Here is a 72,089-nt window from a genome sequence, read left to right on the forward strand (position 1 = left end):
TTTTTTTTAGTAGCAGTGATAAGTGGTTTCCTGTCAGTAGCTGAGGAGGGGTAGAAATTCATGCTCAGTTTTCTGAATGTCTTCAGCAATTGCCATGGTGCCCCATGTGATATCACTGTGTCATCTGAAAGTGGTAGTGGCCAGGAAGGGAAAAACAGTAAAATAAGCATCACTTTTATCGTTAGATCTGATATGGGGAATCCCTGTATGTGTGGTCTCTCATTAAACTGCAGGGAGGATATGGGCTGAAAAGCCAGCAGCTTATACTGAGGTCTAAGGAGGTGTAATTACCTCAACACCTAGCTCCTATAAATAACACCAGGTGAGATAACCTGGTGGGGGAAGAACAATGGGCTGAAGCTGAACCTAGTCACAGGTTTTCCTGATGATCAAAAGATTTTGATGAAGTCACAAACATAATACAGCTACTATTATTTGGAGACACCCACTTATGATTGCTCAACTAAACCAGTAGCATAGGAACGTGCTTTGATTTATTACTGATACGCAGTTCTGTTACCATCTACAATTAACGTGCTCTGTTGTGGCTGGTGTAAAGACTGCCCCATCCTGACAGTGCCTCGCCTCAGGTTGTTTACACTGCAGTGATACAGCATTCAAAACTTGGCTTAGGAAACTTTGCCTATTAGAAAATACAGCAGTATAGAATGGGATCATATCAAACATTTGCTCCCATTTCACACTGGTTTTGGCATTAAATTCTATATGAAGTTGAGTGCCTTAGTATTTTTAGTTTATCTGTGGTCTGGGTCCAAGACTACTAAAAGCTCATGGGAATGATAGCTGTGACAGCTTGCGTGCCTCTGGCCCAAGAGAAGCATCAAGTAACGCCCCTCTGTGTGAAACAAGGCTTTCCCAGAGGTCAGTCCCAGACTGCAAAAGCCACTCTTGGCCAAGAGTTTAAAAACAAGATTCTTGGCCTCCAGTTCTACCTGTGAGATGCGTTTCTTTGCCTTCTCATGCACAAAAACACAGCGGCAAAGCAAATGTGTATGAAATGACCAAAACAATGCATTCCACACAGTTCCCCCCTCTGGGAGGAAGAGGAGAAGATAAAGAGGTGAGTCATGTTGTTTACTGCTGTACAGGAAAATGGTTACTGGTTGGAAACGTCACTGATGAATGAGATTGGAAAACCTGAACAGACTAGAAATGAGCTCGCTTCTTTTCTCGTTATGTTCTGCAGATAGCTTTTTGTGATAGATTATATGCAAAGCGTGAAATGCAGGTATTTTAACTGAATGATTTGTCATCACAAAATATTTTTTTAAAGATGTTATCTAGGTTTGCTACAGGTGTTTCTAAAAATTATATAAATACAAATACCTTATTTCAAAAGCATGCTCAGTCAATCCCCGTCTCCAAGATTTATGAAGAGCAACAGAGCTAATAAATATCTGCATTTCACTGTGGTAAAGTTCTTCACGGTGTTTGCTCCAAATTCAACAATGTTTTTGTAGGACTGGGCTGTGTTCCATTATTTTCAGGGTTTTTTACATCTCTGGACCTACTTACTTTCATTGCTGGCTAAACATAGGCAGAATGTTTATTTAGAATTATGCATTGCATTGAATTCTACTTGCTTTATCTCTCCTTGACTATTTTACAGAAAGAATACAAAACAGAGCAGTTGCACACACACACACACCCCACACACACACACTCTCGTTATGGGCTGATTCAATTCAAAAAAGGGGAAAAAAAAAAGTTTATTTCATGTTAGTCTAAGTATTGTGCAACAGTTTCAGGTCTGTGGCTGAAAAGCAATGTAGCAATGTGGTGAGAAAGAGAAGTAGAAGCTGCAGAATTCTGGACAGTTTTCATCTCTTGGTGTTCCTTTTATTCTGTGGAGGTAGGAAAGGACTTCCTTGGTGCAGGAGCTGTGTAGGATGTTTGTCTGCAGTGCTGGAGCCACAGGGGCTGTGCTTGGTGTTGATAGCGTAGTTCTAGGGTGAGCTGGTGGTTTATTTGTGAATGTGGTGATTTTCCTGGTGTTTTGGCAAAGGTGGCAGCGTGAAATGCCCGAAGGCTGCCTCTACTCCTACTACCCGAAGATGCAGAATAGTAACTCTTACAGTTAGCAGCGTTCAGTAAATCATTCTAGGGAGGTGAAGCAATGTCGTTTAGAAGGTACAGTATATAGATCATGTTCAATGTCATCTTCATCTGGGTACAGTACACAGTACTGCTGTCATCACTACCAAGGTTACGCAGCCTCCGTTGGGCAGCTGCAAAGTGTTTTTAGAAGCAACCAGCAGGGCCACTTGCACTTCTGGTATTTCAGTCATAGAACTATAGAATACCAGGTTGGAAGGGACCTCAAGGATCATCTGACCCAACCTTTGACAAAAACACAGTGTAGACAGGATGGCCCAGCATGCTGTCCCCCTGAACCTTAAAAGCTGGGGGATCCACCACATCCCCAGGGAGATTATTCCAGTGGCTGATTGCTCTCATTGTGAAAAATTTGCTTTGGCTTTCATTCTTACAGCTCGTGGATACCTGGGTCAGGTTTCTGTTCTGTGATGCTGGGCTCATTGGTGATGCAAATAATTCTTGGTATTTCACAGGAACTGCAGGAATCTCATGCATAGTGCCTTTGCTACATGTTTATTTAAAGTGTGTGATCTGTCACACACACGCATATATATTAAAAAGTATATATAGATATACACAAAAAGCCTATGTATGTATACTGACACCCGTTAGCAGGATCTGTAGCCAAAGCTTTTTGAAAAGTTATCAGAATTGTTTGAACTATTAAATTCAGCACTTTAAAAAAAAAACAAAACAAAACAAAACAACTTTTAAAAAAAAAACCCAACTTTGACACATTTTCAGATTATGGCTGAGGAAAATGGAGGGAGGTTAAGGGCCCTTAGTAATGGTTTGCTATGGGATCATAAAGGAAAGAGAGTGTGCAGTACATAGCCTTCTACAAGAAATGCCCAAACAGGCAATGTAGCCAGAGCCCTTCAATGAGGTAACCTCACCAAAAAGCAGTTTTAGGCTGGAGAGGTCAAGGGCATCAGTTTTTACTCTGGAATAGCAGAGCTCTGCCTCAGTGGGACAGTGCGTTGGATGGCACCGTCCTGCTCAGAGAAACAGTTTTGGAGTGAGTAATCTTGTTCTCCTTGAATTTCTACCTTGTCTGTCTCAATCTGCTCAGTGTGAATTCTTGATTAGACAGGCAGCTACCACTAATGTGGGAGAGGGCAAGAAAAAAAGAGACTAAAAAGGCAGCTTGTCGGTCTGTCTGCAGTGAGAACCCTGGCAAAAGTGACTGTAGTGAGCAAAAGCAGGGCCTGTTGTGGACAGCCAGGGCACACGTAGTATGTGCAGTGAATTGAACATCTACTGTTGCGTGCAGTTGTTGAAATGCCTTATTTAAAATAAAGACAAGTATTTGCTAGGGGTTGGTGCTGCAAAGAATAGGTTTATAAAGTTGTTGCTACTTTTTTTCCAACTGGAGAACAGAGGTGGTTTGGGGGCTTTTTCTTTATTTGTAGTATGGTTGGTCCCCTCTTAAGTACATACCTGTGCACTGTTAGAAACACGTACAGGCATTTTCACAAGGTTTTTTTTCCATTACAGATTACTCTCTGCAGCTTTTACTTAGCTAAGTGTCAGTGCAGAGCTGATATTCTAATAAATCAGTTGCTGGCATGCAAATAGTTACTTCTTCTGCTTAAATCAAAAAGATGCTTTTGCAGAGTGTGTTTAGACTGTTCTTTTTATCAAAAGGCATTAACTTTGCATTTCACACCAAAAATTCCAAAGCCCCTAACTCTTACCCCAGAACAGGTTTAAATGTAAGATAATCTGCAAAGGACGGTTAGCATAAATTATATTCTTCAAAATTAAATGCTATATAAGATGACAACTTAATCCTTGAAGCTAATTTTTATTCTTGGGTATTAAGTCAAGAACGGTTCTTCTGGACAGATTTTATTCCTGTTTTTTATAGGTTATCAACTAGTATGTACATTTTTAATAAAAATGTGGTGTCTGTAATAAACTGTATTTGTAATCAACTAGCATCCACTTTGTTTCTAAATCCATTTTAATCCAGGATTTAACTGATGAGAGGCCTTGTATGTTTGGTTTCAGCCATCTTGTTATTTATTTAACTGTCAGTCTGACTCAGAAGAATTTTCATCCTTACCACGATTGCACAAGGACAGGAAATGTCGAAGTCTTGAAACTGTGGCAACTTAAGTAAGTTCAGGTATTTCATAATCCCTTAGCCTAGAAACGTACGCTTCTGCCCCTGCAAAGAGAGGACTGTCAGCCTTCCAAACGCGTAATTGCTTTCAGCCCTGGGAAGCTGCAAGACAGTAGGACCTTTTAAAAACCTTATGTGGTTAGGGCTCTTCTAGAACACTAGGTCCTCACAAAGAAATTCTGTGGGCTTTTTTTTTTTGTTTACATACAAATTTTCTGATTCTCTCCTGGATTTACATAATGAACTGGCAACAAGTAATAAGGATTATCATCCTTAGATGTAAAATGATTGAAGCGGTAATTCCACTCGCATGCAAGAATTTTAAGCATAAGCATCTTTATAAAATCGAGTATTTTCGTTACTTGTTATTGCATCTCTTTTACCTAAGATTTGTGGGAAATCTTTCTTCTGCTGTATGAGACAAAAGCCATTTTCTACTATAATCTGCAGCTGTAACCAAACAATTTCCCTGCTGTACAGGCATCTTGGATGTCAGTCATGCCCTTGGTCCCTACCTGCTCTCTTTCTGTGGCACTTCTGGGGCAACTCTCAGTCTTTTCATGGGATGGCAGTGGCTAGGAGAGGCAGCAGCGTCTGGCACTGATGAAGTGTGGGGACTTTCACACTCACCCTCACTCGTGCTGCTGCCTGAAACTGCAGAGGATTGAGCTTGATGAGCTATTTCTGGGTCTGTGCCGGGGTTGTTTTGCCAGTTACAGTTCTACAGTACAAAGAGCGTTGTTGCACTGAATGTTTGCATCATCCTGTGTAGTCCTTACAAAATGCTTTAACGCAACATGTTTTGATGACTGTTGATGCACTTACAAACTTGGTTACTTAGAGTAGCTGTAAGAATTATTTTTTTTCTTCAAAAATTGCTTTGCAGGCATTTTACTATGAAACAAGGGCTAGGGGTGAACAGGTCCCAGTGAGCAAGAGCTGCAGCAGACTCAGGTTAGGAAACAGCTGTGCTGTAAATGGACTGTCTAATATGTTTGAAGTGTAAGTAATTTATTAGACACCTCTGAGACAGGAGGCAAATATTCTCTTCATCTTACAGATGGTAGAATTAAGACACAGATCTGGTTTCACAACTCTTGCTAAAATTCAGGTTACACGTTGTTTTGCATTGAAGTCAGATCAATTATTTTTTTGAATTAGAAATCATCCAGAACAGCATTGCACCTAAAAACTTGAAAAAAATCATTTGATTTATTTGTTATATTTACACATTCGTCTTTAAGCTAAAATTTTAACTTTTTGGCATGTTTCTGTGTATTCAACTCTAATTTTAGCCCTTCCCACATTTTTGCTATTTAACAAGTATTTTAATAAAAGTAATTTTTTCCCTTAGCCCAGTAAGTATATCAATCAGTGTTAAAAGTTCAGCTGTACAAAGTGCCTAGAAAAGCATTCAGCTCAGTAATCGGTCACTTCATATTTCTTTCAGATGTTTCTTAATAAGTCTTGTAATAAATAAAGACTAATACCAACATGACAATGCTGTTTTTTGAAATTGTTCATTTGCCAGTTATAACAAGAAATTAATACTTAATGTGGACATTGTTTTACCAAAAAAAAAAAAAAGGATAAACCAAATCCCCAAAACAAACAAGACAAAAAAGGAGGACACAAAAGAACACACATGGAATGATGAAAAGGAACAATGATATTGCACAACTTCAGGTATCTCTTCCCAGATTTTGATCCATGTAATTAGGTATGTATGAATTCAGCAAAAAACTGTGTCCAGATAAATGTGTAGCCATTTGAGTGAATCTAGAACTGCAGACTGCTTTCGGTTCCTTTTGACTGCTACTGGGAGTTCTTCTCCAAGAGAGGAGGTTGCTGTCGGTTGCAGCAATAATAAATAAATCAACATGGTGATTCTACATTTCGCTGACCAACCCTTCAAATATTATCCATAACATGCACAATTCTTCTATACTGTAAGTACCCTAAGTCTTCAAAATATGTGGGTCTTTAAACACAACCTGTTGTATCAAGTACTCAAACTATATATGAAAAACAATCAATCAAGAACATTCCTTGATGTGTTGTGGTTGACTTGAGATTGCATCTCATTCTGCAAGACCAGGACTTCTCAATGTATCATCAGCATTGTGTTGAAAAAGTCGCAGTACATGGAGGGGGGAGAAAAACATACTAAGTGGATAAAAGGTCTTCACAGCCACATCTTTGCTAGACCATCTCCTAACAAGCACATACTGTTTGCTACAGAAATTGGCTAGCTGTGTCATTCTGGCTATAGCAGTACTGTTTTCCCCCTCAACTGCTAGTATGACAGTCTGTGTTTATATAAACTTTGAATTTACATGCAGAACAAAATATATTTTTCTCATATCCGATTTCATATCTGTTTGGTGGACTGATGTGTCAACCAGCAGGGCTCAACAGATACATTTAATACAGGAGACTGAGATACAGTATGTTTATTCTTAACTTCTGATAACCTAAAAACTACAAGAATGAGAGATGCAATATCCATTTGCTATGATCCAAGACAACCATTTTCAGGGAGAAAAGAGTAGAATAAGTGATCAACACTAACGCTACATTAGTTCCAAATATTTTTTTTCAGTCATGGCAGCTTAACTATTTATTGTCCGTCTGGCCCACTTTTAACCTGATGGAGTTAAAGGTGACATAGTAAAGTGTAAGGACTGTTGTTTCATCAAAACCGAAGCAAGTTATAAAAAACATGAAACCATAATTTCACTGCAGGACTTGTTTCATATCTTCATATTCCGCATCACTTGTAGAAAAGGGATAATGCATCTCAGTTTGCTTACAAGCTAGGAGATCACTTTGAAGTCTGTATATTCCTAACTGCAAACAAAATATAGCACTTTTAACAGGTTATAAATAAACTGGTTTTCAAGCATAGAGCCAGCCCAACAATAACAATACACTATTAAAAAGACCTAAGGCAATGAATTCCATCTCCAATGGAAAAAAAAAAAAAAAAAAAAGAAAAAGAACTGTGCAAACAAGCTTAAAACTATTTCTTTGTGCCAGTGTTATAAAATGTAGATTTCAATAAAGCCTTGACCCAAATGCCAGGACTTGTGAAAAGAATCAGAACAAAACTGGTTACTTTATTTAGGAAAAAAATACTCTTATCTTGCTGCTAATAAAATTGGATACACGCAGTTTAAACATTTACAGTTGCTGTAACACTTTACACAATTCCTATATATGGGTGTAAGAACAAACATTAAAAGACAATGGTGGGTCAAGGCTTTACATTAAAAATAACAACCTACTTTTCTATAGTCTCTAAAATACTATGTTTTTTTCCAATATTTGCAGCCATTCAGGAATATTTTTTATTTATTTATTAGGAAATGTATACTTTGTGCACGATCTTAATTCCTAATTCCTGGCTCTTTGGGCTGAATGACAAAAGGATCAAACCCATTAAAGTGGATGGTCTCCTCGAAGGTTCAGTGGAGAAACCCTGGCTCAGTTAGTCTCATATGATGAAAGCAGTGCTGCATCCACTGGCTCCATGCAGGATGGACAGGTAAAGGATCTCATCAACCAGTCATCTATACAGTCCAGGTGGTAAATGTGCATGCACGGCAGAAATCGGATAGGGTCCCCATAAACAAAGTCCATCATACAAATGACACATCTGGTGGTGGGGAAAAAAAAAGATAAAAATATTTAATCTGCTGTTACCACACTGGAAATGAAAAGCAGTGTAGCATCTACACCTGGATATGTTTGAGTCAAACAAACTTAGTACTTTTAGATACTGTGAGGATTTCCTAGCTCTTGTCAGTGCTGGCTCCACCAAGCACTCAGGGGTTTTGGCATCTCCTTTGTAACCATGGGCACATGCTCCAATGTTAGTGAGGGCAAGAAGCCTTCTGTAGGCATGGCAGAGGCAGCTCAGCAGAATGCATAAAATTAGAAAAGGTAAAAGGCAGCCATAAGGGTGAAGAAGTAATATGAGCTTATTTCCCCATGAAAAGAGGATAAAGAGGAAAAAACCTTTAAGGGCATGAATCACATGGGTCAGGAAAGTTAAGTTTCACCTGTAACAAGGAGAACAAGTAAAGATAAGGCAAAGAGCCTTCTGCATGGCTATGTTTTTCAGAAAGCTACATTAAATTACAGTCCCTGAAAACAGAGCAAAGACAGGAGGACAAGATCAGGTTTTCCCAGGGCAATATCATAAACCAATGCGACAGCCACATCCGTTCAGTTCGGTTTCTGTAACTTACTCTCTGATCTTCTTCTCGGAGCCGTCTCTTCCAGGGTCATAGACTCCTTTAGGTAGATGCTGAATAAGGCCTATCCTCTGCGCTATTCTGATTTGTTCCTCTTCCGTCAGCTGTGTTGCTAGCCGAGTCTGGCTAGGAGTCGGGTGATAAACAGGAACAGGGACTTGCTCCTAAAATTAAGATATTTCAGTTAAAAAAACCCACAGAGGCTTTCCTAGCATTTCATAACACAGTAGGCAATGTGTTTAAACTCTTCCTCTTAGTCCTACAATGTTTGCGTGATCTCCCACTCCTAATTTGCAATTTTGGGGCTATAATTATATTGAGAATGGGATAAAGAATTGAGGCCAGTATCTTGAGCAAGGAGCTGTTTGTGGTTGTTCTCTGCAAAAGCTTTTTATCCTCAGGAATTGTTCATACATGAAATATACGTAGAAGAAACTCCGTATGACAGCAAATAAACCTTACAGGCACCTGGTGAACTGCTAAAATACAAAACTGAACAATGCAATGGCTGAGGAAGAACCCCTATATTTGCAACAAAAAGTAGATTTTTAACATATATAAAGAATTATTTGCAAAGAATAGGCACTGTCCTCATCTTAAGAGTTTTAGAGAGGAAGGTTTTATTGGTTCGGTAATAACTAACATTAACATGAACTGTTCTGGGCCACACAAACTCCCATCCAGAACTGTAGATTTAGTTCTTGTGTGTTTAAAAAAACATGACCAGACAATGAAAAGAATACCTTAAAGTAATCCAAGCTTTACATTTGTTCTCATACATCAATATGATTTTACAAGTTGTCCCAAACTGGACTTCAGCTGCTGTATGTTTAAGTATATATTTCCCAAACAAAAAATAGGCAACATGTATTATGCAGTTGTTCCTCTGCCACATCCTCAGAAGATTCTATTGAATATTAACAAAAATTAGCAGATATTTTCACTAACATTTATATTACCATGTACTTATTTTACTTGCTTTTAAAGCACTTTATTGCATGTAAATACCAATTTTGAACAGGAGATAGTATTAAGACAGTATTGGCCAGTAGCCATAAGTCTGCTGTTAATAGGGAGATGGTTTCTTGCAATAGGCCTATTTTAAAAGTGCTCCTTAAACAGCAGAAAAAAATTCAACTTATAGATGTGTTCTGAAAATAAACTTTGTGCATCAGAGACACAACAGCATCGATTCAGCTGTTTGAAAATGCCAAAGTTGACGTTTCAGAGACCGCTGCTGCCAAGCAGGCAGCCTGCAGGAGTGTGTGCAGCTGGGCGCCCAGCGCCTCCGACCGAGCTCCCATGGAGAAAAGATGGGGGCTTTCGCTCTCCGTGACAGAGCGACCACCTGCCAAAGCGTGTGTGTCCTTGCAGAGCGTGGAGCGCCGTGGGCAGCTCAGGTACACAGCGTGTTCCGTTTCCTCGCTGCCTTTTGGCCCGCTCCAGCGATGGCCTAGTGCAGCGTTCAGCTGACACCTGGCAACGTCCAGATACGGGGTTTAACGCACGTAATACTCCGCTTGTAAAGCCCAATAAAGCAATTCTTCTTTCCACTTGCTGCACTTCCCAGCAGTGAAAAGACAGACAGTAGTCCAGGAAGGCCAAAAGGCAGCCCGAGGAGCACCACCCTCTTGCCAGCTGGTGTTGGGGATGCCCAGCAGCAGAAGTCCTTGCTTACAAGAAATGCTAATTAAAAATACAAGTCTGCCTGGCAATTTTAACACAGTGCCTACCACTTGCAATTCAGCTGTGGGGTAAAAGTCACAGTCTTCTCTTAATTAAGCTACACTAGGATTTCCCCCTCTGATTTCCTAGCAGAACTCAGAGGAACTATGAGAAGGTTCACAAAATGCCAGTAGTTCTGTATATTTGATTAATTTCCTGACTACTCTAAACTGTATTTCACAGAATTACAGAATCGTCTAGGTTGGAAAAGATCAACCAGTCCAACCATTTACCTAGCACTGACAGTTCCCAACTACACTGTATCCCTAAGCGTTACGTGGACTCTACTCTTAAACCCCTCCAGGGATGGGGACTCCACCACCTCCCTGGGCAGCCCATTCCAATGTATAACAACCCGTTCTAGATACTAGGAAGCGTTTCTTTCCAGTCTAAGCCTTCCCTGGTGCAATTTGAGGCCATTACCTCAGATTCACAGATTTCCTCTAGATCAGCCATCTTCTAATGGTTTAAATTACCTATTCTCTAATCACCATTTGGATAGGGAAAAGCACTAGCTGAAGCTCGGGATGACCTGTCAGATATAACAACATTCCTGAAGTGGCTCTGCAACCTTTGCTGCCAGCAAAATGAAGCAGTTTTTCCCCTCCCAAATGTTGCCGAATGTCTACACTGAACAGATCAGCTTGAGACAGGGCCTGGTCCTGGTTTTATGTTTCAAGAACTTAACACCACAAACTATCAGTCACTTTTTTTTTCCCCCCAAGGCTCTGCTCTATTTAAATCAATAGCAGAAGACATTACTGCTAACTCCTTTGTTACAAAGGTGTACGTACACAGAACACTTAGCTTGGAGATGCATCCTCCTTCCCGTCTTAGAAAAAAAGGACAGGTTGGTGCTAATAAGGGCAAAAGCAGGGGAGGCTACTTATTTAATACAGTTCCCCTTGGCAAAACGATGACTGCAAGTGATAATGCAGAAATACAAGGGAAAGGCAAAAACAGGAGGAGGAGAAAAGATCCAAGAAACTCTGAAAATGTCTGAAAGTAGCAGTGACAACTGATAGTGAATGCCTACGGCAGAACAGCAAACTGATCATCTCAGCAGAAATTACACAGCAAAAGGAAACTACAGTTAAGGAAGAATCTGTTCCGAGTTAAAATTACCACATTTGGACAACTCTGAAATGAGAAATCAGTCACCCTATCCAACCGCTGACTGCTTCGGTTAAGTCTTGGACAATAAGTTAACACAACTTGTAAGCCTGTAATAGACCAAACAAGAATGAAACCTCATTCCCCTCTCCCAGACTCTTACAGGCGCTTGCTGCGAGCGACCACCGCGGGGCCGTGTACTTTGGGGAACCCATTTCTGCATTACCATGGTACCCCTCTCCCATGGGTGTCGTCTCCCCCACAGAGACCTGAGGAAGAGGTTCCAGATGGGCCCCCTGGGCCCCCTTCCCATGCCAAATACACAAATGCTTTCCCAGCCACCAGCGCTGTGTGGAAACACTCCTCCTTTTGGCATCCTGTCTCAGGTTCCCTCCCCGCAGAGCCACCACCCTGCACTACGTGTCTGACATAACCAATTAAGGCCGGAATTTATAGTTGCCAGCTGTGGGCTTCTACAATTTCACATACTAGACAAGAATCTCCTGTCAGATGAGTAACTCCGGGTGAAAATGGTGCTGTCTTTCACCATGACATGGTCTTAATGCTTGTAAATATAAAACGCTGGGGTTGGTGTGGCTGCCAAGCTGTTGTGAAAGCTGCATAAATCGTCCTACTGTAAATAAAAGAGTGACCCCCTCAATACCCACGATCCAGTGCACTTCCTTAGCACGCTGTCTGGGGGGCACTTCAATCTTGCCTCCTGATTACTATTAAAAGCCTGCCCAAACTGAGCTAGCAGTCCGCTGGATACAAACACACCAGTAAAATGGATGAAGACAGCCACACACATTGCAGAGAGTCAAATTACAGGGTACACACCAACCTTTCCAAACCAGCCCGCTCCCCTCCCACAGATAAAAAGGTGTGTTTATACCTCTATGATTCTAAAAATATTTTAAACTATTTATTCATAAGAGTATAAGAGCCCAGATTTCTCTGACTCAGTTCACTGAAGTGACCTTCAGTAACCCCAGAGGGGTCAAAGTAAGAGATGGAGTAGACTGCACAAAGCACTCCCTCAACTAGACCCTGCCCACCACCCCTGAGTCGAGCTGGGCTTCTTCAGCCCCCGGCAGCCCGGCCACCGCACACCCGAGCCACCGCACACCCGAGCCACCGCACCACCACCACGCTGGCAGCTGCATCCTCTCGTTTCTCCACTACCAAATGCCTGAAGCGTTTTCAGAAGTTAAGCTCATCCGACAATAATTTCAAGACGCCTGTAAGGACAGAGGGCAGCCCTGCCTGCGAGGGTTTATCACCCCTTTGCAAATCTTTCACAGTTTATAATGGCTACTTTTATCAACTCACGTTAAGGCAAGGTCCCACTCACTCCAGTGCAGATATTCAAAGGTGACAACGTGAGGATTCAAGACTTAACTTCTACTCGTTGCTAGAGGCCCCCTGACATGTATATATATTTTAAAAAAGATTGTATTACCCCAGTAATTATTATTTTATTCCAAAAACAAGCATGAATTTATTACTCTGGTGTCTCACTTTTCCCTTATCTACCAGGGAAAATGTTTGTGCAGACAAAATTACGAAATACGGAACTTCTAGCCAAAGTCCATGTTATTTATCATTCAATAAAGATGTCAGGCATTTCAAACTAAGATGAAATTTCATGTTAACTTCTATTCCTCCACGCAAAAAAATAATCTTAAAAAGGCCAAAACAAATAATCAAAACCACCTACTAGCATATAGCAATGAAATAAAAATCACTTTCTGGCACTTAATTTGCTTTAATCAATTATTTTTTCCCCCATACGAATTCAGTAATGATGAAACATCTCAGATGGCTGCAGTCCTGGAGATACACAACTTCTTTCTTGTTCATAAAGTAGGTGGTGTCAGCACAAGTCTCCCTGGCTTTCTGTGCACAGAAATCATTTGTTCCTAAGGTTTATTCAGCCCTTAAATAACAGCGTTAATTTAGACTCAAGGACTACAGCAGGGTTTGTGCCTCCATCTCACCCTGGCTCCTCCTCCTGGGGGGGGGAATCACAGAGGGCATCTCGAGGTCTGCATTTTTCACTTCTAATGAAAATAAGCGTTTTCACACATGGCTTAAAAGGCCCAGACACTGTGTTTCTGCATGCAGATTCCCAAGCACAGTTTGGGTTCTCACCTAGAAAAAGAAGGTTTCATCAAGCACGATTTTTAGTTTGAAGTTCTCATCAGTGCAACTTACCTTGGTTACTCATGCTGCTGTAAATCTGCTTTTCTCTTGTTTTACAGCATTTTCATCTTGTTTTTGCAAGTCCAATGAATTTGTAATACTCCAAAAACAGGTCAGTGGTAGATCAGAAACTCTTAATCCCTGGATAAAGATTATTTTAAGATCCCTCTACACCACATATCAGCAGTGTTATCAGGGCTTTTGTTTGGTTGGTTGTTGTTTCTAATAATTGCACCAACATGCACAAATTATCCTTTCAGGAAGGTCAAAGGTGAGCTGAATAATTCACAGCAGCTAATAGTTCCAGAGGTTAAAGCTTCACTGCTGTCCCTGGGATCCTGTCTACAGCCCCCGACTTTCCACTACTGACTGCTTTGCTTGGTTTCCATCTCTAAATTTTCTTCCTCATCTAATCCAATGCTCTCAGTGTGTCTCACCCTGGGATTTTTATTTGCATTTTTAAGACCTGATCAACAGCGTATCTGTTAATTCAGTCTGACAAAGGAGTCAAACGTCTTCCTAGCTGTGTTGATCCTAAGTATTTTTTTCCATTTTTTTTTATATACCAGTAGGTATAGTGCTTATGCTGCTTGCGGTTGCTGCCTAATTAACTAATGCAAATACAACAGTTCAATTCGAATTTCCCCAGCCATTCCCACAGCTCTTCTTTGAAATCCCTTCAATATGCAAATGTCTTTCTTGAAACGTGTTGTCTGTGGAAGCAGCTGCAGTGGTTCGCATACAGCTGTATCAGGGCTACATGCACTTTGCTGGTCACCAGCCCTCAAACACTGACCTGACAAGTGGCCTGGCCTTTCCGCAGCTCTAACAGCCCTCAAACATCACTGCCTATTGCAAAGCTCACTGTCACTAAGCAAATCTTCCAGCCTTGCTGCTTCTCAGTTTTCTCACCTCTAAGGTGAGATGCTTAGCAGGAAGCCTAAATAACTGATCTAGACAACCACAACTTCAGTTTATAGACGTAAAGTCAGGAGGTGAGAAAAAAAATCATGGGTTTTGGGGGATTTTTTTTTTCAAAATCCCTGCTGAATTTTATGAAGTTTTCTCTTCTTGCTACTTTATTACTCATAAGGAACTCACTGAGATGATGGTTCAGGGGCCTTTTCTGTGAATGCAATTCTGATCTGGGTGAAAAGACTCCAACTCCATCAGTATGTGAATGTACATTCTGAAATAATACCCTCCCCCAAGACACATTAATGTAAAACCACTCGCTGCTATAATGTGCATTATACGACAACTACAGCTTACTTTAATAATCCTTAGAATATTACGAGCAGCCTGCCAACTATAAAAACCTTTTTCTGCCATACAGAAGAGAACAGTTCATTTATAAAGCTGAATACCAGTTGCTATAAAACATCCTGTAATGAAATCGTTACCCAATCTTTTATATTCCTGCTTCCAGGTAGCCAGTCAGCACAAATAGCTGCAATAGCTGAACACTTACCCTGAAAAATTCTTTTGAAAGAAAAATCCCCACATCTCACCTCTCCCATTTGCAGGGGACACCTGGGACAGACAACCAGATCAGACATACATGCGTGCACAAGAGGAGCCATTCTGGCACAAGTTGGAATCTAAAGCATGAGTTTGTCTAGCAGACCCTGTTCACTTAACAGTAATATTGGATATAACAGTGTGTTGAGAGCAGCCCTGAGGAGAGGGACTTGGGGGTATTAGTGGATGGAAAACTGACTGTGAGCCAGCAATGTGCACTCACAGCCCAGAAAGCCAACCGTGTGCTGGGCTGCACCCAGAGCAGTGTGGGCAGCAGGGCGAGGGGGGGGATTCTCCCCCTCTGCTCCGCTCTCATGAGACCCCCCTGCAGTGCTGGGTCCAGCTCTGGGGGCACCAACAGCAGAAGGACACGGACCTGCTCGAGTGGGTCCAGAAAAGGCCACAAAGATGCTCAGGGGGCTGGAGCACCCCCCTGTGAGGACAGGCTGAGAGAGTTGGGGGGGTTCAGCCTGGAGAAGAGAAGGCTCCAGGGGAGACCTCACAGCAGCCTTCAGTACTTAAGGGGTGCTACAGGAAAGATGGGGAGGGACTCTTGATCAGGGGGTAGGGTAGGGATAGGATGAGGGGTGACAGTTTTGAGATTTAGATTAGATAAAAGGAAGAAATTCTTTCCTGTGAGGGTGGTGAGACACTGGCACAGGCTGCCCAGAGCAGCTGTGGCTGCCCCCTCCCTGGAAGGGTTCAAGGCCAGGTTGGACGGGGCTTTGGGCAACCTGGGCTAGTGGAAGGTGTCCCTGCCCAGGGCAGGGGGTTGGAACTAGATGATCTTTAAGGTCCTTTCCAACCCAAACCATTCCATTCTAATATAGTCAGAAAAGAGATTAAACATTAAATTAACACCTGCATTTATGTGAGAAGTGTTAAGATCCAAGTAGTTGTCTCCCCACAAATAATAGTATGTTTCAAAACAGAATTACTGCACCACTCTACTAAATATACACTCACCTCTAAAAAAGGGTTCCAAGTCCTAGCATTTCTCAGGACTCCCACATTCCTCCCCAGGGAGACTAATCACACAATATACATTGTGAATGTATACTTGATTCATCTGGAACTTTAAGGCTAATAAATATATACTTAATTTTTAAGATTTATTAAGGGATTGTTCTACCACCACTGCTTGCTGAAGGGTGCTAACTTTAACTGTTCATGGCCATTTTAAACAAAATTTTCTTCGATATAGTCCTTGATAAATTTGACAGCACTAAAGGACAAAAAACCCAAACTCACAACATACAAAATTTTACATCTCAGTTTTTACTTTAGTTTTATGAGTATCACAATTATCATTTAAATATTAAATAGAAAATTCTCATGCAGAAATAAACATGTGCACTAGCACCTTACTGGTCCACAGCCAGTAAAAGAGCAATGCTCGAAAACCCAGCAAGGGCCCCCACGATGGACCCAGGTTCCTTCACGCTTCCCACCAGGGCGCTCTCAAGGGAAGATGAGTACCAATTCTGGCCTTGCAGGAATTAGGCATTGTAGATACAGTCAATAACTAATAAAACAACAGACTAAGAAAACAGTCTGCAACAGAGAAGAGGAACCTGCAGAATCTGCACAGTGTTTCTCCACCTTCTAACACCAATTAAGCAGCAGCACCTGGTTTGTGTCACGTATCATTTCAGAGGGAGGTGTTAATTTGGTGAAAGCCAGGATGGTTCTGCAGTGATGACATAGCCTCATTTAAGCTTTTGCTAAAACTGTAAAATTGTCCTTTGCACTTTTCACAATTATTCCATTAGAGTTACAGAGAAACAAATGTACCTGAAGATACATGGAAAAGATAAGCAACCAGGAAAGAGAGTTCTGGCTGCCGGCTCTTAAAATATCACCTGTCCCCTCAGCTCAGCTTTGCTACCGAAAATAGGGCTGGGGCAGAGAGAGAGAGGAGGTACAAACTAGATGCATCCTGCCTGCTGCTTTCCTAGACAGTGACAAGGGCTATTAGAGAAAGGGACTTTGTTTTCAAGCTTTTTTACCTGTTCTGTCACACAAAAGCAAAAAGGCTACCTACTCCCAAGATAAAGAGTTGGTGGTGCCCTTTTCAGCTTGGCCCGTGCAAACCCAGCCCTACTTGGCAGACAGAAATCACCTGCTGCTCTGTAGAGTCACCTGCTCTGAAACTTGATTAACCATCAATGCAAACCTAAATACAAAAGATTACCAAGGAGGAGTTGTAGGGGAAAAGCAGTAATTAAAAAGCAGTAATTAATCCCTGGAAGCACAATCTCCTGACACAACCAGACAGTTTTTACATTTCCAGGCTGCACAGCAGGTTCCTCTGACTCAAGGGCCATATCCTTGCATACAGTTCCACCAACTGAATTCTTGTTCACCAGCCTCGTGTCAGTTTTACCTGTCCTTGTTCCTTTCTCCAGTGACCCCATCAAACATCAGGGTGTGAATTTCTTCAGGAAAGTGGGTAACACACACACACACCAACACATCCCAGACCATCAAATTGTTCATCAGAGAACTGACTCCATCCCTCCAGACAACCCCACAAACAGCTCCACTTACAGCATGAGGCCACAACTTCTGAGATAACAAAGTCCTCTTATTACAGCTCCTAGCATGTTTATTTTAATAGTGTTTTTTATACAAGGAGGGAAAAGATCCATAAACAATTTACAAAAATTCATGCTTTTCTGTCAAGTTGCTGCAGTGAACAAAGCCAGGAAAGAACAGTTCCCCCTAAACATTAAATTAAGGGTACTCAGGCACAAAATGCAGCCTCCTAAGACTTGTACACCCTGAGGACTACAAAGCAAAGCAGCTGGGTAAAGAAAGAAAAAAAAAATCTAGCAGAAGGGGCCAGCAGTCATTTCTGCAGCTGCTGGTAGAAGAACAGCACATGTACGTGGATCATCCTACCCCGTAAGGAAACCACAACATCTGCGTTATTGGTACATGTTCTCTCCTACGTATGCCAAGTGGTTATCTTTGCAGAAAGCCTTTCTTAGGCCTGGCAAGCACAGACAGTTATTACAGTGCTATGGCTATGTTAAACACAGCCCTTATGGTTTAAGCAAGATGGTTGCTGGAGAAATGAGGAGCAGATTTAATAACATATAAAACCCTGAAGTTTTAGGAAGAAGAAAATGATCCTGCGGCAGAAGAGACTGAAGGCAAGTAGATCTCTCAGACTGTCTCATCTACTGAAAGGTACAGAGTGAACCTACTGTGTCCCATTCACTTACTGCTGTGGAACTGCTGGCTAGCAGGAAGCAAAAATAAAGAACATCCCAAACAAATGAATCCAGTTAACATGTTTTTTGGAGGCTGCATTCAAGCATGAGAGACAGGGGAAGCACTGGAGCTACAATGGAAAAGCTGACAGAATGCTAACAGTCCACACAGAAATAGGAGAATCATTCACACTTCCTTCAGATATGTATTTACTTTCTGGAAAGGGTAAGCATCAATCAATGCAACTTGTTTGCAGTGTAAATCAAAGGGCTAACGGCTAAAAATGCTAGTGTTGATCATCCTGGGTAACACCTAAAGTCTGCAGGCAGCCTGGCCTCTTGCTATGCCAGGTCCCATATGCAGTGCAGCACCCAGACTTGCTCACAACTCATCCCATGTGATTTGTCCCAGACACCGTCCCCCCATGCACACCCACCCAAACCACTCAGAGGCTCTGACTCACCTCAGGGTACAGCAGACAAAAAAGCTGAAGCTCACACACCTGCTTCTGCTTCCTGAGACACGAGCTTGGCTCAAATCTACCATCCTATAACCTCCAAAGCATTGCATCGCTCAGACAAGTCCATGCAAGTCCCTTACGTGATGGACTTGATATGGATTACCGGACAGGCAGACACCCAATGAACAGTGTAAGCATATACGTGACTTCAGGCAGGCAACGTAACACACGAAGAGCCGGAACAGTGCGTGTTATGCCCTGAACTGCCTACTGACCCACAGACTCAGCACAGCCCAGCTAAGCACACCCACCAGCTCAGCTCCTGGTGCCATTTCAGGGAATTTGGGGATTAGGGTGCAGCTGACTCCATCTGGTGTAAAACAGCACTGCCTCTGAACCCAGGTCCTGCCACTGCCCTTACACAGGCTCTAGGCACTGGCTGCAAGGACGCCGATCCCACTGACTCTTCACCTCATGAAAAGCAAACAAGCCATTACCATCAACTGTGCGATCACTACAGCCACTGAAAGAATTGGGAACAGGCAGCCAAGAGGAAAATGGAGGACTGCCCCTGTCAGGGCCCTAAGCCAATTGTGAATTCCTCACTCCAAACACTTGAAAAATAGCAAGAGTGCTAAAATGTATCTTTTGACAAGAATTAGGTCAGCTTGAAGGCAATTCTAAGAACAAAATAGCCCTTCTGAGTACTTCAAGAACAAGGTAGCAAAATTACAGAAATCAGCTCTAATTAGTCAAGAGGAAAGGCTGAGGACAAAGGGCCAAAACAGGGAATAAACATAAAAATGCATATAAGCTGAAGACACAAGCAATCCTTCAGGGAAGGACTGCTTAAGTATAAACACAGGCTGTACTTCTGTGTGTAAACAGATGTGTGTGTATATATATATAAACATGATAGTTTGAACTAATAAGAATATAATAACATATAGCAGAGAAATATTATGCAGAACTAGGAATGAATTTTAGAAAAAGTATAGAGTGGGATATAAAAGGATCAGTGAAATCAACTGACACGAATTATCTCATCTCTAGGCTCAGCATATGGTGTCATCTTGGTGTTATCATTCAATGACACGGCAGGCATCCTCCTTGGGCAAAAAGGGCTATCCAGAACCCAATTTAACAGCCTTGACTAAAGGAAGCTTCAACACACATCCAAAACCATCGTATTGAATGCAAATTCTCATACATCAAGTTCCTAAACCAGGACTTAAATAGAGACAGCCAGCCCCAGTTGGAATGAGGACATCAGCCCCTGTGTACAGTCTTCTGGGAGGTGTCAATTTAGCTCCAGATAAGGGGTAACACAGATAACAAAAACAAACAGGCAGATCAACAGCAGCTATCTCAGATCATCTACCCCAAAGTACTATCCTACTCGATGACACAAAATACTTTTCTGTAGCCACCCAGTTGTAAGCAGGCACCAAAAAAGAGGTCTGAAAGAGGACGTAGTAGGGGTTTTTTATAGAGATACAGCCTGTTACCCAACCAAAACACAGAGAAGATGCAACATAGGAGAGGGCTTCTACAAACCTTGACACGTACCTTCCCCTTGACCAGGGAGCAGGTAAGGAGTGGCTGATGAGGTAGAGCACCACAGCCAAGCTGTGCTAGCCCAGGAAGGTGGGCTAGCAATGGGCTCCCCCCAGGAGGTAAGCCAAGCAGAGGTCTGGTGAAGCATTTTCCATCAGGCGTTACAGCAAACAGGACTCAGACAGTGCAAACCTCTGCCAAACCACAGAGAAAGGAGAGAAAACAGATTGTTCTACTAACGATAGTTGACTTGGGAGAGAGAAGTGGTAACAGTCCATGTCCTATTGCAGAAGGGCTTCAACAAGCAGATGGTGCCGGTAATGAGCTGGGTCTGCGTAACCACAGAGCAAGAAAACCTGAAGCAGAGGGACTGCTGGCATGGGGCACCTGCTTTGAGACCATGTCAGCAAAGCAGCCCGTGACAGCAGGGTTTGTTTCAAAACTCAGGAAATCTGTGTTATACTTCAGTTGATGATAACTTTGTACTTAGTTTGAAGTATTTTAATTGCCGTTTTAACAAAGCCATCCTCAATTACAAATGCTTGCTCAAGCAGGAAGCTGCCACACCTTGGCAGTTTGATGGTACGCTCAGATCCAAAGGCCTTTTCATTTTCTTAATGGCATCTGAATTTCTAACACAGAGTGGACGCCTCTAAGATCCAGGTATGTGACCTGAAGCTTCAGCCTAGGCAATACAGCAGGGGACTGGACTATGCAGAGGCAGCCAGGAGGTCCCTGAGGCCAATTAAAGGATATAATCAATGCTGCATTTTGCAACAGCTTAACCACAACGTTTTTTTTAAGCATGTTTCTACATTAGTCTGCTAGAAAACCACAGACAGATGAAACCTCACATACACCTGCCATACATTAGGGGACCTCAAACACACTATGAGTCTGTGCGTGCAGCCATCCCGGGTGTCCCTGGCCATGGCATGCTGACTTGGCGAGGACATCCCTGCCGTTCACCCAGCCAACGGCTCCTCCTTTCCCCCAGACCCTGGGCAGCCAATGGGGGGATTTCTGTGATTTCTTCCACATTTTGAAGCTGGAAATGGGGTTTGAAACAGGGGGCACTGACATCACCCTGAACTGCTGGGCTGTACACAAGGGACTTCAGCTCAGCTCGGGGTGCTGCAGCATGGGGACACGGTCACCTCTCCCAGGCTGACACTCTCTGCCATCTCTCATTTCAGTGAAAAACTCCAATTTGGCTACTTCTTTAGCATCATTTGATAATAACATCAATTATTTCAACTCAATGAGCAGCAGCCGTAAACAGCTAGAGGCACCGATTCAGGCTATCAGCTCATCTCAGTCAGTCATTTATTAATCTTAAAGAAATGTCTCAGGCTTTAAACAACTATTACAAATCTGTTGGTTTGCTGAGTGTTTTAAAGCAGTGCTCTATCTAAAAGAAAGGAACAACCCTGTGAATATTAAGGCACACTAAAGCTTGACGAAGTTCCACTTATTGATGCAATATTAGCAAGTGAACACAAGGGCAACGTTTCTATTTTTTTCCAGCAAAGTCTTGTCCTCGCAAGCAGTGACTCTGCGTTTTTAAGCTCACAGGGCACAAATCCAAGTGTGATCTCATGCAACTGTCAAACCTCTTCTAACAGAAAAAAAGCCTGTGCCAAGAACAGGTAGAAAAATCATAAATAGCTCTCTCAGGAGTTGGTTATACAAGCGAAGTATTTCCAGAACGATTTTTTCCTACTTGAAGTTTTAACATAGAGACAGTTCAACGAGCATCTGGTCACTTCTTTAATCTGTCACCAGAAAACACACGTTTATTTTACTGCACTGTATGAAACATACTGCCAGTAGCTGGTACAACCAGGACAAGCTGCAAACATTCAGCTTCACAGATTAATAAGGTACGATGTCCATCACTAACTGTATAAGCAACCACCTGTCCAATCAGCATTTCAGCATTTGCAGTCTATGTTTTTTGAGATTTTGTTTGGTTTGGTTTTGGTTTTTTCAACACTCTTCTTTGGATCTTGACTGTGCTGGTTTTACACCAAAAATACTTGTGTTCGTTTCAGTACAGGTGTTTTCAGAGTAGGTGGTTTGAAGGGGGAACAGAAGCAGGTCCAGGGCTCTGCCAGGGCAAAGGGGGAAGGACAGGGAGCACAGCGCCCGGCCCATCCTCTGCAGCCACCGCAGCTCCTGACTCACCTTGTTCAGCCCTGATGGGATGAAGAAAAACCTCTGTCTTGTCAGGCCACTCCCCTCCTCACATCCTCTCTCAAAGAAGGTGCTGAGAACTTTGTTTACACTGAAATTGGCTTTCTGAAGGAAAATTTGAGGTTTCCACAATGGATTCATCCTGGTGACTGCAAGTATCAGATAGTATGGTCTACAAATGTCCCCACTACTACCCCAGCAGCACACTTTGTAAGGATTTCAAACTACCAGGGACGTGGCACTTGAGCACCTACTTAAGTACTTGCCTGAATTAAGGCTCAGGCTGCCACAAAAATCACAGAACAGAAAACTGTTTGAGAGGAGGGACATGAAAACAGAGAGGTCATTTTTCCAAATATGGACTGACTGGTTGGAAGACAAAGCCCCATTTCACCCCGACACACCCGTTCGAGAGCAGCTGCAAAGTCTGGAGATCTCCAGCCTTAGCTCATCCATACGCAATGAGGGATTTCTTTCACACTGTGTAAAGTACACCAGAATCCCTGAACACCTAATCCAGTGATAGACAGGATGCAGGTTTAGGGCTGGAGAAGATCACATGGAAATACAAAGATTATCTGCACAAACTCAAAAGCACTAATTTCCCAAGAACATTACCTGTAACTGTCAAACACTCTGATTTAGACACATGGGTACAAGGAAAATGCTCATGCACCGAAGCGTAACTCTACCGTAGGTATGTGCTACTTTCAGTGCCCCTCAGAGTCACAAATGAAAGCCTCATGTCATTACCGTTATACTACCAACACTCTTTCAGGCTTTATGAAGATATAAATACTTCTACTTATTGTATTCTCCTGCACAGATGTTCATGGTGGAATAACCGTGTCCTGCTACAACCCGCACAATCACAAAAGTAAGTTTTGCTAGTTTATACACACACAAACTGCAGTCACCATAAAACACTGGAATGGAGTAACACTGAGCTTTGAGACAGTAAATCTGGAGGTATTTGGTATGTTATAGTGCCAAAAAAATACACACAGCCACAGCAAAACAGCCATCAGGAAAACCTTGGGAGTTTTTTTAAGTTTAATTTATGACATTTAGTCTAGAATATGCCTTGATACCTTGGGAGTCATTAGGGTGTAACTACAGAGGTAACTGTAATAGCTAGAATCATAAAATCATTTAGGTTGGAAAAAACTTTTATATTGAGTCCAACAGTTAACCTAGAACTGCCAAACTGGCCACTAAACGGTGTCCCCAAGTGCCACATCTACACATCTCTTAAATACCTCCACGGATGGTGACTCCACCACTTCCCTGGGCAGCCAGTTCCAAAGCTTAACAACCCTTTCAGTAAAGAAGTTTTTCCTAATATCCAGTATGCTAATATCTAAACCTCCCTTGGTGCAACTTGAAGCAGTTTCCTCTTATCTTACCACTTGTTACTTGGGAGAAAAGACCAACACCCACCTCGCTACAACCTCCTTGCAGGTAGTTGCAGAGAGTGGTTAAGTCTCCCTGGAGCTTCCTTTTCTTCAGGCTAAACAACCCCAGTTCTCTCAGCTGCTCCTCATAAAACTTGTTCTCTAGATCCTTAATCTATCAGATTCTTTAAAACAAGAAAAGAGAAAAATGAGCTTCTTACTCAGATTTTAACTCCATAAGCAGAAATATTACTATGGAGATACTTTATTTATCTTTCTAGACCTTTTAGCTCATGTACAGTCCCCGAAAGGACACCTCTCATGCATCTCAGAGGCAGTGGGTGCAAAAGAGTAGATCGGGAAGCAGATGGCATTTAGTGCTGCTCGTCCAAGGGCCTACAGGACTAAACTCTGTCTCCTTACACATCGCTGCAGTTAAGTGAAGTCAAGGAAGGCGCTTTTCTGGTGACACTAAAAGATTTGCTGAGTAATCTCTGAACCACGTAGGCAAGATAACAAAGTAAGTCTGAATTCCTGTCTTTATTTGGGATACCTCCTTTTCTATAGGCAGATCTCCACTGCAGTAAAGACACAAATAGAAATTACTGCAGCAAACAATTTTTTGTTCTTTCATTTTTTATTTTGAGTCAGACAGTAAAAGCAGAAATAAACCAATCATTCTGGGAGGTGGGCAGCTCTAGATACTTCCTTGGGGGCAGAAAACAGCTGGGTATGGCTTTCTCCATGAACTTTGGTAAAAATGAGTCTGATGTTCATCAAATGAAGTCTGCTGAAAGCCATACAGCAAGTACCCTACGGAGCAATTTCAGACTGGAAGAGCAGGTTGAAGAAAATTTCTTTGCCCCACTGAAGCTTTGTACAAAGATTACCCTTAAAATCTCTTACAGGTCTGGTCCTGATTTTTTTGTATCACCTCATGTAACGCTGCATTCCTGGTGAGGTTTTCAGCATGTTGTGGTATGGTTTACCCTAATGAGAGGGGATAATGGCTAGCAGCACATAAGAAGGTGCTTGCCCCTTGGACTTCCAAGCTACATGTTCTGCACATTTAAAAGTAAATCTTGTCTATGACTTCCACTGTCAGCTACCACAACAAAATTCACTGCAAGATGATGAACAGTCAGTCAATAATTCCTCAATCACTTAAAATATGTCCTGCTTTAATCTTTTTTTTCTTTCTTCCTTCCTTTTATTTTTGTTTTAGTTTCACTGACATGGATGAAACAGATTTTATTTTTCTGGAAAACCAAGTTGCCTGAATATCATATCCACTAACAAACAAAATAAAAATAGAAGCATTAGCCTAGAAAAACAAAGGCTGAAAGGGACTTCAGAAAGGACTGATCTCTAAATAAATCAGGAGAGTAAACGTCAGAAAAAAGCTAAAGATCTGTTCAGTACAAGAACAGGTGCAAGTTTACCATAAATAATCTAGAATTGTGAAAAAGCTTTTTGAGCCTTAGTTCTTGGTTGATCAAAAGAGGCTCCCAGTAGGAGTAGTAAGGGCAAAGCTTGACTAGCATCTTGCAAAAAATCATACATTATCTGCAGAAAATAACTTCACTGAGCATATGCATAACTATCCATATATCCCCTTGTTCACAGACACCAGAGAACAGTCCAATTCACACACTTGTTAATAATATGCAATCTCCAACACTGCACAAAACAGGGCTGTTATCCAAATTAATATAATCTATGATGCAGTGTAACAACTAGCAATAATCCTTGTCATATTTAACTCAAAAATATGGAAGACAACATTCAATCTGAGACTCATTTTGTTGAGGCTGTTATAAATGTCTGCAGACGCTGTCATGTCCACCTGGAAGTTTAAGACACTAACAAAACAAAAGCTTTAAAAATGAGAAAATAGATTTTTGGACAAAATAATTTTCCGTTAGCAATTCTAGTTTGACTTCTGCTGGGTTTTTGATCCACTGGTAGAAAACAGCTACGGCAGAAGCACAAAGGTTCTTGGCCATACCCCATTTCCTGCAGCATGATCTACAGGTAGAAGCAGGATTGAAGGCAAGGCTGAAAATGAAGAAAAAATAAAAAAAATAAAAAAAACCCCTCTATTCTTCTTCTGACCATATGCTAGCTGGAACTTTAGCACATGCTGAAATCTCCAGCTTTGAAGATTTCACTCCCACTTGCCACTCTTGAGTAGCACCAGGCAGCTTCACCACTGTCGAGGATTTGGCCTGTGACAAGCAAAATGTCAGGTCATCAGTGAACAAGTATATGTGGGATTACTGCACTCTGTGTTGATATACAGGCACTTCACTGCTGGTACACGGTAATCGTACTGCATCTAGGATTTAAAACAATATGTATCTTACTTCAGTTTGATGTGTTCCTTAAGTCTTTTTAAGGGAGAAAGGGCAATAGCTATTGGTCTAATTTAAATAGTTATATTCTGTCCAGCTGAAATGTGTTACTGTATTCAAACTGAAACCTGGCCAGCATATTTCGTGAAATAAACCAAGGAAACATTAGTGGCAGCAAGCAGTCTCGTTCAGAAAACAATTCCTACAGCTCTGCAGTGCCCCACAGACCTGACAACGTGCTGTGCCATTTGCTTACCAGTGACCAACAAGGAATGGTGTCCCTCACTGTCCCACCAGCCCCATCTCCTGTGGCTTTTGGGCTTTTTTTATAGGTCTCCAAGCCAAAAAATTAAGCCTGACCCGACTTAGATCATGAAATCCAAAAAAACTCTAAAGATGGTATTTACTGCTCATGTTCAGCATTACTGGTTCTGAATCCAGAAAACTAAACAAAGGTACTGAGTTAGAGGGTTCAAGCTATGCAAGAGCATGGCATTACCACAGAAATGTCAGGAGTTGGTAACACTGCATAAGTGGACACATGAAGAAGCAGCAAAATTTGATTCTCAAGTTTATTTATTTGAAACAGGATTTCGTCCCTCCATTTGCTTTAAGGAAGACTGTCTTCAGTAGGAAACTAGTGGCCTCTCCTGAAGGACACCAAACTAGAATAAGGAGTCACAACATATAAAACAGTACAACGAAACTGAGGTGGCCAGCTTCACTTCTGCTCTTGCATACTTACATCATTTTTTAATTCTAAACATTTTAGACAACAGGGAGGTTGTTTTATTAAAAGCCACATACCCCGGCAGTCCTCACATACATTTGCACAAAGGTAATCAAACTCCTAACAGCAGTGGCAAAGCTTGCCAAGTTATGTTCAGACTTTGGAAACCATCCACAGAGTCATAACTGGAAGGCTTGTGTGAGGAAAGAGGCAGAGCAGCACCCCACAATGCAGATGAATGATGTTACTGTAGTCAGTTGTGTCCCAAGGGATATCACAGTCTGCTGCACAACATGAACAGGCTGTGAAAGTCTTCACCCATTCCTGCACTTACCAAGTGTATTCATGAACTGTTAGGTAACATTAATGAAGATTCTTTAAAAAAGAAAATAGTGAGGGAAAGCATCAAAGCCTCTTCAGTGGTAGTTGTGGTAGGCAGATATTTTGGGGGTTTTTTTTTTTTTTGGTTTGGGTTTTGGTTTCGGGTTTTTTTAAAACCAGAAAGATCACATTAAAGAAAAACAGAATTAAGGTTTTGTCTACATCAGAGATTTGTCCTGAAACAGCAAAATCCCTCCAACTAAAATCACTGCCCCACTGAAGCTAGATACAAAGTTTTGACTTCATTTCATGTACAGACCATTCCCAAATGTACTCACTGCCCAAACCAGTATCAGGTATTCATTCTGTGCATGGTATGCAGTTAAATCTGAGTATATCCTTAATTGCAACACACAAAAGCCAGAACTCCTGTAATACTTGATGTAACAGCACACATCTAATACCTGACATCTATAGACCTTTCCAGAGATGTCAAAGTAAAATGCAATATATAGATGGCAAAGAGTGTAGATAAATCTAATCTCCACCAGGAAGTCAGTTTGGTTCACTAATAAAAGAACAGTAAGAGAACACATTTCAGACACTTGAAGGGTATGAGGTGACTTGCTGAGGGATCAGATAAGCACCAAAGCCACCAGGAAGAGACTGAGGAGCACATGGCTGCAAGTGGAAAACAAGAGGGAAAAGCAAGCCAATCCCTTTTGCCAGCAGCAGATGGTTAGATCAGACCTCCTTGTGCCACAAACAAGGACACACATAACGTCAATCACAAGGCATACCACATTTTTGCCTGGTTTCAGCTCGTGGTCCACCAGAGACACTTCCCAATCCTCTCCTTTGGCCTCAGCTGCATTCACTCCTGAGCAACGTCTGTCAAAGCCATTATTTGTAAGTGCTGGAGCAGAATCCTGCCTCAAATGAAGTTAAATGAACACAGATGCTAGTTTCCCCACAGAGGTGTACACACCCAACACAGGAGCACCGACAGGTTCCACTGGCACCCATCCCCGGTGCAGTGAAGGCCCCGGGAGAGGAGTATGCTGTGTCATTAGGCAGCAGCGCTTTAAGGACACGGAAAGTACCCTTCTCTCCCCAGAAAGGCTGCAAAACCTCAAGCTGCTGAGCTGACTCAAATTAACTCCCCTGTATTTATAAAAATGCCTTACACTAAAAAAGGGATGGACAAATTTTCCTCAGCCTGCAGTACTCTTCACTGTTTGACTCGTTACCCTGACGTGGAAACATTTGTCCGATCCCTCAACACCAACAGCCTGTTCAGGAGCATCTGTTACATAATTGTTACTACCATTTTCCCAGTTTTTGACTTCCAATAAAAACACCACAGCGCCAGCAGCGCTACTTGGAGAAATCTCCATCTGCATGATCCAACCAGAGTGAAGAACACACTGACCCCAGGATACCACGTTCAGAGTCCACTGCAGAAACTCCTGACAGCACGCAGACCTGATCCAATTCACTCGTTAACCAAGCAGTAATCACTCATTATTCAGCCATAGCACATTAAGGAGACACAGAAACATGAAGTTCTGTGGGTTGCAGCTGGGAGTCTGGAAGTCTGGCCTTCACCACGCCGGAATCCAGATAGTAGCATGTGAGTAAGGTGTATTTAATCAAAAAAAAAAAAAAAAAAAAAAAAAAAAAGGAAGGATAAAACACCCTCCCCTTTCCTACCTCTGCCTAAAATTATAGCTCTTTTCCCTCAAGTTTATCAGCTCTGAGTAGATGACAGCTACACAAAGACACTTCAGAGAAGCTATATATAGGGTGAAGTGAACTTTTCCTCAGAAAGCTCTAGATCTAGGTCATCTTGCTTTTTCTGGGAGGTAGGAAAAAACAGGTTACGCACTGAACAAGAATACAGTTTATAAAAGAAAACAAAGATTACTTGGAGCATGAAGTTGTGTGAGTAGTGTTTTTTTCTTTCCTAAAGGATTTTTAAAAATAAAACTAATTAGTCATTAAATATTGTGTCTCTGAATACCTGACTCCCATCTACTGTAAATCAAGAAACCCACCGTATTTAAAAAAGGAATGGGCATTCTTTGGTAAACTTACTTTCAGTAGTTTAGCCACACAGTAAGATAAATACAACTTCAATTCTTAGAAATTCCAGAGAGTTTGTCTAAATTCAGATATAATATAAAATCCCTCCTTGCATCTCATTTTTGGTTCTTACAGATGACTGGCTGGAAGGATTATATACAATGCAGCAAAGCTCCAGGCAAGTTACTGTATGAATTCACTCCAATGGATTAAGTACCACATCACCACTTCCAATCGAGGATAGGGTGGGAGAGCAACTGAACATCTCACTCAGGTTTTGGCCAAAGGCTATCATCTAACTCAACACAGCTGCTGGAGGGTACCTGGCCATCACAGCCACTGCAGCACCACACAGGGATACCACCAGCTAAAGATGTGTGCCTTTATCAGGGCAGGCAGAGGAGCTTTCTCGGTTCACAGCAGACCTTAGAGTAACGCTACCTATACAGTGCTTCTTACTAGTTTCCTATTTGCAGATCCCTAAAAATTGTCAAGTAGAGATGTGGACCTGTATTCTCAGTTTCGTGACTACAAATGGGATTTTACTAGCTCTTGTGAGCACTGTAAAAACAGCCCATAGATCCTCAAAGATCCAGGAACTAAGAGGTGAAAAAGCAGTAACCTAGAAAAGAATTAACAGTTAATTTAAGTGGTTTTGCTTGAATCTTAAAAGTGATAGCTTTCTTCCAAAGAGGACAGTATACTTTCAAGGATGCCGCTCTCCACGAGACAATCTGCAACTGCCTCAAGGTCTCCAGATATACAGATGTAACATTACAGAACTCTGTGAAGCAGACACAAAGCAATTACTTAAGTCATATTTCATAAGCTAAATTGAAGATATATGGATGCAACTGCAATACAAATGCTAATACCTAAACACAAAACAACCAAAAGAAATCCCAAAACATCAGAAACCGGCAATGGCAATTAAGCAAGTATTATTACAAAGCACAAAGTAAAGTCTTAAGTGTTAAAATATTAATTTCAGTGTCTTAACTAAATCTGAATTTAGAGCATTAGCTTGCTGATCTGAGCCTTTCATACAGTCTACACTGACTACAGCCGTTAACTGCTGTCTGTTAAGCAACACAGACCAAACCAGTTCAGCAGTTTGGTAGTCTGCAGTCGAGCAACATTGCACCTGTTTGCTCAAAACCTGAGAGCAATCACTTCTGAACTTGAAATAAAAATAATTTATTCAGCCAAAATAAATACTGGTCTTAATCTATACTGCAAAATTATACTATGTCAGAACGTATATAGAATTTGACAACTGTGTTAATAAAATGCTGTGATTAATGTTCAGTGCATAGAACAAACTCTGTATCTGGGTTTAATTACGATGATGAATAAGTCAGACACAGGCATCGTCCCAGAGCAGTCATGCATTATACGGTCCCACAGATACTGAAATAATGGAATCTGATGCACTTTGATCTCTTAGATAAGTCTCCCGCAGCTCTGAAACAGAAAGGGCAAGAGCATCCAGCCTCATCCAATTCTGCAACGTTCGCACACTGAGTCACAGGAGATTTGTATCCCCCACTACCGAGATGCATCTTATGGGAATAAATAAAGTCAGATAAATATTGCTCCATTTCCTTCTGGCTAGAGCTTGTATACAAATCATCAGGAGAGCCACACAGAGTGATGGTGGCAAGAACTACAGGGAAACCTTACAGTCTCTACAGAACTACTGTACAAGTATATATAGCCATGCTATAGATATATTTCTGGCTTATAATCTAGTCTGACTTTTTCTTTTTTAAGCAGTTTTGCCATGACAAAGATTGGCAATATGGAGTAAATTTAATGGTTTTAATCATGACTGCAGGACAGCGCATTCCTTGCTTTTGTCAAAACCAGCACTGACTGAATGATTTTTTGCTTACCACTGGATATTCATGCGGCTTCACTAAATTTTATTAGTCATAAACCAGGCATTTCCTTGATGATTCTAGGACCTCTCTTAGCAGTCCAAACTGAAGTGGCACATGGGCTGGCTACAATCTCGAGCTCTGGAAAGAAAACCTCAGCATTGTCAGTCAGCTGAGGTTTGTCTTTGACTGAGGATGAGGTTGTCCCTTGCGCAGACATTTGGCCTTGGAGTTCAGTGAACGACATACAAGGACGGCTTTTGAACTATGACTCCAGAAATACAAATTGCTCCGAGTGGGGGAAAAAAACAGATGAGAGGACAGAGGCCTCTAGGGTGTTCAGAAAATACAATCAAGGGAAAGAGGTTTCAGTATTGCAGGGATAATAGTCTGTAAATTCATCACTGCATGCTGGGGCTAAGGGAGAAACTCAATTTCCTGAGTCACAGTTTCTCTCATTCCTCCCACAGTTTCAGTCCTCCCCCAGGCACCTCAGGTCTACATCATCCCTAAACTAAACCAGTGGCTAAAAACAGAGAAAGGCTGAGAATGCTCAAAATCAGCCCAGCCTTTGATACGATGGTATGTGTGCACGCACGTGTGTGAAGCAGAGAGCATGCGCAAGCATTCTGGTGGATCAGCAGAAATGCCCGATGCAATAAACCAGCTGGTTATGATTTAGCTGACGCAACTGCGGTTGAAAGGACGGTTCTTTTATCTCCTCCTCCAGTTGCTGCACGCATCTGCTGTTTGTCCGTGTCACTGTGCGTGGATCGTGGCCCAGCAGTTTTTATGCCACTGGCATTCTGACTTTCTTCTTCACTGATGAGAAACAGAGCAGCTGGCAGATTCCTATGGAGGACTGGTAAATAAAAAACAACCCCTCTCTGTAACTGTTTGGTCTCTTGGAAATTGTTTCATTAGTTCATAGGAAAGTCACGGTTGATTTGCTTTAGTCCATTCCACAGATCATTATCTCTTCAAAAACATAAAACTAGTTTATTTTCCATGGTTCTGAAACCAAAGTCCAGATGTACAGTCAGCAACAGCTGCTGATCACAGAAATGAACCGGTGGTACATAGAGGAAACGTAAGAGTTTCCTAAACACGTGACAGTCCTAGATTTTGAGGGGGGATGGTATCACTCATTTGGGTTGGCTTGCCTGAAAGAATACACAATCTCCCAGAATAATGAAGATTTATTACCCTGATTAGGCAAGATTTCTTAGTAACATCTCCACAGCTTCTTCATTCCTACTAATTGAGCATCTGAGGCTGCCAAACAAATGCTGAACTATCAGATTCCAAAACAGATTTTAGGGAGACTTATCTACTGCCTCAATCAGATCTTCTAATAAAGCTCCCTCTCTACAGCAGGAGGTTTGTCATATAATCCTGCAGAGGTTCATTTTATAATGGAGGAATATTATTTTATTAAAATCAAATTATCATGGAACACTTTACAAACATGAGTTAAATTACTAAGCATGCCTGCACTAAAGATAAAGTTTATTACTCCTTTAGTCTTCTTTTTACAGTGAGGAAGCTAAAGCACAGGCCAGTTAAGTGATTCACTAAAAGTTACAAACTAAGCAGAAGACTGAACTAAGGACAATGGCTTATGGTAGGGCTGCTACAGTGATTTTTTGGGTGGATTTTGTTTTGTTTAGTTTAGGGGGTGGGGTTTTTTGGTTGAAGTCCACAGTTCAGTTTTACCCAGCAAGAAGCTACACATGACCCTAGTTTTGCTGGGATGGGTTGCTGCTGTGGCTGCCCCCCCAAGAGGCTGGCAGAACAACAAGAAAGATAGCATCTTGTACAAAAAGATAACATCTTCTACCTCCTACCTTCAGGAAGCTTGACACATCTTCACTTCCAACACCTTCGCAACATCAGGGCAAAGTTTTCTTGTGGTCTAAACCAAGACTAAAGCTTTCTTTGCGTTTTAGAGTCAAAGAATGGTGACTCTTCATACTTTTTCCCTGAAGAGGTTTTATTCTAACTCAGCCAAGACATCCCTAAAAACCTGCTCATCTTTTGATTCCTTAGTCTCCTAGGGACTGTTTCATTAGCTCATAGAAGAGTCATGGCTGATTTGCTTTAGTCTATTCCACAGACCATTACCTCTTCAAAGTATAAATACATCTCTCTGTGTGTGTCTGTGGGAAGGCAATAACAAGGACAAGCACAAAAACTGGAAGACACAAGTCTATCAAAAGCAAGTGGTGTTATTTTTAGTTTCTTTACCCTACATTCTGCAACTAGTTTGACAACAATCATTACCAGGGTCTGCAAAAGTGTTAATTAAACCAAGTTTCTTTCCTTTGTTGAAGTGATGAACAGGAACACGGGAAACAGGAACAGACCTTGTATAGCATCTTGATCCAACTTAAAACACTTCTTGCAGAAATCCATGTAAAGCAGCAAGCAGTGCTCTGTCAAATGTTATTATAAACATATCTTCTTTTCAAAATTCCTCTTGAAAGTCTTCTGGCCAGAATGGTTAAGGAACAGATCTTTAACAATTCCCAACTCAACAACAGTGAGTCTAGAAACTGGCTCTAATTTTTGTTACAGAAAGATGATAACACAGAGAACTCAAACAATCAGCATACACTTCCCATTTCCTCCTAGCTATGTCCAACACATTTATAACCAACTGGAGTTAAAAATCATTTTAAACAGGCAAATAATTACAATATTCAGTCAATATTCATTAAAACCAGTTTATGAATGGGTATTTTCAAGATTAAAATTACCTAACTCTATGATACCATCTGGTATCCTTTATTTTCAGGTTTCCCTTCCTTTATCTCTCTTCCCCCTACCCCCTCAGATTTTTTCACTAGCAAAATGGAAGACAGCACCAACCAGCCAGCCTAGCAGGCTACACTGAAACCAGTATGCATTAAGACAGGAAATGCAGGTGCAGTTTTTTCTGTTATCTAGAAAGTAAGTTAGACTTGGCACCCTCAGGAAACTTTCCGTCTAGCACTGACTACCAGTAATACAATTGTCTAGACAACTAGCTAAATTCTTTAGACGTGGAAGGAGTAAGAAGCGTCACAGTATATTGTTCACTAACCAAATAACTTTGAATGCTATTACAATGAAGTTCATAGTACATATATTTCATTATTGTCTGAACAAATTAACTGTATAAACCTATATAGATATTGTTTTGTTTTTTTTAAAAAAATAAGGTTTATTATAGCTTTGCACATACAAATAATTTACCAGAACTGCACTGTAAGACATCATAGATTTTCTACTTACAGATTTTCTGAATGCAACTGTCTAAATTGTATCATAACTATTTATCAGGAGTGACTTTATCACTCAGTGCTTGGTCTTTCATAGTTAAGAGATATTATTCCAGAATACTACTACAGCACTTGGTCATTTCTGGGAATGAGTTATATAAGGTAGCTTAAGAAATCATATTCTGAAAAAGAAGTAAATACAAAACATCACTGGCTTACTCTGCCATTTCTTATCCGTGCAGCAAACTCTCAACTTCAGCTCCTCCCCCACGTTCCTCACTGGATCTGATCTCCACCTAGGGCACCACTGTCCGAAGGCACCAGCCAGCAACACACCAACAAAGAGAGACTCTTGATTGAAGCCTTTTGAAGTTTCCACTAGACTAAGGAATTGTGGACTGGAGCAGTATTTCAGTTCACATCCACAAATTTAACTGTTACTCATACATGCCATCACTAAGATGTGGAGGACAAGCAGAGAAAAGAGCAAGACCTACATAGGTAATTTTTAAATACACTCCTTTCTCTTACATGAAAGTAAACTTACTAGTTGGTTTGCTTTTTTTTTCATGGACAGCTTTCTGTATGTAATGTTTTCCCATCGCATCTTTCCTCCTCTTATGCTGTTCCAACACATACCAACCGTTCCAGCTTTGCACAACCAGTCAATGTTTAATTATGTTATACTACCATAGTCTTCCTTCTTGTACAATACACGCCATCACAGATAAATCATCTCATTCATGGCCCAAGAGAATTTTGTCTGGATGTTTCTATAAATGGGTGCAACTCCTAAATCAGGAATAATTTTGTTTGCATTTTTTAGTTATACTGATTACCCTGCCTTTGAAAAGACAGCATCAGAACACCAATGTAATATATTACTTAAGGCATAATGAAAGCATAATGAAAGCTTTGTTTCTCTGTTGAGCAAAACACATCCAACACATGCATCCACAGGGGCAAGCTCACACAGAAATGTAGTAGACTATTTAAAAAAAAAAATACTTCTGACTGTTCAAACTGGGGACGACTTCAGCATCTTGGATAAGCAACGCTCCAGGACTGCATCTACTGCACTGCACTCAAGCTGAGGGAATCCCAGAGTGACTGACTAGAGACCTACAGCACCATCATCACAGGCTGCTGTGCCACTTCCCTGAGCCAGGGACAGCTGGACAAGACAGAGGGATGGTGACAAGGGTACAATGCATATAGGTGATGTTCAGCTAACAGAGGAGGCCCAAGAGGGCTATTACAGCAACCTCAGTTTAAGAGAAGCCATGAGACATCATGAATTGGAGCAGCAGGTTTTGTAAGATTATGGGAGCATGACATTGGGTTAAGCTCATGTTTGTGATCTCTCGTCTCATTTTCTGCCTACAGCCTAATCAATGGAGTATCCAGGCCAAAAGGTTTTAAATTAATCCCATAAAAAAAAAAAAAAAACACCACACACACAACAACCTACTAGACCCACTGAAACATTTTATCTGGACCTTTAAGACAACGCAGGGTAGTACTGAGTACTGGATTGTGCTCTGGATCTCTTCAGGTAAAGGGGTAAAATATTTCATTAGTCTACCTGCCACATCAACATATCAAATGTGCTTTTATGAGTTCAGCATCAATACTGCTATCTCCCACTTATATCTCATGCTTTTAGCTTATTTTTTTAGCAAGTGGTATCTTTTTTTTAGAAGACTACAGTATATTTTGTCCACAGTAGTACTTTTAGAAAGTTAGGGAGAAAAGATGTAAAGTGTTATGTACTTCACTGTATAAAATTCCTAATAAACTGGCAAATTGTTTCCTGCAACTATTAAGGGACTATTTAAGAACAGAAATAGGAGACAAGGATTAAGAAAGGGGGCACACTGTTCTGCAAAATGAAGTCTCTAAGAAGATGTAGAAGAAAGTGGAAAAAACAGTGAACTTGTATGGAAAAACAGCAGAAGGCATATTGCCAACAGATGGCGAAGAAGTCATACACAGAAAAGGAAAACAAACTTGAAAGCATACTCAAATTTGAGGACTTGAGAAAAAACAAAACCAAAGCTAACTCTTTCCTAATCACAGATTCACTGGTTAAAAATGGAGTTGCATGTGCTTAGCACTTAGAAAAACAGTTGTAATTTCTGGGTTCTAAAATGGAGGGACCAAAATTAGCATCTGTCTATGAGAATGTTAGTCCACTCTTGAAATCACTGCCTTTCCCCCCACTACACACACACATGCTCTTTTTTTTTTGGTGTGTTTTAATTATTTCCCACATTAGCTGTTAAGCTTGATGCACTGGAAAATGTCTGATGCTTTAATGGGCCACTGTCTCATTAACTCAGATACCTGTTTAAAAAGATGCTTCCTCTCTGAAGTCTTTCTTCTGTAGCTTATCCCCAGAAACTGAGAGCAGAAGCAGGGCCTCTGAATCAAAGTTACATTCCCTATTATTCCATGCGTCCATACTGCCAATCCAATTTTCAATCTCAATTTTGGAGGCAGCAATTTCACACAGCTGGTTCAATAGCCTTCACTGATGAAAGAAATTTGACCTACAATACCAAAATGATTATTGGGGGTGCATTTTGCGGTTACAATTAAGTAGGGAAGTAAATACTATGGCTTAACAAGATTCCCATATGGATGCCCATGACACAATCCTGTCAGAACATGAAAAAGTATTTTAAATGTCAAAATAATACATAAATTAGTTACAAGAGACATAGAAGTAATTTTCTCCAACTGTGTACTTTCACCAAACAAGACTCCTTCTAGCTTGCATACCTTAACAAGATCTATTCAGGAAGTTGACAATCATTTCTGTAAAACCACGAGAAGTAAACATAGTAGACCTTACTCGTTCTAAAGTATGTCCATTTTATGGTTGAAATTTCAGTAGTTGGATTTCAAATTGTTCATCTCCTGGTTTCTTGTACGCACTGCCAGTTGCCACAAAGAAGTCTTCAAAATCATTTTATCCTCTTATTTGCTTTCCTTACTAATGTCTATATATCATACGCACTCTAATTCTGGTTAGGACACTGTGAAAGAATTATCACAAACAAGGACAAAACCCCTAAATTCCCATTTGTAACACTGAATCCAAGCTGCCACTTGAGGGTTAAAATGAGAGAGTGACCTATTGCTAGCCCAACAGCAATAATGGTGTATAAGGAATTGTTCAGTTAAGAGTCTGGCTTGTGCATCTTATAAACCCTGAACAACTTAAAATTATAAATCCCTTTGACCTCAAAGTGAATGAAATGCTGCATAATATTGTAGGAAAGGCTTTTTTAAAAAAATTAAAATCACAAACCATTGTGGTTCAAAACTCTGTGGAAAGTGTAGCTTTGAATTTTGACTATATGATACACAAAATGCTACTTTAATGTGAAGCTTTAGGAATGCCTAGGATCAGCAGAGGGGCTTTCAGAACAGACAACAATGTCTGAGGCAGCCAAGCACCTATGAGCACATCGCCCAATCCTACATAGCTCTATTCAAGTGACGGAAGTTTTGCTATCAATAAACTTACTTGATAATAGACACCTGTAGGTTCATTTATTTCACTGCCTAGTGTGTCCTCAGTCAACCATCCTCACTTCATCAAGAAAAAATTAAAAAAAAAAAAAAACAGCGACCAAAGATGAGTACTCTTCCACACAAGAAGGCTCACATAAGGCATATACTCAATCTGTGACTCTTTGAAACAACCTGTTAGCTCTTTTAAGTGGGAAAAAACCCAACCTCCACAAGTCTTCCTAAAATCACAGATGTAAATGCAATAAATAACACAAACAGTCAAACTTTATATGTTGATTTGACAAAAGTATGATGCATTCCTAAACTGCATGGACAATTCAGGGTTAATTTAGAACAATACAACCTTTAAAAAACTTAATGTGCCACCAAGCACTTTCTATTTACTGGACTTCAGCAGACATAGTTCAGAATTCGGGAAAAAAAGTTCCCCACAACACAGAATTTATTCTAGTATTAAGTTTTTGCACCCAAACAAAACAGGCACAGACTGCCCAGCAACACCAGTGCAGCTTCACTGCAGCAGCTGCTACGTAGGGGACTCCTCTTCAACACTCACTGGGCTTCCTATCAGGTCGGTAATTCTTGAACTTGTTAAAGCATTTGTAGATTACACATCTCCCGGGTTAAATACTTCCTGCAATTTTGTTAATTATACATCAAGGTCTGCAACTACGGAATGACTCCCATCCTAGAAAACAGAGCGCTCTCAAGTCACCCTCCAGAATTTGTGTCTCAGCTGTCATTTCTGCAGAGCTCTCTGGAGCACAGCCTATTATCTCAGATCGGAAAGTGTTTTTAAAACTTTTGTAAAATGTCCAGTTCCACCAATGGATTTTTTTTCCGTTTTTTTTTTTTTTTTTTTGTGCTGTACACCTGTTTATCGTAGACGCTTTGTTTAGGGCGATACACATTTCTATATATGGGGATGGAGATGACAATTCTATATGGGGAAGGAGCAGACAAGTGCAACCCCAAGCTGAGGTTCCCCGTTCCGCGGCCACCCCTCCGAGCAGCGGCCAGGAGCCGAGCAGAGCTTTCACACTAACGCCACCACCGCTCCACATCAACGTTACCCTCCGCTGGGAGGAAAGCGACAAAAGAAAATAACCGGCTTTTCCCCCCCCCCCCCTTTTGATTCGTCATCAGGATGTAAATTAAAAAAAAAAAAAAAAGGAACAATGGGAAACATTTCCCTGCTGGCGCCCCACACGATCGGGGGAAATAGGATCCACCGCGCTGGGAGTTACTTACTGGGGATCAGATGCTGCTAAAAATACGGGAGCGAAGCCCGGGCGATGGCGAGGGCGCCGGGACAAAGCCCGGGCAGGGCGCGCGCCCGCGGTCCCCGTCCCGGAGCGTCACCCGAGCAGCGCAAGGCCAGACGGTGATGTCACCGCAGGCGGCAACAAAGGACGCGGCACCGGCCGGCCGGCCACCGCCTGCCCTCCGCCGGGACCCCGCGGCCGCCCCCGGCCCGGCCGCGGCACCGGCACACACACGGCCAGCCCCCGCCGCCGCCGGCCGGGCCCGGCGCGCCCGACGCTCCCCGCCGGCGGAACCTCGCCTCCCGTCTGCCGACAGGCCCGAGCTGCGAGACTGGAAGAGACAAAGCGGCTTCCCACCCCCGCCCCGGTACGCCTGAGCGGAAAGGGAGAGGTTCGGGCGGCCGCCCAGCGCAGGAGCGGCGGCGGGGTGGGAGGGGGGAGTCAGCGGCGGCCCCCGGGGCGCGCGGCCTGGCGGCTGCCCCGCGCCGCGCCCCCCGCCTCAGCCCCTTCCCCAGGGCCCCGCCGCCCGCCCCGCCGCAGCCTCCGGTCTCCGCCGCGGCGCTCCCCGCCCCCTCCCCTACCTGATATGGCGGCGGCGGCTCCTGATCCGGCTCAGCCCCGTCCCCGTAGCTGGCTCTGTCCGACTGGGACTCGTGGAGCAGCGAGATGTCATCCGAGGTGGGGGACTTGAGGCAGTTCCCCATCTTCCCCCGCCCGGGGAGCGGGGCTCCCCCCTCCGCCGCCTCCTCCTCCTCAGGGACGGCCCGCCAGCCCCCGCCGGCGGTGGCTCCGCGCCCTCAGCCTCCCCGCCGCAGCGCGCAGCCCGCAGCCGCCCCGCCGGGGAGGCTCATGCCAGCCCCGGCCCTAAGCGGCTTAGCAGCAGCCCGGCCGCCTCCCGCTTCGCTCCGCAGCCGCCCCGACCCCCGAGCCGGGGGGGGCGGCAGGACCGGCCTCCCACCCCCCGCGGGGGGCGGCGTGGGGCAGCGGGCTCCGGTGGGGTCCGCCCGCCCCGCGGCAGCCCGGCGCTGTTCTGCTTCCTGGTCACCAGCTCCCTGCGCACTGGGCTTTGTCGCACAGGCCGCCCTGGCTCCTCCTCTCACTCCTCCCCGCCGGGCCAGGTTAGCAACGGCCAGGCCCCGCGCCGCCGCGCCCGGCCCCGGCCCCGGCCCCGCGGCGGGGGGAGCCCTGCCCGCCCCCGGCGGCCCGGCACGGAGAGGGGAGGGGGCCCGTCCGGCCGCCGCCGCCTGCGGGGCGCTGGGGCTTCCTCCCGGCCCCCAAAATGGTGGGTGACGCTTTGCTCCACCCCCGGGAGCGATTTGTTTTTGTTTGTTTTCCGGGCATGGCGGCGCGGCTGGGGCGGAAGGGCCGTCCCGGGCCGGCCGGCGGGGCAAGGCCGGCGGCACCGGGGCTCCGGGCCCTCCGCGGCGGCTGCAGGGCCCCCCCGCCCCGGCTGTGTGAGGCCAAGGGTCCGTCCCTGGCGCGTGGTTCGCCCCTGGGCTGTTCCTCAGGGCGGCAAAGGGGGTTCCTCTGGTGCTTATCGCTGGCGTTACTCCAGGGGGCACGGTTTGCAGCTGTAGGGGCAGGGCACAGAACCCCGAACGCGGAGCAAAGAAAGCAACAGGCACTGCTTGTATCGCTTTTATGTTCCTGAAGGTTGCAGTTCAGGCTTTCTACGTGATAAGGAGATAGTAAGATAGAGCGTGTATTTCGCTCAATTTTTTTCCCTTCATAAAAATTTATCCACACTTGGATATAAATAGAGGTAAATATAGGTAAAGGCAAATTTCAAGAGAGTGGATGCTGCCCCTCTTTCACTGCATTAGCGTGTTAGCACAGACCCACACAGAGGGGTATGACACTCTTTACACGACGATCCTTCCGTGTTCTTTCCAGGTTTGCCATCAGGGACAGTTCGTCAAAATCGCTCCTTGGCTTTCATATTCAGACCATGGAATATGTTTTAAAAATCCATTTTTTGTTACAGTTTTCTTTTAAAGTGCAGCAAGTTCGGTGCAGGTGAGAACAGCTAGAAAATACGGTCTGTAATGCAGCTACAGCGTGGCCAGTTTACTGCAAACTTCTCTGCTGATCCATGTCAGTCCTGGTTTGCACTAGAGCTTCCATCTTGGGTCAAAGTATCTGCAAAACGGTTGTCCATAATGATGTATTTGGCTCTAAAACCTTTGCTCAAGCATTTGAGAGGTCCTGTGATGGACCTCAGCCCGGGAACAGACTTTTTGCTGACTCTCTGTATTAGTTCTTCCTTGAAGATTTCATTTCATTACTGGTTAGGAGTGTTGGTTTGCTGCTTATCAGTGATAACCTAAACAGCCCCAGTGTAAAATCTGTAGCAATGGAACAGTTATTACTGGTATTTACAGGGTTGAAACACAGTTTTAGGCTTTTCTGAGAAAGTGAGAATAAAAATGGTTCATGAACTGCGAGCTTGTGGGCTCATGGCTTTGCAATGGAGTACTGTAAATAATAATGACTCAACAGTCATTACTTGGCTATTTGGGTGTTTATCCTATGAGTATGTTGACTTGGTTTAATAGAAGAATTAGGCGAGCAATCATTGGAGAGGATCCAGCGAACCACTGCCTCACCCAGTCATGATTTCAAGGTTAAGGCAATGTCAGAGCTGTCTGCTGTGAGAACCTTGTGGTGAGACTCCAGCTCTGTTACTGGTATTTTCAGTTGTGCAGTGGCAACATCAGGAACAAGTTACTGGCAGCTAGAAAGACTTCTTTATTCAGTTGTCATTTCATGGTTTATTCTCTCTGTGGAGCTTCAGCCTGTGTCGTTGGTGTAGCTCAGTGTAGACCACAGGCATGTGCCACACTGTGCCTTGCAGTCCTGATCCTGTACAGTGTGGAGGTCCTGTGGGAGCATGTGGTGCCTCCCCACTGGCTGGCATGCCGAGATTTCCTTTCTTTGGAAACCCCTGTGCAAATGTGGCTCTCTGGTCTCATCCTGATACACAGCTGGGACATACTCTGGGATCCCACAGTACAGATGTTGCATTTATTGACCTTGAAGCAGAGCTCTGAAAGGAATAACTGCTAATCCCAGTTAAAATTTTCCCGTTAATAGGTTTAGGATGCTCCAAATCTGGGCTCCATTTAAAAGATGGAGACTTGTCAAATGCCAGAAAAGAATCTACTTTTCACGGTGGACTCATAGGGACCGAAGAGGAAGCAGCAGTTCACATTTGGCTTTGCAACAGGGCAGGCTCTGCACCCCTGAGAGCTCTGAACAAGGAAGGGCTGTTACCAGTCATTACTGAGTTCTTCAAATAGGAATGGTTGAAGCCACTTGTTTTTCTAAGCCATTCACTCCTGTTATGTCAGGTAGGTGGTTAATAATGGCTTTGCACCACCAGCTCAAAACTTGTATAGCGGTCCAGGAGACAGAGAATGGAAAAATTCTTGTGTTCACGAATGCACAAATGTTGTCTTTTAATATCCCTGCATATGCTGTGGTGTGACTGTGAGGCCACTCCTTTTGCTACCACATTTTTTGCAGCTTGGGGACAAGAAAGCAGCTGAAGACCTTGTCAAGGTAGGGGTTGGTTGTCCTTATTGCTCAGTAACCATTTGATGGGGAGTATTTTGTCCAGAGAACACAAGCTGTTTTCACCATTTCCTAGTATTAAGTTGCAGAAAATTGAACTTCGCTGTACCTGCTTTCTGTAGATAATATCTTTAAGTACAGAGGCTGCTTAGAAGGATCTGCTTTTGTGGAAATAGACACAGAGGTGATCCTTGACCATGCAGAACCGTAGAGCTGACTATGGACCAAAGAGAGGATCGACCAGAACAAAACAAGCCCCTGTTTATGAGGTGTTCATGCTGTTGGAGACCCTTGTTCCATACAGATTTGGGTCACAGTAGGTTTTATATGGTCTCTTTTTTTTCTGAGAGGATGTGATTTACAAGTACAGTTTCTCTGTTCCAGTGGAGCCATAGGACAGTTTAACCAATTACTTCAGTTCTCTCTGTTTTTCACTTCCCCCACTTTGCAGAATGAGTAATTATCAGAGTGAATTTTCTAGAGCCTTAAAATGATCCTATAGATGGAAGAAAGAGCCAGGTAGTGGTTTAGGGCTGCATAGATACTACTGGTAGAAAAGATTAATGCAAATACAAAAACTTGTATCAGACTAATATCAATACAGAACTGGCAACCTAAGTCAATGCAAATTTTTCTTACCTGTAAACATTTAAACAATTGGCTATAATCTGTTGTCAGAATGGAAATGGGGTAGTCTGAAATTTGCCAGTGTATAGGATTAATGTTCTGTTAAATCTCGATACAAAATGTCATTCACAGGTCTGTTTTAACCACTTTTTGCCAGTTAGCATCTTCTGAGAGAAATGTATTTTTAAAAACAAAGTGGAAATTCATGAAAAATGTTTTTAAAAGGTACAAACAATGGATTGTTTTATTTTGGAGGGTTTTTATATGAGAGGAGACAAGCTACATAATACTGTTTTCTTAAGGCTCGTATGAGCTAGGCAGAGATGATGACATAAAAATCCCTTTCTTTTTGAGTTAAAACTCTAAAAACCACTGAGGACGTGAAAAATCTTTCTTGTTAATAGTTTCTCTGCAAAACTGACATCATAAATTACCTAATTTATAGATGAAATATCCTTTGGTGACTTCATTTTACATGAGCCATGGTCATGTTGGTGTTGGATAACATTTTGGGTATGTCTTATGTGTCATGCTCAACAAAAGTTTTTGAAAGACCTTTTCTGTCCTCAACATGGAAAAGTTTTTTCACTTCCTTTTCTTCCATCATGCTTATTTTCCCAGCACTTATCATCTCCTATTATGTCTTATCTTTCTTCTCGATAAGATTGTTTTCTCAATTCATATACAGAAGCACAGTTAACTTCTGAGTGCAATCTTTCCATGCCATTGTACCCATAGGTTCAGAGGGAGCGCTGTTTGCTCAGGTGATGGTGGTGAATAAGGCACATTACAATTTTAAGACCCTTTTTCTGGAAAAAAAGGCCTTGTATACCTCTGGAGAATAGAAGTAAATTACATTCTTCTATTATATATGGGAATCTGATTATGGGAATGACTGAGTTAATCTATCTGGTTATAAAGAACATAGCATCTTCTAATAGGCACATGATTATTTTTAGTTTTGTTGATTTTAGCTGAACCGTAGACATTTCTCAGTATATATTACAATTATATATTGTTTTCCGAAAGAGAGTGAATACAGCACAAGAAAACAATTATGGAACTAATACATTTCCCTGAAATGCACTTTGTGATGCAGCATTTTGCTCATGTTTCTAAAAATTACTTTTTAAAAAATTCTGCTTAAATTATCCTGGTATCACAAATACCACTTATATCAATTTATCCTGAAGATACTATCTCGGTAAGAATATGTTTTCCATTATTGGCATAAATAAGTTGCCTTCCATAAGAACTGTTCTCCCCAGATACAAAATGTTTTATCACTGAGGAGTGTCATGCCTACCTACTCCATCCACTGGGGCGCCTACACTGTATGTCACAAAAAAGAAAAAGAACATGTATTTTGGCATTAAAAAAAAACCCAAACAACGAAGCAGACAGTCATCATACAAAAGTAATCTCTTCAAACAAACCCTCTGTCACCCAGCTTCATGGTGAATTTTGTATAGGTGTCAATTTTCCTTTCTCAGTGTACACGTATTACTATAGTCTCAACTTCAAGAATGATCAGAGACCTAGAAAACATGATCTAAGAGGAAAGACTGAAAGAATCGGGATTGTTTAGTCCAAAGAAAAGAAAAGCTTTGGGGAAAGTGGTAATGATCTTCAAAAATGTAAAAAGTTTCTCTGCAGAGAGAAGGCATACATTTTTCTTCACGTTCAGTGGGTCTAGGACAAGAGGTGATGGACTTGGACTAGGAGATAGAAGGTAGACATTAGGAAATTATTTCAAACTGCAGAAGTAGTTTAGCACTGGAAGTTATTACCTTGGAATCTTGCTTACTGAGGGCTTTGAAAGGCAGATTAGGTCAAATGTCTCAGGAATGGTTTTAGTTGCAGTAGATTATATACAGATAACCCCAGAAGGTTCCAGACTGGTTTATAGTGTTTTGCTTGTCTTGGATGATTTACAACAGATGTATTACTGCTGTGTTGTTTTGATTCTCACTCTCCTTTATATCCTTAGAAGATGCCAGTAAGAAAACACGGCAGGAGGTGAAAAATTGGCTAAGTAGAATGGGTGGTGAGGTTCCCAATAGCAGAGTAGTAAGGCCAGTCAGTTACTGCAGGGTAACTGTTGTATTTGAGTGGAAGTGTGACTTGCTGACACATCCCCCTGACAGGCTTTGGGACACTTGACTGCTGGGCTGGAGTTCAACAAGTAGCGGATATTCAGTACACAGAAATCTATGTTTTAACTAATCTTTTACATTTTAATTTAATTTTAATAAATTTTAATTTAATTTAATTTTAAATTTTAGTTAAGGTGTTGGTCTTTCTTCACTTTTTGCTGTGTGTAAATACTTCCTGAATGTGCAAGCAATGAGCTCTATCCAGAGTTCACCAGTGGCCAGTTTGTTAGTCATCAGGTACTGTCACTGTGGATTCAGGGATATTCTCCCCAAGATGTGGGGAAAAGATAGATATTTGGAGTAGCAGGTCCAGAAGCTAGTATTACCACAACTAATGAGGGGTATGAGGTTGAACATGATGTTGTTTTGTCTGAATTTGACTTTTATCTTGGAGACTTTTTGTACCTCACAAAGCTTTCAGGTCACTGCAACAGTAAGGTAGTATCCAAAATGCTTGTTCCTGTTTGAAACGGAATTGGGGCATTTATCGTTTGTCCAAGTTGAATATGCTTTCTGCTGCACAGCTTAAAACACCTCTTGTTCACCTTCTCCTAAATTTTCTTGGTTTTCTGATTTTCATCATTTTTCCTGTAGCCTAAAATCTCTGGTTTCCTTCTGTAGGTAGCTATAGGTCTTCTGCAATAACAGAACGATTAAATGACACGTGGGAAGTTTCATGAGAACCTATGGAGTGTAACCTTCTGACATACTACTCTGTCTCAGTCCAAGATCACCTGTGGCATTGTCATTCCTTGACAGAAATGTCAATAAATGATGCCTGTAGTTACTTTCTTCTAATCCCTTGCAATTTCAATGTTTTTCCTAATGCCTAAAATTGCTATCAGTCAAACTCTTTTATTATGTGTCCTGTCTGCACTGTTGCAGTGATTTTCAATATCTGAAGACTGTTATGCTGCTTTGTTTCAGTCTTTCCCTATGGATCATGGTTTGTAAATGTCCCATACATTTCACTGTCCTGCAGACTCTTTGGTTCACTTCTTCTGTAAGCATGGCATCCAAAATTGGACAAGAGTACTCCAGTTAAAACCTCAGGGTTGACTAAAGAGAATATTATTTAGTATGTGCAGAAATGCCACTTATCAAACTTAGTGTCCTTCTGTTTTCATAATACAACATCACTGACTTCAGTTTGTGGCAGAGTGTCGCTCCTTACTCTGTATAATTCCTCCCTACTCAGATTTTCTTATGCCTCTCCAGATTATTATTCCAAAGGGTACTATTTTGCACTTCTGTTGAAGCTCTGGTCTGTGATATCTTAGCTAGCTGAATTACAGAAGACAAGTTACTGGAGAATGAACAGAAGGAATGTGAGGAAGGAACCACTGAAGATTTTGTAGAAGTATTAGATTATTGTGAGTGACTGCCTCTGGCACCAGGGAGGAGTTATTCTTTCGGAAATTAACTTGACCATCTGGCCAGAAGTGTTCCCTCTTCTTAAGAATCAGTTTTACTTTTTGAATAGTCCTTGCGTGCACACCCTCCTCTTGGAGGGGGAGAGCAAGCTAGAAATTTGTAACATTATTTGCTTTTGCATGCTCAGCACTTCTGTTGTCTGATGGGATACTGTGCTTCCTGCAAAAAAATTCTAGAAAAGAACTACATCATGCAGAAAACAGGAATGATCATAAATTAAGTCTTCCTGATTTCACTAGTACTATGGGAAGGGATACAAAAAGGTAATTGTTCAATCCCAGTTAGTCTGTCCTGGTTTTGGTTGTGTGGAGATTCCTATAACATAAAAATCTCAGTTGTTTAAGATTACTTATATGACAAAAGAGGAGGGAGGCCTTTTTTTTTTTTTTTTTTTTTTTTTAGCAGAGCAGATCACATACTCTTTAAGCAAACACTTCCCTCACACTGAAACAAGACAGCCAAAAGTACTGTAAGACTATTCCTATTTTATTGAAACATTGTGTCTGAATAAATTATTTTTTATTTACTTTGAAGTGCATGCCTGTAGTTAGTTTTTCTAACAGCAGACTTTTCCCCCTTTCAGTTAAGTGTATAGAAATTACAGACTCTGGAGCTATTTTCTCTAACTTTTTTTTGGAGGTGCTATCATCTTAACAAGAACATCCTAACAGTGGACTTGTAGACTGCTTTATAAATTAATATAATAGACTACATTTTGACTTAGAAAATGTCTTAAAACAACATACACTTCATATGGTGTTTTGGACTGTGCACTTTTCCACAAAAGCTCGTGTAGAAGTAGGTGACCTTACAGAATCTCTGCAAGACAGAGGATGATTGTAATGGTGTGCATCGCCTCTCACTCATAAACTGTACATCAGCACAAGGCATGGGTTAAGGACAAGGTAAAATCACTTGCTTGTGTGTTGATGTCCTGAAGGATTATTGGTTTTATGCAAGAAATGGTGAGTGGGGTTTCTTTTGTGAAGACCGTTCCTGTGTCAGAATTTGAAAGTGTGGGCTGAAAGTGTTCCTGTCAATTGTAATGCCATTCATAGCTTTTGGATCAGAATCTTAAATTTGGATACAAAGATCTCCGTTGTAGAAGCCCCATCTTGTGGACAACTAATCAATGACTACTTCAGCACAACTGAGATTTGAAATACTTAGAAAATCTGAAGATATTTTGGTAGTCTTTGCAATAAACTGGAGAGTCTTCATATTGCTGGATAATATGGAAACTTCATTCACGTGTAGAAATCGCCTGTGCTTTCTGAAGACTATTTCCACAGGTAAGAAATAGTGAATTACAGAGAGGTGATAAACAGGGATGAAACAAGGATGCTGTCCCCAGAACTCTGTTTTAAGTCTTAATCAGCTAAAACACTAAGAAGCCTGAATCGTGCCTTGAATTCCCAGAATAGTTTGCTGTAGCATTTGCATAGTATAAATGAGTCTTTGGGTGGCAAAATCATATAAGGGCAGAAGGACATTCTTTAAGAAAATTGTTAAGACAGAAAGAATAGCAAAGTATGCATGAAAACTGAATCTGGAAACTTTGGGAATATTGTTAAGGAGATACTTGGTTTCAGCACAAAGTAATGGAAAAGGGTAAGGAACTCTAGACTCAATGAGCCAGCATACATGGTAGGAAGAGTGTTAGGAAAGTAAAAAGAGCCTGAAAACAAGCCTGTGATAAAAGCTATTTTCTAATTTCAGTATGAAATCAGTAGGATATATATATTCTATAAAATAAAATAATATATTAATTAGAATGTCTTTTTGTCATTGAAGAAATTGGGTTACTATATGATAGTTTTCTATTCCGTATGAAGAAATTGGGAAACTATATGCCAGTTTTACATTTAATAATAAAGGCTATAACAAAGTAGTTAGAAAGTGTAGCGACATCTAGGGAAAATTTGGCAGAAGTGCCTCCTTGCTAAAACATCTGTAGCTCCATTTTTTACTTCTTAGGTTGGCATTTGACAGTTATACTCCATGCAAAAAGAATAATGTCTTGAGCTACATAACCTGTTGAGAAACAAACATAACGAATATGGGAATATGACCTTTAAGGTTTTGGAATTATCCCAGTAGGAGGTTTGAGTGGTGTTAGTAGAAAAAAGCTGCTCTTCACTGAATTTGTAAGTTAGATCTGTGTGAATTTTAACCCGGAGACGGTTATGTGCTTAAATCCAATCTACTCTTCAAAAGACATCCTATGTCTCTAACAGAAAATGTAACCACTTTTTTTTTTTTTCTGTGAAGGTAGTGTACCCAGGAAAGTTTGGTTGGAGTGGCTTGTTTGGAAGGGATGACAAGAGTAAAAAGGAATATGGCATGTGAATATGGTGCCATACCAGCCCCTTTGCTGGGAGAACAGAGATTGCTATTCCTACAGGTGGATGCCTGACACAGTGATTTAAAAAGAGACAAAAAATCATGATCTGGACATCACAAAGCCAGGAAATAATTTCCTAGTTCTTATCAAGATGAGTCTGGATAAAATCTTCACTTTAAAGATATATCAGGTACAATATATTTTAATACTTAAAATTACCTGTAAAAGTGAGCTTACCTCTGTTTTTAGTTAAATTTAGTTTAAAAACACCGTTTACTTTAGATAAAGACTTTAGATTTTCATCCTTCTGGGAATTTCATAAATACAACTCATTCATAATATAAATAGATTTGAAAAAGTCACCATTCTTAATAAATTAAGAGATAAAACTATAAATGCACATTAACAGCATATTAAAAAACTCACAGAAATGCCTGTGGTTGCATAGGAGTTCTTGACTGACTCCTTTTGTTTCTCACAGCAATCCAAAGCCTCTTTCGAAATAGAATTCTGCGGTTTTGGTGAAGGGCATCTTAGAGGAATTGTCTAAGCCAGGGGAAAACCGTTGAGAAAAATGCATATTCTCATTTTGACTTCAGTCTGCTCCTTAAGGAAGGGAATATTAAGAACAGCAATATACAGGACTGAAATTTTTACCTAAGAGCAAATTCTGCTGGAACCAGCATGTGCAATAAAAATAAAAATCTTTCTTAGTGTGAATTGAAGCTATGAAAGGAGCGTTGTGGCTCTTTTCTGTGGAAGGTGTTTCGTCCTCAAGAGACAGGGAACAGCAGATGCTAGTTCACCCCTCAAGGGAAGAGCATATGAAGTGGGAACAGCTACTTAGAATTCCCTGCACTTAAATAATGAACCATGAACAATTCAACAAGAGGAGTACAGGCAGATATTAGTATGGTGTGAAATCTAGAGAAGAAGCTGTAGCCTAGGAAAAGAAAATGAATATGTAAAGCTTTTATTAAAAGGGTGTTGGAGAGCAAGAATTTATTTCAGAGGTGTCCTGGGAGGGATTAATGATTGCTCAGAATGCCTGCTCCACCAAGTGAATTCATTGTAGTGCAGAGAAAGGCAACCCCTGGTATAAATCATAGAATCACAAAATGGATTGGAAGGGACCTTAAAGTATCATCTAGTTCCAACCCCCTGCCATGGGCAGGGACACCTTCCACTAGCCCAGGTTGCCCAAAGCCCCGTCCAACCTGGCCTTGAACCCTTCCAGGGAGGGGGCAGCCACAGCTGCTCTGGGCAGCCTGTGCCAGTGTCTCACCACCCTCACAGGAAAGAATTTCTTCCTTATATCTAACCTAAATCTGCCCTCTTTCAGTTTAAAACTGTCACCCCTCATCCCATCCCTCCATCCCCTGATAAAGAGTCCCTCCCCATCTTTCCTGTAGCCCCCTTAAGTACTGGAAGGTCACTCTAAGGTCTCCCCGGAGCCTTCTCTTCTTCAGCTGAACCCCCCAACTCTCTCAGCCTGTCCTCACAGGGGGTGCTCCAGCCCCCTGAGCATCTTTGTGGCCTCCTCTGGCCCCACTCCAGCAGGTCCGTGTCCTTCTGCTGTTGGTGCCCCCAGAGCTGGACCCAGCCCTGCAGGGGGGTCTCATGAGAGCGGAGCAGAGGGGGAGAATCCCCCCCCTCGCCCTGCTGCCCACACTGCTCTGGGTGCAGCCCAGCACACGGTTGGCTTTCTGGGCTGTGAGTGCACATTGCTGGCTCACAGTCAGTTTTCCATCCACTAATACCCCCAAGTCCCTCTCCTCAGGGCTGCTCTCAACCCACTCCTCGCCCAGCCTGTATTTGTGCTTGGGATTGCCCCGACCCATGGGCAGGACCTTGCCCTTGGCCTTGTTGAACTCCATGAGGTTTGCCCGGGCCCACCTCTCCAGCCTGTCCAGGTCCCCCTGGATGCCATCCCTTCCCTCCAGCCTGTCGACCGCACCACACAGCTCGGTGTGGTCGGTGAACTTGCTGAGGGTGCCTCGATCCCACTGTCCATGGCACCAGCAAAGATGTTAAACAGGACGTGTAAGGACAGACTATTTCCTTATTCTGAGCAGAATGATCTAGATAAAGCCAGTGTTCATGAAAGCAGATCTGGAGGAGTATAAGACAAGGGCAATCAGTGATTTTTTTTTTATATATAAGATTTTATTAGAAATTATAGTTGCTTGTATATGCCCATATGAGAAGGAAGGAAACTGATGACATCGAGACACTGAAGAGTAATGTTATACATTCCCCAGCTAATAGGTACAATAAAATGTTCAGTTGAAGTGTATCATAATTGGAGGGTTAATTGCTAAAAGTTGCAGAGCAATATGAATCTCTTGTACTAATAGATTGTACCAAGAAAATACAGCAGGACTGGAATCTCAAAGTTTAAGTGTAAACTTGCGGTAATCCAGAAGAGTTGTGTAGGTGTATAAAACTGATTTGAAAAGGAATGAAGAGGTGTAACTTGTGAATTTCTATTTTTTAAAGATAAAAAATTAGTGCACATGTAGGTCATGTTAAAAAAGTAATCTTCATCCTTATCTCTTTATTATGCACATTTTTGTAAATGTTTTCTTTGGTTGTCTCTAGCCTTTCTACTATTTTAAATCCTTGCCTATTAAATTTTTATTGATTTAAAAAAGTTAAGAGATGTAATAATACTGATATCGAGTGATTTAACATTTTAAATGAAAGATTTTCAATGGCCATTTGAAAACAAGGCTTGATGTGTTAACGTTATTACAAAATTAAACACATGCAGTTGAACTCTGAGCACTTGTGTTCATAATAAATGAAAGTCTTCTCTTAAATCTTTGTCTCCATAATTACATTTGAATTTGAACTTTGGTATTTAATTTTAGCATAGTACTTTATGTTTGATTTTTGTGGCTAGGTAGCTTATGCTTCAAGCGGATTCTTCTTTTTAATCACTAGTAGGAAAGCTTTTGCTCTACCTCCTTATAAATTCACCAGGGCCAATCCTTCATACCAAAGTTCATGTTTTACTGACCAGACAGTGTTTTGTCTTGGCCATTAACTTCTGCAAGGATACAGTGCTGCAGAAACTATTAACGAACAATTTTGATGTTACTGTAGTATTTTACCAGAATATTTAAAGTATTTGAGGTATACAGTTCATTACTTACATTTTCATGTCTGTGGTATCAGCCTGTTCCACTACTTTTCACCTGTACTGTCTCTGCCTTGTGTCTCTTCCTCGTCTAGCCCTGTCCCTTCCTCCGGAGGTGTGGTGGTGCCACATTGCCGTAACCCCACTGACACTTTTATTAGTCACCACTGTAGGATTCACTTCCCCAAAGACGGATCCTGATCCCCGTGAATAAACAGATCAGCAAGGTAAGGAGAAGGAAAGGCCCCTGCCATCACCAAAGACAACTTGAAACTCTTCTGAACATTGTCCAAAACATTCAATAATTCTACAGTTCCTATGGTAAGACACTTTTTCTGGTATTAATGTTGTGAACATTTTAAAATGGCACCAGCCATTAGTTACTGTCACAACTTTTAACTCTGTGTTTCTGTTTCACATTTTCCCCAGTTCAATCAGAACCAAAAGTTAATGCCCGTTGGCTAATTTCCAGTGCATGCCTCCACAGAACAACTGTTGCCTTTAACTGGTGGAGAGATCAAGGCTTGAACTGACAGAAGACATCTGTATCTTGGAAAACAAATTAATGCTTATGTTTTAATTTATATGTTCCTGGCTCTTTTATGGTTCCTGTTTTTCAAGTAATGTCTCTTTGGATCCCTAGCTGATGGAGAGTCAAAATGGAAAAGGCCCGTGAGAGAATTATCACAATACAACATCTGGTCTGCATTGGAAAAAGCTGAGAAAGATATTCAACATCTCTGAGACCGAGAGGCAGTTATGAGGCACTTTGAAAGTCAGTCTATGAAAAATTGTGCAGGTTGTGGCCACCTGGGCCAATCTAGCGTTGTTTTGGGAAGAGCTGCTCTGCTTCCTAGCATCTGAATTTTAATCTCACTTCAGCACAGATATGTGAGAGCTGGGAGTGGTATGAAAGGTGTTTGCTTTTCATAATGTTAATCTGAATCCCAGCATCGTCGTAATTATATTGTGTTCTTTTGCCAGTCTCCCAGTTTTCTTTTGAGCATGTTAGCTGAAGAGTCAAAATACTTTCCCAGGGCTTTTGGCATAGCTTTATAGGAAAAAGGATATAAAGGATTTTGTGTATTTTTGGAAGAATATTTTGCATCCTGCTTTAAACTATTCCAGAAGGTAAAAGGACATTAGCTAGACTGCGTATTGGCTTATGTACCAGTATGAAACTAATGACAAGGAGTTTTGCTTTGCCTATTTGTTCCTGTTTTCTGCAGTCACAATGAGAACTGCAAGGAAATCATGGACCAACCCAGGGTGTTAAGGGTACCACTGCATTCAGAGGGAACAAACTCCTTCCACCACATGAAACTTCTGTCCTTTAAGTCATCATAGCTCATGCAGAACAGAAACAATTTGACATGTGTAACAAGAAACACTGCAAATTGTTTGCCAAACAAAGACATAGACTGCAGATGGAAGAACTGATGAAAATTGTTTATAGATGAGGAACTAAATGTAGATTTTTCAAGAACAAGGTTGCTCTCTTTCTTGCCAAGACAAACAAATCTGATAGAACATCTTATTGCTTTAGGCTGCCTGAGGACCCACTGGAAAGTCTAAAAGCCTTTCTCCACAGAAAATTTGTGTGTCGTCAGTACAGAAGTGTGTTGTCCACAGTTGCACTGTGGCAGCTGCAGAGGAAGTGGAAGGTTCTCAGGAATACATGAGGGAGGATTTTTGGATTCTGAAACAATATGGGGTGATTTTGGAAACTGGAAGTTTATGAGCTGGATGTTACTGCTACAAAAAGTTATCTGTGAGTTAAACATAAGGTGATTAATCTGCTGCCTTCAGATCTAAACACTAACAATATGATGAAATAGAGAATTCCTATTCTTTAGAATTGCAGTTTTCCAAGATGCCTTCATTCCCGCGAAGATACCCAGATTTGCACTGTTAGACGTTTTCATTGTTACCTTTAGAAATCTATGCACAGATGTTTTTACAAGGCTGTATATAGTCATCCCAAACAACTGTTTTTAATGAGCCAGTTATTTACGAAAAGCATGCAACAAGAGCATAAATACAATCCCTGATACTGACATAAAACATGTATTAGCAGAATAATATAATCTGTATTTCCCTGATATATAGCAGGCCCTGGAAATATAAAACTAATTGTGTCCTTAAAATTCCATTATATCTGTAAACATAGATTGGAAAAGAGGGCCAGCAGCATCCTGGGCTGCATTAGGAAAAGCGTTGCCAAGAGATCTAAGGAGATGGTTGTTCTTTACTCAGCACAGGTGAGCCTTCAGTGGGAGTATTGTGCCCAGTCTGGGCTCCCCACAACAGGAAGGACTTGGATATACTGGAGCAAGGGCAGGAAAGGGCCATGAAGACTGGAGCATGTGTCATATGGTTCCCCAAAGAGGTTGTGGAGTTGGCATCCTTGAAGATACTGAAAATCCAACTGGGCAAGCTTCTGAGCAGCATGCTCTGGGTGATTCTGCTTTGAGCTGGGGGTTGGACTGGGTGATCGCCAGAGATGCTTCCAAACTCAGTGATGCTGTGAATTTTTGAAGCAGTTTGCTTACGTCTTGTCAGCATTTTAGCTGGAACTTGACTGTGTAGGAATCCTACAGAAAGCAAAGGCTGTAATCGTAGAAATACATCCAGATGGCTGAGGCCCAGAAAAGCCATAATGGGAGCTACTAAGTGTTTTGATTGTCTCATAAGCGTGACATTTGACTTAAAAATACAAATATAAAAATGACTTGTGTCTTACTATCAATGACACTGAATACCCATAAAGATCTCTCACTTCAGCTGGACTGCAGATGGTAAAAACCTCTCTCTATCTTAATACCTATTTTAGTTTAATCTTGCTCTGGAAAATCTTACCATATACTTGACTCTAGAAATGAACATTTGGTGCTTTATGGTGCAGAACCTGTTGGTTTGTTACATGCTTTCTTTCCTTACTAATACTGATATTAACAAACTGCAACATATTTTGACATATTACTTCAGTAATAGGCACATACTATGTCTGAAGGAGTTGAGAATATCAAAATTTGAGCAAGGTAAAATCAAACCATAATTACATTGCATATTCTATGGCACTTAGTTTGTAACTGTTCTTACATCACCTTCAGAATAACAACAAATACAAAATTCAAAAACTACTTTCATATTTTGATAGACGCAAGATTTATGTGGAGAGGCAAAAATAATATCTTTTTTTAGATCAGCTGAATAGTGATAGGAAGATTTACCTGTGGTTTTTCATCATGAAAATGCCCAGGAACTATCTTGCAGTGTTGAGAATTTCTGGATCATCCTTCTTTTGAAAACTCTTTGTCTTTCATATTGCTTCTAAGAAAAAGGGAATGCACTCTGGAAAACAAGAAAATGAGGAGCATTGCACAAGAAATTAGGATATAAATATATTATAAAGCATCTGATTATTTTTTTTTATACTTCAGCAAATGAAACAGTAAGCAAATAACCTGTTTCTTTATTATCAACATATGGAGTCTCATTGGGTCTGGCAGACCAAGACATAAGTGTATAAATAACACCTGTGATAGTTATTAGAAGACAACAGATTTTGCTATGGATGAACCAGTCCTGAAACCACAAAATTATGTCTTCAGACATAAATAACATATGAAGGTCAAGTACACTTAGTCCTAAATTGCCATCTTCTGGTACTACTTTTCCCCGCCTTAATGCTTTTACAGAATGTCCCCTTTGATTGTAGTAGTCTCTGTGTAGGATGGGTTTTTTGGTGGGCAGAGTATTACTTTAAATTGACACCCCTAGCAGCAGTTCCTACTTCTACTGTTTTCCTTTTGTAAATTTATAGCCTAATATAGCTATCAAGGCCTGGCATAGCTCCAAGTCATCCATTTTTCAGTAATACAGAAAATTGATGTCTAATAAGCATAGAGGCTTATGCAACCTTCATTAGCTGAAAAAGGTATTAAATAACTTATTAATATTGCCTTGTCTTTTGATAGCTAGAGTTGTTCACTTTGTTTTTCTGTAGACCAGATAGGTTCTGTATTTGGACTAGAGGAGGCTGAGTTTATCTGTTCCTTTCTGCAAACTTTCTGAATGTCACCTCAATATTATTCTCTTGTTGAAGGATCCCCTGAAACTTTCATGTCTAGGGCTTGGTGCCCGTCTCCGCTTCTCCCTGTGGTAGGAACCCCCTTTGTTCCCTGATGCAAGGGCTGTGTACCTCGCAGTCTTACCCCAGGGATGCTGGCTGCCTTCTCACTCTCTCTCCCTCCCAGGATTTTGTCCAGCCTGACCAGATTTCTGCCTGTTCCATCCCATTTTCTGTTAATACCCACTGCGGTTCTGTGTCGCTGGGTACGGCATTTAAAAATGCAGAAATCTGACTTTAAACCATTACAGATTAGCACCATAATTTCAGAGGCTTGTCTCCTGCATGTATCAGTTTAGTAAGTTGGATTTATAATGAATAATTTTAAACCGTTACAGCCCTCTGAAACCATTTCTATCTAGCTTCTGTAGTATGTAAAGTGACATAAGGTCACCAATGCTGTGGAAATTGGTTTTGCGGTTGATATGCTAATTCAGCAAGAAATCAGTTCTTGCAGAAACCCGAAGAAAATATTTTAATATAGTGCCAGTTGACTTTCAGGAAAGAGATAATTAAAACATTCAAGGGAGTTCTAAGTCTCTGGAGAAAATACCATTATGGAAATACAAGGTTATTTTTACCACACAGCTTATTAGCTTCTTTCTAAAAGCAAATCAACTGAATGTGATGGATACAAAATATTATTTTCACCTGCTCAGGAAGATGAGAAGTAAGGTATTTTTATAAACTGAGTTCAAGATAAGAATAGACTTGGCACAGTCTCTTCTGTGTCACTCACCCCAGGTTTATGGTAACTGCTGCTGCAATTTTCTGGATGAAAACTTTCATCCAGATACATCCAGGGCTGTTAATAAGTCTGCACTAGTGCAACTGATTGCAGTGGGGAACAGAATTACATTGGTGGTACCTGAGGAGAAGGAGAATCTCTGCCCTCAGTATGAATAAGAGGTAGCAAATGCCTTATTTTTTCAGAAACAAATAATTAAGTTAAATTGAAAATAATTTGAGTAGTCAATCTCTAGGAATAATTACTAAGAATTTAGAAGCCCTATATTTTTCCCAAGCAGTACACTTATGCTAGGGAATTACTGAGCACAAAAAGTAAAACAACTGTAATATTTACTGTATGAAGATACCAAAGGAAAACAATTTTACTAATATAAACTGCTTCATCTTTTTGAGATGAAGAAAAAGAAACAAAATTTTGTTTATTGAAGAATAAACAAAATAAAATGGAGTTTCTAAGAAACAATTCTGAAAAGATCTATACTGTAAAAATTGTATTGTCATTGTCACGTTTTAAAAGATATTTTAATTTTATGAAATATTAAAAGGAAAAAAATGACATTTTATTCTATGGTCTTTCATAAAACAGGTACAATACTGCTGTTCCCGAAGGAAGGTCAGCAGTTCCAACAGGAGTAGTGTCTCTTCTAGAATGAAGGATAAATGGTTCAAAATATCTACATAAACAAGAAAGTTTAAAAGCTTAATGTGAAAATAACTTTGTTGTTTGTAACAGCATCCACTGTGTTCAGACCATTCTGTTTCAGATGGCCCAGGAATGCAAACAGGTATGGCATTATATAGTTTTATGTCATTAATGGAAGTGTTTCCTTCAAAAAGCACATTGTTATTTTCTGCTCAAACTTTTTGTCGTTAATTCCAAAGTTCTTTTGGCCCAACCATCTCTCTGTGTGTTTAGCTATGCTAGCTAAAGGTGGTTTTCCAGTGTTTTCTAATACAGACTTTATACCAAACAATATATTTAATTGCACTACAGGACATTTTAATAAACTAACTTTCTAAAGACCTATATTGTTGTATATTCTGCTCTTTCCTGATAATCTGTTTCGGGGTGACATTATTATGAAATGTACTACCTCAGAGGGTGCTTTAGCTATTTTAACTCCATTCCTGTAATTCACTCCATTCTTTATCTTTCAGGTGGTAGCTTCTCCAACAATTAACATTATTATAAAAAGTCTTTATTTAACAAAGAGTAAATTTTACTTTGGATTTCTTTGTAATCTAGGTTTCTTTCTTGGTGCAATACCTGTATATCAGATTATTTTCAGCTAACGGAGTCTTCAGAGGCCGTGCTATACTCCTCATCCCTCTTCTTCCAAGACTACGCAGCAGTGGGTGGCAGCAATGGTTATTTACCTCCTTTACTAAAGATACTTAACTGCAAGAATAGAGAAGGATGTGGGTTGTGGAATCCATGTGAGTAACATCTCATCAAAACCCAGTAAGCCACTGCTCCTGGGTAAGATCTGCAAACACCATTGGAGATGAGTTTGCTTCCCTGGCTGACAGTGCTTAGTATGTAATTTTAGCCAGTCAGATTTTCTGTGCTTGGTTTCTTCCCAGAGTGGTTTGTTTTTTTCAAATGCTAGACCACTTCTTCTAAGAGTTACCTTACATGTCAAGCAAGCACCCCCATAAAAGTTTGTTAACTACTTGTATTTATTCATTTCATGAACTCTTATGTTTGCTGTAACACTCCATTTCAGTTAGAAACAGCATGAGGACAGTGGGCAGTTGTGGAGCAGCCTCTGAGACTGCCAGCTGAAAACTTGATTTACTGGTTATTCCTATCACTAATTGGGAAGAGTTTGTGAATGCACAAAAATCCAGAAGGGATCTTGTGCCAACTTCATTTAAAAAGAGATACTGTCTAACAAAGAAAAAAAAATCAACTGAACTACTTAAAAGAAGTTTTCTCAGCTGAAGGCTGCAGAGTTTCCATGCCTTTCTTTAATAGTTACTTATTTGTCTAAGAGTTAAGCTAGAAATAGAAATGCTCTGGTAGGTGGGTGAACTCTCATATACTACTAAGGAGAGTTTGGGGAGGAACTGTGGTATGGTCATAATTAGTTGAAGGGCCTGCAGTGTTTGGGCTGCAGAGGTCCATATCTGAAGAAGAGACGTGAAATGAGAGGTCTGTGCCCCGATATTATGCCAGAGACAGAGAAGCTGTTCAACCCAACCAGGGTTTATGCGTGTGAGATCCCCAGACAGAGCTCAGCACAGCCCAGTGGCAATCCAGGAGGGAGGAACTTGGTTCAAGTCTTCGTCTTCTCCTCCTCCTTCACTTGATGCTAGTGTCAATAGCAAGTTGTATGCAGTTACTTTTTGAAGAGATGGAAATAGAACATGCAATTCAATGTTTAATGCTGTGCTTTCCAAGCTTACTCAGATGTGTGCACACAGGATGGGTGTATGCTGCACACAACTTGGAGATCTCCTTCTGTTTAAAACTCTGGCTCCTCTGTGCTTTACTGATTTGCCCGTATAGCAGATAGAATACTCATAACAGTAACACCCTGTTATTGCAACTGTGAAAGGTTGTTCTGGGAATCCAATGTCTAACAGTGGAATTTAAATTTGTTTATTGTTTTGTTTTTCAGCAAGCATTTAAAAGATCCACCAGTTCATCTCTGTCAGAGATTATTTTTCTTGTGGTTTAGCTTGGATGCTAATCTCACTGTTGCATTTGCATTTATGGAGTATGACCTAAGGTTTTCTCCATGTGTTCAGTATTATGGTTCTGATTTGTAAGTCTTGTTGCTTGGGATGCTTGCACAAGTCATGTCTGTTTGCACAGCAACAACAGAACTGGGGTTCAGATGCTGCTAGTTAATCAATCAAGATGGAACAAAGATAGTTTTGAAGGCTACCACTTTTCTTGGCTAATGCTCAGAAGAGTTGGTAAAAACTGCAAAGACAACTGAGTACACTGATAACAACGTTTATTATACATTTTATTTCTTAAGTGGATTTTTAGGAGTCAAGCTTTTAATTTAGTTATTTTACTCTGCTTTAGCAAATCATGTGTGAATGTAGTTATTTTTCCAGAATGCGTGCTCTGTTTTAGTTGCTTTTGTTGCCACTAGTCAACCTTTTTGGCAGCGCTAGGTTAACAGTGGAACTTGATGATATTTAAGGTCCTTTCCAACCTAAATGATTGTATGATTTTCATTCCATGCAGTAATGTCCACAAGGTGGTGCCACAGCTAAAAAGTTAGCAATAAATAAGACAAATATAATTTGATAATTCTACCTGCTTTTTATAACTGACTGAAGTATCTGCATCATGAAAGAATTAATAATTATTTTATAAGCATAATATCATCTGCATTTCTAATGACATCACACTTTTCCAAGCTTTGTTTTTTCAATCACTTGTGTAAGCAGAGCTGGGTTTGTCTGCTGCCTGAGTGAGAGCAACACTCACACATCTGTGACAGTCCAAAATCATGTACAAAAATTAAGAGACAGCTCAGGGTTAAGTAGATGGGCTGATGAAGAATGAAGACCTGTATCTGTAGAGACTAAGCCCAGCAGAATTGTGTATATCCTAGCAGGGTTACCGGTGCAAACACCATGCCCCACAGATGTGTCTTCTCATGGAAAGCATGAGGAGATGTATGTTTAGATCCCTTCAGCAGTACCGCAGGAGTCAGCCTGAATCCGGGCAAGCAGAATAGTTCATCCTCAGCTTCAGCTAAGTCAGCTATGGCACATTGTAGCCTAATTTTCAGGTTTTTCTACATCTGGGGATAGCCAGGCTGTCCATTACCATGTCATGATAATGTACACTTCCAAAGGGGTATGAAGTGCTTACAGAAGGACCTGGTAGGAGAGAAGCGGGATTAGTATATACAGGTAAAATTTAGTAGTGGTCTTTTTTCTTCAGTCATGGTTAGAAAGGCAGCCATCCCAAACTGCATTTTAGTACAGGTAGTCAAATTTATGAACATCTTTCTACACAAGATCAGACTAGAGAAAGTAAAAGACAGTAACAAGGAATGTAAAATGAGTATATTAATTGGCCACCCAGTACAGAAAAGACAATAAAACTTACAGGGAAAAGTTCTTTTTCTGGATCTGAATGTCTACACTGTTTTATAGCAGACTTGCATGTCACAGAAGAGCTGAAGTGCAGAGGGGCTTGGTCATTCCTCTCAGCATGTGTGTGTTCAGTCCTCCAGCTACCTTTGCCCGTGTGGCCATGGTTGCTTCTGGCACCCCTACCCTGCTCCCCTCAATGACCTCTGCAATGCAGGTGTGCATGCTAACACAATAAATATTCTCTATGATCTTCTGCAATGGGTAAATTAAGTTTGAGTCATTTATTCATCACATTATTTAGTACCAAAAGCAGCAAGAAAAAGGGATAATTGAAAATACCTTTCAAGCAAGCACTGCACTGATTGTCGCTTCCTGCTAGAATCTCTTTTTGGTATGGTAAACCTGTATCAGAAAGAGAAAAATAACACGTTTTTCATAATATATTTTCTCTAAGTTGCTATATTATTATTTTAAAACATACTAAAATTCTGGTGGCTTTTAAGAGACTCAGTGGAAATTTTATATACCCAGGAGAGATGGTTCCCCAGCTATAAAGCAGAATGAGAGTTAGAGGCTCATTGAGACCACCTCTAAAAGTTATCAAATACCACAACTGCCACCTCTTTAAAAAAAAAATTTAAAAAATTTTAAAAATCATATTTTAAAATTATAAAGTGATTTACAGTATTTTAAAACTTTGTATTGGTTTTAACATCTGTTTGGAAAAGTCAGAATCAGAGAACTAACTAAAAGTTCAGAATCCCTGAACAGGTCAACTAGATTTAATTTTTGAGTCAGTCAGTCCAGTTAGTTAGCTTGGACTAACTGAATCACAATGGTGACGTTTGGTCAGATTATTCCTGTAAGATTATTCTGAGTGTATGGCTGCAATGTGTGCTGCAACTAAAATGACTTTTTCTGGTTTAGTTTGAATTTTTTTTTTCTTTGACTTCATAAAATTACTTTAAAAAATGTATATTTTCCAGATATTTTACATAGAGAAGTGATGCTCCATTCTAAAGGGAATAGCAAAGCATCTGAGACCATACATGTAAGTCTCGACTGTATGTAAAATCCAGGTATGCATTATTTCAGTAATTTAACAACCACAGAAATCCTGAACATTTGCCCTTGCAATGTTTGCAATGATTTTGCTTTCTTGTTGGAAATCTCATCAATATTTTTAAAACATCAAAACTGTTTTTCCTCTGTGTCTGGTTTTCTGGTTTCCCATTTATGCAATCATGAACAAAACATGCTTTAGCTCTATGTCTCTACCTAAATCCCTAAACAGAACCCATTAAATATTAGAAGGAGGTAACTTCCAGTAGTCTAAGTTAGTCAGTCTGAGCTCGGCTCAGAAATCATCCTGCAGATGCACAGTGTTAACCGGAAACAATTTAGAATGGCAGTGGTATCCTGCAGGATGTGTGCAACTCGTTCAGCTATGTGTTGATTTACACAGGACTACATTATAGATTATACATTCTGGTAATTGTGGTATTGTTATTGCTAGGCTGTATCTAAGTACAGGAAGTACATATAAGCACATTTGAAGTGATAACATCCACTCCTGTTTAAAAAGCAGTATTTTATTCTTGTCGGAAAACTCATACATAATGTGGCATTTGCAAGAGAAAACAGACAATTTCCTAATTAGTACTTAGGAAGACTTTCAGGAAAAAAGCTGATTCATTATGGGAGGCCCATAACCAGCATTTACAAATAAATTCACATAAACTTTTATTCTTAATCACTTTTAAAATATTTTTTCAGTATGGACTCTAGTCTAAGATCAGGAAGGAGACTACATTTCCAGCTGAAAACACACAAAAGATCAAAATAAATTTTCAGTGTGTCACCAAAACCACAGTACTAGGTTTCTGTTAAGGAAAATGAGTAATACCATTCTAGCAATGTAGAATGGTGTGAGTGGGTAGTAATTTCACCTAACTGATAGGACAGATTATATATTCTGAAAAAAAATTGTCCCATCTAAAATCGTGCCCTATCTCCTGAGCTCAATAAGAAAGCCTACCCACCATACCCATTTACCTGAAGTCCCTCTGTGCCTGCTTTTCTAATATTAGGATTTGGGAACAGGCCTGTTCTCCATCCAACATCCCCAACCCTGTCTTGAAATTCAGAAACAGATTGGCTCCAACCTTGACTTGAAAAGGGGCATCTGTTCCTGCTGCTTCTCCCACGATATGAGATTTGGGTTCATCCTCAGATCTGCAGCTGGATATAAAGTACATTGAGGCCCTTCTCAGAGCCTCTCTCACCATTTCTCTTTAATAGCTTAGGCTTCAGACCTGTATATGAACTCAGGAAAATACTGATCAAATCAGGGATCTCCCAAGTTCCCTTCTGGAAGTGGATATGGATCTGTCCAGAAGAGGGAGGGAATATCCATCAGATTTTGTATGCCAACCTCTTCTCCATGGACAACGCTAACTGACAAAACATAGTTAACATATTATGTGTGCTATGCCTATTTCTTATTTGTTTCATCAGGGAAGATAGATTAAAATTGGTATAAAGTTTCCCTCTTGTTCCTCACAACAATAGAAAATTACCAGGGAAAAGAAAATAAGATTTAACTTTATGGAATGATTAGAGGAGAACATAGGATGTTCTCTCAAAAGGCCTTCCAGCTGAATGGGGGTGGGGAGGTTAATATTACGAAACATTCTTGCCTGTAATAATACATGAGAAAAGTAACAGTAGAACTGGTAAGTATGATATGTTTAATATTAAACATAATCTTCGGTATTTTCCTGAATAGGAATCTCTGACCCTAGTTTAAACTTGTAATACACTGTTTAACAAAGGAGCAGCTTCAATAGGACTGAGAGTACCTAATGTTATGCAAGTTTTCAAAGTTTGTTACTGGGATCAGGGCTTTAAAAGCAAAGGTCAGGTAAAAATCCCTTCTTGGAACACACTGGGATATGTTTATTTTTTCTTTATAAGTCTACTTATTAAATATACCAATAATAACTTTACCTTTAATTAAGTATATTTGTGTGAATCACAGGAAAGGAACAAATACATGTATTCTGCTGAACAGCATACCTAACACCGCTGCGGCGCGTGTGAATCTTTCTGCAGTACATTCAAATGTTGTCTTTCATTAAGCAATAAGAGATGTTGCCTGCAAAAATATCTCACAGCTTCAGAAAGAGATTCTAATGTCTGTCTGTTTCACATGGGACATACATTTCATCACTCTTTTACATGACATCAAAATCATTGTGTCCTTCTTTAATTGTGACTATGGAGGATTAATTACAATGGAAATGAAAACGCCAAGCTGTGCTTGCCATATGATTGGTAATTAGCTTGAGCTATCAAGAGGAAATTCTGTAAGTTTCTTTAGTCTCTTCATTTTGCCTTGTCTTAAATCTGCCTGATTTTGAGTTTATAAGAGCAACTTGTCACTGAATTTTTAGTGGAAATATATATGTTTCAATTGAAGTGCTCCAATGAGTCCTCGTTATTAAGACCCCGTGAGTTCTGTCACTTGAAAGGAACCGTGCAAAGCCCTGGAGCCCTTGTGACTGCTGGATGACTCAGAAGCTTCCTCATCTTGCTTGAGCAGTATCACATAACTCTGAAACACCTGAGATATCTTTAGGGCTTAAATATTTGGTTTAAATCCCTAAAAGATAAGAGATTCTTAAGCAGTAGAACACAGAGTTTAAAGATCAGATTGAGCCATGCCCCTTGCATTTGCCTCTTTAATAAAGCTGTTGGGATGCTGGCCAGCTGGTCTGCTAGATGTGCTCTTCCATATTTTGCCTAAGTAATCATTTGGGCCTGGGATCTACTGTACAAGTTATATCTGAACCCATTTGCAGGCATTTTAGGTAACACAGTAAAGTGCTCAGCATAAACTGAGAAAACTTTTTCAGCATACCAGAAGTAATTCCTTGGGATTCAGAGTTTAAGGTTTAATTTCAATTACTTGTCAGGATGCTGAATATTATTTATTCCACACTATGATTCATTTTAATCCAAAACCCTGTCAGCTAGCATCAATGCAGGCAAAATTATATTTCTTCCTACACAGAAGCCCATCTAGCTATAACCCAGTTTAGTCTCCTGTCTCAGGATTTGGTCTGCAAGGACAACAGGAATGGAAACTGCCTGGGATTCCCTTGCACTTGATTGTGTGTCAGCAGCTTGATCTAATTAGTCAAGGCTAATTTTCCACAATATAAAATTGTTATAGACAACAATATGATGAACTGAAAACTTCTCAAAGTTGTTAAATTACATCTAGTTTTGAAAAGGAGCTGTTATCAAGCAGATACTCAGCGAGGCAATGAAGCCCAGTGGGCAGAGTGCTGGACAGGGATTGAGAAATCTAGGTTCTTTTCCAAACTCTCCTGACTTTTAAATGACCTTGAGCTGTCACTTCTCTGTGCTTCAGTTTCACTGTCTGTATGAGGAGGATAATAATCCTCCCTAATGCTCTCAGATTTACTGAAGAAAGGATCTGTATCAGCAGCAGGCATTTCTTGCAGTAGCCTGAGCTAGATGCAGCTGTGGTTAACGGATGGCCCAGATTTGGTCAATACCTTGTGTATTCCAGAAAATCTGGGAAACTTTGGTTGTTAGGGTCCTTGCTTTCAATTGTCTTTCAAAACACATTTCCATGTTAAAGGTCTTTCTTATCTTTCAGGCCATTACAAAATATCTCCAGAACATTTCATATTATTTAGTTGCTGCATTAATATTCACAGTTCTTACTGACGTTACTGGGAATTGCAAAGCGCCTCTCAAGATCATGCAAATGATAACAGAGATAATGTATTTTTGACCCAAAAAAAGTGTTTTGCAATATTATTCTTAACATATCTGGGTGAAATTTTCATCAGCTTATGTTGTAAGATATTTCAATTGGACTTTTAGTTTGAAACATTGAAACTAAAAAAATGTGGGTTTTAAAATTGTATCTTGATTTTACACATTTTGTATTAATATACAACTACGAGCTCTGTGCACAAAAGGAACAGTCTACTTTCAAAACTGTTGAATGCTTTGACCTCAAGGGCATAGAAACTGTTGACTCATTGTTTTTACTGCATATAATATTAGTCCTTTGTCACATCCAGGGAATGACATCATCTTCTTCATTGTTAGCAGCAGGTTTGAATAATAGAAAAAGTACAGCATTAGTTGTCTGCTGTATTTCCTCTTAATAAATGAATGGTTATCTGGTACCAAAATTCAGATTAGGATTTTTGAGTAACATTTAGAACAGTTTGTGCCTAGTCCCTGCGAGGAGCTTCACTCCTGCCCACCATCTGCAGTGCAGGCAAGCTGGAAGGAGCAGAGAGCCTGCAGAGTGAATGTCACTGGTGATACTGGCTGCTCAAAAGCGATAAGGGGAGGGCAGGAAAAGAAGAGAGTAGGCACAGAATGAAACAAATCTTTTCTTCAAGGTCAGTTCAGTAAAAGGAATCCCTGAACTGGGAAAAGTATTTCTCTGGTATCTAAAACTGTGAAATGTGATTCTCTGAAAATAAACCATCTCTAGGACAAAATAGGAACTGATTGTCTTCAAAATGCACCGGGATAAGTATTTTATCCATTCCAAATTTGTATTCATATCTATCAGTCTTCTAATCCCTACAACTAAAATGTCTATGTCCTATTCTCAAAGGGTAATTCCCTATTAGAAGGCTTTGCTTACACCTGCCTGCTTCGTGAAAGGATACATTATTATGGGTAGTAATCGGACTAGTGGAAGTCGTCTTTGGGGTGTTATGCCACCTTCTTCTGCAGAATTCTGCAGAATTCTTTCATGACAAGGACAATAAATATTCCCAGTGAAACAGAGTTTACTCAGGGAGAGATTCCTTGAGAGTCTGATAAAATGCCAAATCCTAAGATGTCTCCATTTATCCACTGCCTTTAAGTTTTCCCGGAAAAACATCATGATGTATTTAACTATGAAGTTATAACTTTGTGGTCCCAAAAAGATTTATGTCGAATAAAATTTACGTCGAATAGTTCCTGTGTTGACAGACTGAATCAAACTGGACTTTGAAAAGCTGAAATCCATACAGCTGTGAGAGAAGAACCAAAGCAGCAGGCTGGGAAATTTGGAGGCAGTGGGTTAAGGATCCAGGATTGCCTAATCATGGAGGCCCACATACCAAGAGTGGACTCAGACAAGGGGTACACACATGGAAATACTTCCTAGAATGCCAGAGCTAAAAAAGGAAAAACAGACCTCACTGTAAAAGATCAAATTCAGACCCACTGACTTGGAAGCAACAGGGACCTAATGTGTTGGCCTTTTCGCAATGGATTTACCTGTTCTCATGCAGGCAGAGACAGCTGCCTTGCAAGTAGATGGCTCAGGTTTGGGCAGGTACATCCTTACCAGTTCCTACCCCAAACTTGTATTCCAAATTTCAGGATTAAATAAAAAATGTTATGCTTTTTTCTATATGTTTCATATGGTTTTGCTACATGAAGCCTGACTTCTTTTCTCAGTCTTCTGTTCCAGTCTTACAGTTCCTCTTCAATCAACATTTCCAAAAGATCTCAAGTAGCATGAATTTTGGTGAGGCTAAATCACTTGATTTTCCTTTACCCTGCTTAAAAGAGGCTTTACTTGCACAAAAGCAGTAATGCCAGCCATTTCCCTTCATCCCTTTAAAATTACTGGCCACCTCCAAAGAACTTGGTCTCTCTTTTATGTCACTTTCTGACAACTCATCTGAGCTAAACAGGTTGCTGCGGCCAAATTAAATACTTGGGAAATAGACCATACAATTAATTTGCAATAGTAAGTTGTCTCCGCATCATTTCTCTTCCTCTCAAGGGGAATGCTGGCTCAAGCAAAAGAAAAGATTAATGTAATAAAAATATTCTAAAGACATCCTGTTAATTGTCCCAAGTTCAGATGGTATTTTCTATTCTTCTGCTGTACGCAGCCAGCAAACAGTGTAAAATTCAGAATATCTTCCCACCACAAAAGTATAGCCTTCAGTGCTGCAGGATAATCTCTGTCTTTCTGGAAAGTGGATGAAAATGTGGTGTGACAGAGCTTTGCTTGGTTTTCATAGGTAATCTCAAATTTGCCCCATTGATGAATATAATAATAGGACTTGTTAATTTAGACACATCAGCAACTTTAATGAAGAGAATAAAGGTACGTGAACAAAAGGAAAATTGCAAGAAAAATAACAGCAAATTGGGGGGTGGGGAAGGAAATTTTTTGCTCTGAATATTCAAATAAGGTTTCCCATGTTTGTTTAGGGACAGAAAAGACTTGAGGTTTTAAATTCAGCCAAAACAGCAGCTTTCATTTACAGCTATATTTGCAATGTTGACCTTGAATATCACATTCAGTAACAGCAAATCTCATATGAAAAGTAAGTTAATATATCCAGTAAAACTCAGAAATATTCACAAATGACTGAGTGAAGCATAGCTCACAGAAAAAAATTGGTGTAACAAGTCTGTAATTCTCTATTTGCTCTAAAATGTCCTTTCCTTAAAATGGACAAAGTCTGATTTAAAGCATTTTTGCTTATATGAAAATAGTCATAAAATACGTAAGAAAATACAGAATGTTATTTACTTCAGTTCATGTAAACTAATCAGGCTGAATGATGAGAGAATCTTCCTGTAATTCAGAGCACTGCTGAATACTATGCATGAAACAGTGTTCCTCTCCTCATAAACAGCTCAAGCTTTGCATGTGTAGCAGTGTAGAAAAATAAGTATTGAATTATTCACAAATTACTTTTTAGGCACTAGATTCTCAGAAATATATTTGTATAACAGCATCGAGAAGCAAATGAATTTGTTGATAATTTAATCAGTTATTCTTTCATTTATGGCCTTAAAGATACCTTGATCTTAAAAAAATATGTTTGTCATTTTGAAAAGCAGGACTTTTATCTCAATTCTGATGCTTACTTCCTTCTTCTAATACAGATTTTTGACATAAATTCAGTATGCCCTATTTCATTTTCTTGCAGACTGCCAATTAAGATGTTTCTTAATATTTTATCAAACCAGCAGGTTCCCTGCAAGAGGCTAATTTGTTCTCCTGCTTTTATTATTTATGTATCTTTCCAAAATGAAATATTTTGAACGTGGTACAGTTTTTTCACACCTCAAATATGGATTTTTTAAAATTCTGTCATTCTGCGGAACAGTAAGGAGAGAAAATAAATCAGATGTTTTATCTGATTATAGCTTGATGATGTTTTTCTGTGTTCTCAAAAAGAACAGTGTGAAGCTTCACTTGCTCCACAAAAAACATTTTTAGCTTTTGAAAATATTTTAAAGACAACTCAGGAAAACCAGATCCAACACTAAGAGTGGAGTTCTACTCATCTTATAAAAAGACTCATGTTGCTTTACCATGGTCATATCTGACCATTTAGGATCTCCTGGTATTTAATCTCCATTACATGAATTGGGAAAAACTGATTAGTAGGAGCCAAAATATGGGCAGAATTTCACCCACCATAATACTTCCTATCACTCTCCATCACTGACATGAGTGGGTGATGAAAACTGTCCATAATTGTGCTTCGGGGTACATCTTGAAACATGGCAACCTAGGAAATACTGACGCTGTGTGTTAGGTAGGTGTTAGGGAATTTTGCTGTCTCTGAAGTATAAATTGAAATGAATGTTAGTGATAAATTCATGGTGGCCATGGAAGTCCACAGGTTGTGGCAGGGCTTGTGTCTTTCAATAGACAAGTTAGAAAAGGCAGACAAGGTTTTGGGCAGACAAGAAAGTATAGTTGCCCTCCTTGTATGATACTCTTGCTATAAGCAGAGGATGTTGCAGATTTGTTCTGAACATTATGTAACCCAAGAAAACAATAGGACTGTGAAAATCCAAAAGTTAGATCTGAACTCTTTTCCATCTCCTTTATTACCTTCTCAAATTATACTGTGAAGATCCAGAGCCTAGACCTCTGGGAAAGCTCCTCAATCTCTGAGGAAAAGACTGAGGAAGATGTTCTTCAAAATAATTTACTATTTAGTTTCCTCAGTACATTAGAAGCTACTTACAGCTCTTCTGGCTCTTTTCAGTCCTCCACAGATGCCTCCCATTTATAAAAGGCACCTAATAACAAGTAAATCTTTCTGAAATGTTTGAAAGACTTCTCAGTGCTCCAAGATAGCTAGTATTCTCATTATTTAAGACATGTACACAAACTGATTTCTCTCTTTTGGTACCTCCAGTGCAAAGTTATTGTCAGAAATAAATCAAGTCTAACTTGTGGGGAAAAAAAAATTGGATTCCATCATGTGTTTCATATCGTACCATTATGAAAATGTTATATTAAATTCAAATACTTCAATTGTACCATTAGACTGTGTCATTATGTGGCTTGCTAATTGATAGGTTATTCAAATGAACATTATAATTTTAGACTTCTTAGAAACATCCATATGAAGAATTTTCAAGCTTCAGAGAAGTAAACTGGGTGTTAGGAAGGAAAAACATTTACTGAGAATATTTCCTAATGCATGTCACTGAAAAATTGTTACATAACTGCTGCGTGCATTCCAGGAGTTGGTGCGGTCTATTTTTAATACCTGGTATGAAAGAACTTCCTGCTACTTTTTCTCTTTCAAGACTGTTCTGTGGTTCATTAGATCATGTTGGCAGGCCAATTTTTCTGCTATCCTTAAACCTGATTTTTCCTGCTTAAAAAAAAAAAAAAAAAAAAAAAGTGAAACTGTATCAAATGGAAGAAGGTGCCGGGCATAAAAGACCATTAAGAGTAAGGTAAGTTATGTAAATGTTGCAGTGGTCCCAGAACTAAGCACTGCCAACTCAGGCTTAATATTAAACCTGAAAAGAAATCCAAACATGTTAAACACATACTTTTAAGTAAAGCAAAAGAACCTGTATGCCGAGAAACAGCACCTAGCAAGATTTTTCAACAGATTTTTTTTTTTCTTCTCATTAGAGTAGTTTTAATTTCATACTGTTCTCCATGCAGTATTATCACATTTTGACCATAATTTATATAATCATGATAATTAACATAAAGTATTTTGCTTAAATCCAATGAAACTTCTTCAAATGTAGGCTATGCAAGATATTTCAGAATATTTTAACTGCACAGAGAGTTTACAGCATTAGTGTAATTTTGCTGTTAAAATCCTAGACAAACAGAGACTGATAGAGATGAAGTGGCCAGGGGGACCACCATTTTCACCTCATCTGACTTCCTGCAAAACAAAGGCCGCAGGACTTCCTGAATGAATTTCTTTTCAAGTTAGAACATGCCTTTTAGGCAAACGTACAGTCAAGGGACAGACAATCCATTAGATCTGCTAAAAGAATTTAGAAGTATTAATTATGTACTTGCAGATTAAGAGGCTGATCATTGTATATTAGAAAGGACTTCATTACTCCCTTACTTTTATCCATAGCAGAGAAATGGAATGACAATTTTAAATGCAAAATAGCATTCAGTGGCAATTGCTGCAACCATTGCTGTGAACCTACTCTAGAAATCTC

General features: G+C 40.6%; 1 protein-coding gene and 1 long non-coding RNA gene across 2 annotated transcripts in view; both read right to left on the bottom strand.

Moving 5' to 3' along the window:
• Positions 1 to 5,436: 5,436 nt before the first annotated feature.
• On the bottom strand, positions 5,437 to 40,489 carry RNF11 (ring finger protein 11). The gene is made up of 3 exons (XM_074906242.1): positions 39,918 to 40,489; positions 8,500 to 8,669; positions 5,437 to 7,904 (listed from the first exon to the last, which is right to left on the bottom strand). The coding sequence occupies exons 1-3, from the start codon at positions 40,038 to 40,040 to the stop codon at positions 7,733 to 7,735; spliced, it is 465 nt and encodes a 154-aa protein (XP_074762343.1). The 5' UTR covers positions 40,041 to 40,489; the 3' UTR covers positions 5,437 to 7,732.
• A 19,964-nt stretch (positions 40,490 to 60,453) lies between these two features.
• The window catches only part of LOC141961288 (uncharacterized), a 17,657-nt gene continuing 6,021 nt past the window's right edge, over positions 60,454 to 72,089 (bottom strand). The window contains exons 3-5 of the long non-coding RNA XR_012633757.1: positions 71,156 to 71,263; positions 61,902 to 61,964; positions 60,454 to 61,343 (exon numbers count right to left, since the gene is read on the bottom strand). This is a non-coding gene — a long non-coding RNA (uncharacterized LOC141961288). The remainder of the gene's footprint in view (positions 61,344 to 61,901; positions 61,965 to 71,155; positions 71,264 to 72,089) is intronic.

Source organism: Athene noctua, chromosome 5, assembly GCF_965140245.1.
Source record: "Athene noctua chromosome 5, bAthNoc1.hap1.1, whole genome shotgun sequence".
Lineage (NCBI taxonomy): Eukaryota > Metazoa > Chordata > Aves > Strigiformes > Strigidae > Athene > Athene noctua.

What these genes read in the sequence shown, in the direction of transcription:
- RNF11 (XM_074906242.1), bottom strand. Translation starts at nt 40,040, where the DNA reads ATGGGGAACTGCCTCAAGTCCCCCACCTCGGATGACATCTCGCTGCTC. An exon ending in AGCCGCCGCCGCCATATCAG is followed by an intron (nt 8,670 to 39,917) that starts GTAGGGGAGGGG and finishes TCTTAATTTTAG; the next exon opens with GAGCAAGTCCCTGTTCCTGT. An exon ending in TCCGAGAAGAAGATCAGAGA is followed by an intron (nt 7,905 to 8,499) that starts GTAAGTTACAGA and finishes CCCCACCACCAG; the next exon opens with ATGTGTCATTTGTATGATGG.